At 36.5% G+C, this 72,089-nt stretch overlaps 5 protein-coding genes across 7 annotated transcripts; 3 read left to right on the forward strand and 2 right to left on the reverse strand.

Annotated features, from left to right (window-relative positions):
• Positions 8,799 to 18,149, forward strand: LOC105166457 (CCR4-NOT transcription complex subunit 10). Its single transcript, XM_011085819.2, has 6 exons — positions 8,799 to 9,341; positions 10,825 to 10,911; positions 13,942 to 14,109; positions 14,192 to 14,278; positions 14,352 to 14,423; positions 16,055 to 18,149. The coding sequence occupies exons 1-6, from the start codon at positions 9,144 to 9,146 to the stop codon at positions 18,014 to 18,016; spliced, it is 2,574 nt and encodes an 857-aa protein (XP_011084121.1). The 5' UTR covers positions 8,799 to 9,143; the 3' UTR covers positions 18,017 to 18,149.
• LOC105166458 (putative cytochrome c oxidase subunit 6b-like) lies at positions 21,614 to 25,730 on the forward strand. Of its 2 annotated transcripts, none has more exons than XM_011085820.2 (4): positions 21,614 to 21,881; positions 23,910 to 24,004; positions 24,842 to 24,910; positions 25,551 to 25,730. In XM_011085820.2, the coding sequence occupies exons 1-4, from the start codon at positions 21,738 to 21,740 to the stop codon at positions 25,600 to 25,602; spliced, it is 360 nt and encodes a 119-aa protein (XP_011084122.1). In that variant the 5' UTR covers positions 21,614 to 21,737; the 3' UTR covers positions 25,603 to 25,730. The 2 variants fall into 2 exon arrangements, with proteins under 2 accessions (XP_011084122.1, XP_011084123.1); XM_011085821.2 differs by having other exon boundaries at positions 21,617 to 21,881; positions 24,832 to 24,910.
• On the forward strand, positions 28,504 to 36,370 carry LOC105166459 (uncharacterized protein At2g24330). 2 transcript variants are annotated; one of them, XM_011085822.2, is made up of 7 exons: positions 28,504 to 28,776; positions 30,197 to 30,316; positions 31,137 to 31,394; positions 33,506 to 33,650; positions 35,129 to 35,238; positions 35,402 to 35,825; positions 35,914 to 36,370. In XM_011085822.2, the coding sequence occupies exons 3-7, from the start codon at positions 31,140 to 31,142 to the stop codon at positions 36,159 to 36,161; spliced, it is 1,182 nt and encodes a 393-aa protein (XP_011084124.1). In that variant the 5' UTR covers positions 28,504 to 28,776; positions 30,197 to 30,316; positions 31,137 to 31,139; the 3' UTR covers positions 36,162 to 36,370. The 2 variants fall into 2 exon arrangements, with proteins under 2 accessions (XP_011084124.1, XP_020551110.1); XM_020695451.1 differs by having other exon boundaries at positions 30,201 to 30,316.
• Positions 41,035 to 43,770, reverse strand: LOC105166507 (36.4 kDa proline-rich protein-like). Its single transcript, XM_011085885.1, has 3 exons — positions 43,690 to 43,770; positions 41,531 to 42,373; positions 41,035 to 41,289 (listed from the first exon to the last, which is right to left on the reverse strand). The coding sequence occupies exons 1-2, from the start codon at positions 43,768 to 43,770 to the stop codon at positions 41,537 to 41,539; spliced, it is 918 nt and encodes a 305-aa protein (XP_011084187.1). The 3' UTR covers positions 41,035 to 41,289; positions 41,531 to 41,536.
• Positions 56,903 to 58,690, reverse strand: LOC105166508. The gene has a single exon (XM_011085886.1). It carries the CDS (start codon positions 58,688 to 58,690, stop codon positions 56,903 to 56,905), a length of 1,788 nt encoding a protein of 595 aa, XP_011084188.1.

Raw genomic sequence — 72,089 nt, forward strand, 5'->3', positions numbered from 1 at the left:
AATTCGACACTATTTTAAATAGCCAAACTCATAAAATACTCTGATTAAATAGTGCATCACTTAGTATAAACAACATTTAATAAATGGACTAATTAGATAATATAATTATATAAATTAATCAAAATTAAAATTATAATTATCGTACCTCGGTTTCTTTTCCTTTCTCGGCTGAGAGGAAATTGCAATTTCTCAATTCTCAATTGTGTGTGTTATGCTTGTGTGTATATATAAAACAAAACAAAGAGAAAGAGTAAAAAAATGAAAAAGAGAGAGTGAGGCGGTGGAGGGGTGATGGCCCCACCTCCCACTCTCAATTCTCTCTCTCTCCAATTACATGTATATGTATATATTATTCATTAATATATATTATTCATTAATATATATATACTAATATATATGTATTATTTACTAATACATATATATAAATAATAATAGTAATACTATTATTATTTATTTAATTAGACTTTTCTTAAAATACCCATCACGTCCCTCCTAAATTTCTTTAATTAATATAAATTGTCTCAAAATATTATAACGAACTCCAATTTAATTCATTCAAGTGTTATTATATTTCAATTATAACCCATAATTTATTTACTAATTAACTAAATTTTATAAAAAAAATTATCAATTAATCCCCCAATTATATATTATTATTTTTGGAGCGTCACAAACTTACTAGAAACTTAAGAAATAAATTGAAAAACTTATTAATAAAAAAATTCATCAATACGAACAAGAATATTTTTTATAAGGTCAACTTTTCTCAAAGATTATGTACAAGCGGAAAAGAAAAAAAGAAACGGGGAGAAATTATATGTATTTAATAGAGCAAATAAAAATAAAATATGTACTTTTTTTATCTTTTCAGCCTTAGCTTTCATTTTTTCATCCAAGTTTTCTACGAAAATAAAATTAGACTCCGGCGGGTATTCATATACATCCAGCTTTACTTCGCCTCCATCTATTCTCCCTAACCAAACAATTTTCTTTTATACATTCCTTTTTATTTTCACAAACTCCAAAATTCTACTTTGGTATGGACCCATCGTCGCATCGATCAATGGGTAGTCCTCTTTCTAGAACCTATTAGCCCTGATTTATATTAGGTCATAGGCAGTAGCTTTCAGTTCACACTTATGCCCTAATGCAATAGCCATCTTGTCCTTAGAGGGAGTTATTGTAGTTTCTTTTCTTTAAGGATAAACTACTTTAACCCACACAATATCTTCTACAACCTCCCTCTAAGGTCTCTCTGGTTACATATAGAAAAACGAAAATGGGAGTTAGGCAGGGGACCTAAGGCTGTCATTTGAGGATCCCATTGAAGGTCAACCAAACAGTGAATATCTAGGTCCTATAAGAGGACTCTGAGTGTTAGGACTAACTATGGTGTGGTTTTGCTTGAATCTGTTGCTAACAATATTTGCTCATTTGCTATATAATTAATTAGCTAAAGTAAGCCTACTTGATTGTTTGGTGGTTCTATTCTATGATACTTGTTAATTCAATTTTCTTGTTTGTAGATCACAATCATACCAGAGCTGATTGATCAGCATAATAAGGACATATGGTGTTTGAATGCTACTCTTGAGGACTCGAACAAAGGTTCAACTTATTGCTAGGATGATTTGAAGAGTGTGACAACTAGTCAGAACAAGTGGAAAGAAAGCTATAATCGAGAGATCTCTTCGGGTCTGGTGTTTCTGATGCTACTATAAAATTTATTTGGAATGTGTGTAATGACTTGAAGGAGAAGTATGAAGGTCCATACACATTTGACCTAGTATGCTTAGTAAGATGAATGACATCAATGAGCATACCATCAGGGGTTGTCATACCAAGCTAAGGGATTGCAATTGTTTTAAGGGGGATGACTCATTCTTAAACCTAGAGTTCTAGAAATTATTGGAAAAAAAGTGGTAGCTAGTCGGCCATGAGGGCTGACCAACTCACTAGTTTGAATATATTTATGAGGGAGTTAATAAAGAAAATCACCCTCCAACTCCCTCTAACTTCTCCGTACATACATGCACATTTCTCCTGCAAAACAAAAAAGAAAAACATACCAAAAAAGTATGAGAAATGAGGTTGGGAAAGTACAATGGATCTCAAGTATTGAAAATTGACACCATTATTTGGAGCAACGGCGTAATCATAGAATAATTCCAACCCTAATCGCCCCCACCCCTTTAGACCCAATCGTTGCCCCTGCCCTTCCTCCAATGTCGTCCCCACCACCATCTCCACCATTGATCTATTAGTTAAATATGGACCTTAGATTCAAGTCAAATCTAACGATTTTTAAATAAGGATATAAACAAAATTTTAGACTTAAAATTTTTTAAAAAAAATAAAAAAATAGTGTGTGAAATACACGAAATTGTTGGGGGGGGGAGTGGGTTGCTTCATTTCGAGAAATACAGGGGCCTAAATTGCTATTTTTTTCATAGGGGCTAAATTGCTCTTTTGCAATATCACAAGGAGGATAAATAGCATTTAAATATAGATATTCTTGAAGATGCTAGTATTTTCAGTCAATCGATTTCAGTACCTACTGTGTTTTTCCACTTATACTTGGTTTTCTTGTCTCAAGTCCACAATAACTAAGGTTAGAGATATATTATATTCTACAAATATTTGTCGATACTCAACATCTGCCCTTTCCTAACTACTGTCTCCTAAGATTGACAAATGGCAGGTTTGGATGTCCGCTTTGCTTAATTTTAGTTGGACTTGATTCCTGCATTTTCGATTGATTTTTACTTTTAGAAATACTAAGATTTTGTTTATAAATATTTAACTTATCATTATATTAAAAATATTTTATATTTTATGTATAAATAAAAATAATTATGTTTAAATAAATTAATATATTTATAGATATTATTGGCATTAATGGGTGCACAAAGCGCACGGGTAGAATAGTTCGTGGACTTAAGCTTCTTTGTGCATCAAATCCTTTGCGAGTCTAAAGATGGAACCTGCAAAAAAAAGATTAGCACCCCGACGCCCAAGTGAATATGTAAGTTTGAAATGATAGCATTAAAAAGAAAAGATATGAAAACAAAATAGTAAGCTATGTCAAAAAAGAATGAGCGAAATAAGTGTATATGACAGAGATTGGTCATGTATGCTTCATAAAAAAACCGTCTTCCTCACTTGACGGGGCCAAACCTATTTTTATACTAGCAGTCCCCCAGCTAGGTGTGTGTGTGTGCTCCTAGGGAGTCAGGGAGGTAGTGCCAATGGATAGGTCTTCTCAAAGTCCTAGTGTTGGTTGGAGAGGTTCAAGGGAGTCCACCTTGGCGAAGGGATCCCAGCTAAATAGAAGTCCCGCTCTTTCAAGGGTCTGGCTACATGGACATCCATATCACTCCATGATCGAAGTATTTAGCCATCTAAACAAGTGTCTCCTGGCGGACAAGGTGGCGTTAGGCCCCTTGAACTCTCGGGTTAAGAGTTTTCCTCTTGGGCCCTACCTGGGGAAAAGTTCCTAAGGATCCTCCTAAGGCTTCTTGCTCAATTGGGTTTCCTTAGCCTGGTGTTGGGCTAGTATGTGGACAACAAATTGGGTTGCTTATTTATAGTAGTTCCCCCACCCCCATTCTGAAGAGGATGGGCCCTACCCTCTTATAATAGAGATTTTTTGGGGAAAGAGAGGCCTCCTCCTCCCCTAGGGAAAATCTTTCTCTTAGGAACATCCTTACTCTTGAAGGAGTTAAAGGACATCCTTCTCAGATTTTGGGATCTATCTTGAGAGACACAATTTGATGGTTAGGGCTTAGCCTGCCTTGGGAAGTGCGTGCATGTCTGCCGGTGCGTGAAGCTAATGGGGGATGGTAACCGTCCCCGTGCATGACCACATCCTGGGTATGGGGCGGTTACTTGGCCTGAACGTGGTTAATCGCCCCGCATACTCTTCACTCCTTCCTTTAGCATCATCCATCCCATTCCTACCCCATAACTTGGAGAGAGATTTTTGGCTCTGGAGGTCCTGCATTTGCCTACTTCTTCTTATTTCTTAAGTTCATTCTCTTGCTTAGCTCTTTCATCTTTTTTCTTGGTTTTCTTCTTCTTTTCACATTTTGTGTATATTTATGATTTCCTTGGATAATTGTGTGATTGTGGGCAAAAGAGCAATCCATGATGATCTCTCTAAGGCCACTTCTGGGAGGATCGGCCCTAATCCATCCACCTTCTGTAGGGCTCGGAGACGGGGTCTGAGGCGGGCGGCCACTACTCAGCGCCATCTATTGGATGAGTTCTCAGATGAGGGGTGGAGGAAGAAGATATTGGGGAGAACAAGGAGAATGAAGGTTTCTCCTCAGGAGAGAAGGAAAATTAGGAGCCTGGCACGACAAATGACGAGGGAGAAAGGGCGACTGACCTTATTGTGGGGGGTTAGGCTCCCTCTTCTCTCAAGCTTGCTGACGTCCGTCGTTTAGTGAAGGAATATGGATCCCTTCGGACTACACTATTATGTCCCTTCCCCTGATATTCAGTTGGATTCCTCTCCCCCAACCATTCGTGTTTTTTTCACCACCTAACTACAGGCGGCCCTTAGTTTCCCTACCGTCGCTTTTACGAAGGGGTTGCTCATCTTTTTCAAGTCCTTTTCGACCAGCTTGACCCCAACTCTTTTCTTCTGTTAGCTAATTGCGTCGTGGTGCTTTGGTTTACTAGTTCCCTTGTGTTGGAAAAAGTTTTTTTCAATGTTTTCAATTATAAAGATCTAAGCATGGTGTAACTTCACCTCCTGCGTTTGTTTTTTGACTAATTCATTCAAGCCATACTAAAAAAAATCACCGATTGAGGAAAGATCAAGCACGCGTTCGCACTGTGATTGATGACATACCCTAAATTATGAATGTTGTTTTTGGCTAACATGTAGCCCAAGGCCACTTCCTCGCTAGTAACCCGGTTATTTCCTTCTATCCACTCCTCTATATTGTTTCAAATCTTGAATAAATTGAGGACAATGTATATCTCAAAGTTTTGGAGCAAAACAAAAAATTTCAGTGGCTGAAAACTAGGTTGTCTATTCGCTCAATTGATTAGGTTAATTTCATGTTGTTAGTTGGAGACTAGGATTCTTTTTGTCTTGATTGATTTATTTTTGTTGGACTTTTGTGACAATGATCTAAAGCTATAGGAATATGACTCTGATGCGTTCAGAAAATGCACGAGTCCAATTAATATGGATTATGCTCAAAATTTGGGCCGAAACAACTGCAAATCTTGAAGGAGAAGCCTGCAAAAAAGGTATTAGCACTCCGACGCCCAAGTTGGTATTGGATTTAAGATGGATAAAGCTAAAAAGTAAATAAATGTAATGGAAATTGAGATATGGTGAATAAAGTCGGTAAGAAGTACAAGAACACATGATGATATACTTGTAGAGTGCTTAGAGAATGTTTAAAGAGTGAAAGAGATTATTTAGAGAGTAAGACAAGTGTGAGGGATGTGAGTGAGACGTCCAAAGAGTGAGAAAGGAGTTAGGAAGGTCTCAAGAAGTGCCTTGAGTATGGAAGAGTAAACCTATATTTATAGGGGGATGAAAGCCATTTAGATAAGACATAATTTGATCTTATCATCTGTTAGAAGTGCTTTTGAATCCTTGTCTCCGAGTTTGGGGTGACTCTTCATCAGCAAGGACTCCCAACCGCTAGGGAGTCCAAGCTGCTAAGGAGTTTAGGGCTTTGTGGGTCTTCTCTCGTCTGTGATGAGTCCTAGCCGTCAGGGAGTCTTTTCTTACTTTGTCTTGAAAGACCCCTCACCTGTGAGGGTCTCAATCGCCAAGAGGGGTCCTCCTACGGTTGATGTGGCTCAATGTGACTGTTGACGAGATTCCACGTAGGAGAGTGAGCCGCCACGTTTGTGGGCCTTTTGGGCCAAATATTTATCGAAGGCTTTGATTATGTTTGAGTAGGGAGATGCCTTCAACCTCCTTCTTTTTTCAATATGTTTTCTAGGGGACAATCCCCAAGACTGCCTATCAAGTGTTCTTTTGGTCCTCTAAAAATGTTAAGGACATTTCATTTTTTCTTCTTTTTGGATTGCATAGCCTCTTTTGGCCAGCCTATTTTTTATGCACATCAGTCTCTATTTTCTTTATTAACTATCTACATCCTTATTCCCCATTTTTGGATTTTTGACTCTATTTTTGTGTTGGGTATCCTCGTTCCTTGAGAAATTTAGGTGGTAGGGTTACATGCATACTAGTAAAGGAATTAATGTTGTTGACATTTTAGACGAAATAGTGATATTTGTATAGACTCCTCAGGATTTGGAGGGAATAGATCGCAACATTATCACACACCACTTCAACATAGATCCTACTATGAAGTGAGTAAAACAAAAAAAAGATGCATTTCGGGCCTGAGAAAGAAAAATCATTAGGCTGAAGTCGACAAACTTTGCTAGCTAGAAAACCAAAGAAATCCAATTTTTGTAGTGGCTTTCCAACATGGTGTTAGTCCCTAAACTCGGGGGCAAATGCAGGATGTGCGTAAACTTCTGAGATCTTAACAAAGCTTGCCCAAAGAATATTTACCCACTCCCGAGGATCGATTAGCTAGTGGATTCCACTTCCAGAAGTGAAATATTAAGCATGATGAATGTCTCCAGAAGGTACCATCAGATTATGATAGGGTTTGAGGACAATAAGAGAATTAGTTTCATTACTTTCGTAGGCATCTTCCATTATGTAATTATGCCGTTCAAACTTAAAGATATAGGTATTATATAGCAATGCTTGGTGGACAAAAGATTTCACCCCCAATTGGGAAGGAACGTAGAGGTTTACGTAGATGACATGCTAGTAAAAAGTAAAAAAGCGAACGCTCATGTGATGGACATGGAAAAGACATTCGAGGTCCTTCGGAAATACATATTAAAGCTTAATCCGACTAAATGCACATTTAGAGTCCAAGGGGGATGGTTCTCAAGTTTCATGGTGATCGAGAGAAGCATCGAGGCAAACTCCCTTAAAATCAAGGCAGTGTTGGACATGAAGGCTCCTACGAACATCCATGAAGTACAACGGTTGACAGGAAGAATGACATCTCTTAACCACTTTATCTCCAGATTCACCAAAAAAAAAAAGTTACCCTTCTTTAAGATATTAAGGAAACCAAAACTTTAAGCGGGGTCCAGACCGTCAAGAAGCATTTTGAAGAACGAAAAAAGTACCTGGCAGGTCTTTCGTTACTGGTCAAACCTTCTCCAGAAGACCCAATGTACCTCTACATATCAACGACCCCCCAGGCAATTAGTTATGTCTTTCTTAGGGAAGAGGTAGGGAAATAAATCTCTATATACTTGTGAGTAAAGTACTCAACGGATCGAAGGGGACTGTTGGGGTCAAGTATGTATTTAGTGAAGATAAGGATATTGTCTTCTCGAATTTTAAGGAAGGTGGTTGAGGAGACATTTCCATCTCGAGTGCAATCTTTTTAGGGTTTATAAGTACTTCTCTCTAGAGTGCCATGTGTCTCTAAGGGGGGCTGATGATCCTTATCTAATTTTATGAGGATGACTTCCAAAGGTCCTGCATAGCAGCCACTTAAGTCCCTTGTGGGCACCATGTGGAGGACCTTTGAGTTTGGCTGAGGGACTTCAAGTCCCCAAGCCTCTCTGTAGGTTTGTGAAGCCTTCTTAGATTAGGATCCTCATGGACTTTAGTCAACTAGACTTCTATATTTTAGGGACGCCTGTCCCCTTAGGTTTCCTAGGTCTTCTCCCGAACTGAGCCCCTGGGGGTACCATGAATCTTGCATTTTTTCTTTTTCTTTGAGTTGTTTGGGCCTCTTTGGGCCAATTTATTTTTATGCACATCACATCAAATTAAATTATTATACATATAAAAATATTTTAGAATTATTTTAATATTATTATATTTTTATTAAAATCAAAATACATAATTTTATTTCTAAATATTATTAGTTAATTAGTAATTATAATTTTATTTAGAATAAATTGTATTATTTTATATAAATTATATTAAATAAATTTAAATTTCTAATATAATTATATTTAAATATAAAAATAAATAATTAAACCAATTCCTCGTCCTCCCCAACCAATCCAAGCCCCCACCTTCCCCCCGTCTGCCTTCTCCCTTTCCCCTGCATTTGCCGCTGATTCCCATTCAGGTAACCCCCTGCTCCACCTCCTGCACGTCACTCTCCTGCCCATCACCTTCTCCAACGTTGTTTACCTTCGCCCTTGACACTGAAAAGGGGAAGTGCCATCAAAATTTTCACGGGCAACAATGTCTGGACGACAAAGGTTGCCCATTCTTTTTCTCTGAGCAACAATGATCCAGGGCAATTGCCTCACCTTGAATTTGGACAACAACGAGGTTGCCCCAATCGGGGTGTGATGGCAACAACGAGTTCACCGTCACCCACCACTGTTCGCATACATATATAATGTGATACTAATTATGTGTATAATATTTTATGTATATTATAATATTTTCTATTTTATATATATAAATAAAAAATATATTTTTAAAATTAATAAAGATCTAGATCGTTCATTTTTAATTAGTTAAAATCAATGGCTACTAAATTAAGAGCATAATGATAAAATCATCAAAAAAATTTCTTAAGATAGACTAACAACAAGAGAGCGTGTGCACTATTTTGATTAGAGAATTTTTTGCATATACTTTTAATATGGGGTTTTTCAATCGACTTTTTAAAATATAGGGGTATTTATGCAATTTTCCCTTTTTTTTCTTTTAGGTTGACATTAAAAAACGCTACAAATGCCTCATTTCTCTCTCTAGATTTTCTCACTCGATCCCCTCTCTTATCCCCCAATTTGCAAAATCTCTCTCTACTCTCTACTGTCTACTCTCTACTCTCTAGACATTCGTCTGAATCGACTCATCCCCAATTGATAGACACTCACATATACACACATATACATGCAATATATATGTGTATTTACTTGTATACATATCTCCGCTCTCTGTCATAACCTCCTGAGCCTGCATTCATACCGCTAGGGTTTAGGGCATTCAAGTCTTAACGCACTCCCGGATTAAAATCGGATTCGCATGTGAATTTTGTAGGGGCTGTCACTGAAGGTTTTTGCTAGGCTAGGGTTTTACTTCATCGATCTGTGCGTCAATGGATTCAGCGTCGTCGTCATTGCCATTTGTTACTAGAGATGGGCCGCCGTCGGTCGTGGCGGGGGAGGACGACAGTGCTCTTTTGGTTGCTGCGGGGCTTGCTAAGGAGGCTGCTTTGCTCTTTCAGGCTGGGAAGTTCGTGGACTGTTTGAGAATTTTGAATCAGTTATTGGAGAAGAAAGAGGGTGATCCAAAGGTTAATTACGCATTTATGATTTTTTAAATATTCTAGTTTTATGGTTGTTCTTGTTTAACTGCTTGTGTTTGAGTTAAATTTCTAATTTCATTAGTTTTGTATGCTTTTCATTAGGATTGGAGTGACTAAGTGTTACTTGATTGGATAATGCAAACGCTTGGGTAAATTGAACTGGATTTAAGGATAAAAAGGAACTTTTTTCTTTAATTTTATTTCGTTGTTGCTTCTGAATTTTCAAGAAGTTCCAAAGGACTGTCCTCATAATTCCTTTTTGTTCACTTTTTAAGTTCTGGAGGTCTGTAGTTGTCTTCTTGATATATGGATCTGTAAACTTTGTGGGAGTTCCCAAAATCTGGTGATTCATGTCATCTTGACTGTGGATATGATTTATATTTGCAGGGAATCATCTGATTAGTTCTCCTGCTGTTACTGCCCTTTCTTTTGTTGGAAATAGTCACACTTCAATGGATGGAAATATTTTTAGAAAATACAAAAGGCTTTTACTTATATCAGTCATCCGTTTAAATAAGTTGGATGCAATCAGGTCCTTCATTTTGATAAATCATACATTTGCAAGTTGTTGCATGATGGTCATTCGTAACTTGTTTTATACATTATCACTTATACTGGGGCTGGAAGTAGGTAGGAGTATACCAGGGAGAGAAAGATATGAAATATAAGTTAAAGACTAAGAGGATGGTAACTTATTCTTTCAAAATCAGGGTGATTTTGTGCCATGCTATTTTATGAAGGAACTCTCATTATATGATCTGTGGATTATTTTTTAGTAATTTTTTGTGGTAAGAATACTGACTTTGGTCTCTATACAATTGTTATGTCCTTCCACAGCCAGGATATTAACACGCTTCCTTTTTTTGTTCTATCTTTTCCCGAGTTGGATTCCTATTTTGTGTTTTTTGGTTATCATTTAAAATACTCTTCCCTTGTTTCTGTTGCTAGACATTGTTAAATAGCTATAGAGTGATCATGAAGTTTCTTAGAGAGTTTCCTTGCTTGATTGTTATTAGGTTGCTCTCCTTAAGGATTATTTTTACCTTATGATCTTTTTTGTGCTTTCTTCACCTGATATTTCCTTGTGTCATGTCATTACTATTTATTCTTTCCCTTATAACTTCTTACTTCTAATATGATTGTGACTGCTGGCTTGGCTGTTTCTCCATTTGAATTTAACACAAGCCTCTAGGACAAGGCATAGTCCCTACTTAACTTGACTAGATAAACCCTTCAATTACTAAGGAAAAAGAAGTAAAAAATGGATGTGCATGAAATTGATGTGAACTAGTATCCATGTTCTTAATCCAACATGTAAAAGTGATTGAACAAGCTGAGTGAATTTAGTTTCTTAACATGTGTGGCCAAAAATGGAATTCCATGAAATGGATGCTAGGTTTAAGGGTCATATTTTTCAGTTTGGTCCTTACTTATATACATCATTTTTTTTTGTTTTTTCTTTACATTTTAGATTCGCCATAATATAGCCATTGTGGAGAGCTGCCAAGATGGATGCTCAGATCCTAGGAGGCTTATTGAAGCACTGGAAAACATCAAGGTTTGTATCTAGATGGTACTTTTCCTTCTCTCTGTCTGTCTGTCATTGGGCATGATTTCACTTGTAATTCATCTAGTTATGCTCACTTGTGCTTACCTCAACCTGAGTGCTGTCCATTTTCTGCAATGGTGTGTATCTGAGATGTATAATATCTTCTTTTACATTCTAGGATGAAGATGGATAGAAGTGGATGCTTAGTAGCTTAAAACCAGGACTTATCTCTTCTCTGTATCAATTTTGTTAATAGTCATAGAAAACAATAGGCGGAATTTTCTCCAGTATAAAATGGCAACCATCCCAGTTTTGAAATCATTGTGAGGACAGAAGCGACCTTTTCTTGTTCCTGATGATTATGTCACATAATTCTTAATTATGGTCCAGGCAAGTGAATTGGTCGGTAATGCTTGTAATAGTCATAAATCGCTTTAAAGGAAGCCACTGGGCATGGGCTTCAAAGATGCATGTTTTTCTGAATTTTGCCCCCTGGAGTTTCTTGAAGGATTTAGAGCAAGTTGGAAGACTGGGTTGTATGTTGTATACAATTTAAGCTTCTTAGTTTCAACTGCATAACATGTAGTGCTTTTACTTGATATCCATGTGATGCACTTCGTTTATTTCTTATGCCTGCATTAGTTTCCATTGGTTGTTTTGAAGTGCAAAAAGCGACTTTGTTTTCAGAAGCTGACTCTCTTTACTCAAGTTTCTTTTTTATTTGACTTTTATGATGTGGATTGTGATGTTGGATAATAAGTTAAAATTTTGGTTCACTGCACAGGAAATCTGAGCAGGTTATTTGTGAAACTTATGATGGAAAATTATGGGTTGTCGTCGCTGTGATATGTTAACTTTTTGAGTTTCAGTTGTAGCTGGACATTTGAAATCAGTTTGCATATATAGTCCAACCTCTGATAGGATTTGCAACTATGCTAAGGGCTGCGCACACGTTGTGCTTAACTTGGATAGCCGCAATTAATCCTAATAAAGATAACTAGAGCTGCTTGTGTGCGTGTGGATCCATCAATTGGTCTAACCTTTAACCCATTCGTTTATCTATACACATATGGTAGTTTACATCAATTGGTAGTTTATCACGTCACATGATCCCGCCTCATGTAGTTTCAAAACTCACATGTGCTTCTTTCCATTCACAGACATTAAGATTGTAGAAAGATAGGAAATTGTGGTGTGTATTATTGATTCTTCCACCTCTAATCTAGAGAGATAATATTAACTATTAAGTGATAAATACTGAAAAGTGACACTGATAACGTACCAAAGATAACTATCCAAATAATTGAGGAAAGATATATACAAATTCAAACAAGCATTCTAATACTCCCCCAAGTTGAGCAAATATATTAATCGTGCCCACCATATTACACAAAATCTTAAATTGCTTTGCTCCGGAAGCTGTGGTGAAAGTATCCTCTCTTCATTCTGAAGGAGTAAAAGGAGTGTAAATTTTCTTCTGCTTGGCAATGTAAATTTGCTTACTCGTGACAGCCGACAAAAACGAAATGACAATTCATCTCAATATGCTTTGTCCTCTCATGAAAATAGATTACTAGCAATATGAATAGCTTACTAATTGTCACAGTACATAGGTACAAGGTCATTGTATGCGAAACCAAGTTCTCTTCGCAAATTCTTTAACCACAAAACTTCACTAGCAGTGTGAGCCATAGCCCGGTATGGAACCACTGCATCAAGCAGCTGTTGTCTGTTTCTTGTTTCGCCAAGTCGCAAGATTCCCTGTAACATGGGTGCAATAGCTAGAAGTTTGACTTATTGTCTTTGCATCCAACATAGTCTGCACTAGAAGTTTCTATCTTGACATGTCCATGTTTGAATAGTAACCTTTTACCAGGGATGACTTGAGGTATTTCAAAATCCTAAGAGCAACATCTAAAAGGATAGATCGTGATTTGTCCATAAACTAATTGATTGGGTCAACGACAAAAGTTATATCCGCCTAGTCACAGCGAAATAGATCAGCTTGCCAACAACTCCTGTATTTTGTCAAGTCTTTTAGATAAGTACCATCGTCATTCCAGAAATCAGGATCAGAACCCATAGGTTTTGCGCAAAGCAAACCTTTTTCCTGAAGGAGATCAGTGATCACTGGCATATTTTCCTTGAGATAGAGTATTCCATGCTTGTTATGAGCAATTTCAATGCCTAGGAAATACCTTGGCCTTCCCAAACCCTTGGTGACAATGTGCCTTCGTAAGTATACCTTGGTGTTTTCCATGCCAGAAATGTCACTACTAGACATCAAGATATTATCAGCATACACTGTCAGGATAACCTTTACCTGCCTAATTCCTCATTTTGTACAGAAATTGAATGATCTGCTTGGCCCCAAAAAAAGCCTAAGTCACTGATAAGGCGAGTGATTTTATGAAACCATGGTCTAGGATATTGATTGAGACCGCAAATTGCTTTCTTCACTCTGTGCGATCTACTGATTCTCCTTCTGAGATATCCTGGAGGTTGCTCTATGATAGCAGTTTCATGCATATCACCATATAAGAAAGCATTTTTTAATGTCCATTTGATACATAGGTAAGTTCTGATGAATTGCCAAGGAGAACAATGCTCTAAAAGAGTTAAGGTGGGCAACTGGAGAATGTTTCAACGTAATCCACATTATGTTTGAGTAAAGCCCAGACGGGCTTGGTATAGATTAATTGTCCCATTAGTTGGATATTTAAGAGTAAACACCTTTTCGACAGGCAACCACATCTACATTAGGGGGATTTCTGACAAGCTCCGAAACATAGTTATTAATGGCGTGCACCGTATGGTGCAATAGGCGAGAGTCCAACGCCATTTTCCGACAATGCCACTGGGCGCCAGGATCAAGCCAACCTTTTAAGACTGGGTTGAACTTTTTATTTCTATGCACTACTCTCGCTCCCCTTGATTGATTGGGTGTCTTGTTGTAGATATAAAAGCTCTCAATGTGTTTTTGAATTTTCATTTCTCTATTCTTATTTTTCCTTGATCTTATTTTTTCCCCCAATTTAGAAACAAAGTGAAGAGCTTGCTCATACATCTGGGGAACAGTTAGAGGTTGCAAGCAACAATGGAAGCAAACATACAGCCAGCATGAGGGGAAGCAATGCTGTGGGACATCCTAGTTCTTCTGTTGTTTACACTGACGAGTTTGACACTTCGGTGGCAATGTTCAACATAGTACGTTTGACTTCACGCTTTGTTAAGGTTGAGAAGCTTTTGTCTTTGTTCTTATGCATATAAGCATGGATCTCACCTGCAGGCTGTCATCTGGTATCATCTTCATGAATATGCAAAATCATTCTCATATTTGGACATGTTGTATCAGAGCATTGAACCTATTGGCGAGGTAACACTATTGACTTAATCACATATCACATTTGATGCATGATGGAGCTTAATTTTGATACTGTTATATGCAGGGAACAGCCCTTCGTATATGCCTTTTGTTGCTGGATGTTGCTTTACTTTCCGATAACGCATCAAGATTTTCTGTAAGTGTATCTGTGTTTAATTGAGTCTGTACTCCTTCCAGATTTTTATCTCATCTAGTTGGGATTTGTGGTTCCAAGTTTCACAAAGAATGAACAGTTGTTGTGTTCTATGCCTCGTGAATATTTGGCATAGGAAAAGGTAAAAACCAAAGAAGAATGCCAACTAGAGAATAGTGTCTTTTAATTCATTTTGTTTGGTCTAGATTTGATTGTTTTATTAGTAATCATACTAAGCAATCTCTTGGATTACAAAGAAAATTTGGTCTTTTTTCCTTCCGGCCGGGGGACCCTTTTTTAGTTTTGGAATTATTAAGTATGAAAATTTCTGTTTCTCTTTAGAAGTTGTCCAGGAAGTTTTTATTTGTTAGTTGTCTGATTACAAAGTTCTGTCAAATTGTATCAACCTATGTTGCATCATGCATGTATAAATATCGTGCAAGTAGGGGCATGGTACAATATGGATAGGCAATATGGTAAATATGGAAAAACGTAGGATCACCATGTTTGACACCTTAAGTAAAACTATGTTATGTTCTTTACTTTAAGAAAAAGTTCTTTTAAATATATATTTAGTAATTTGGGTAAAATAAAAGTATGTTGTAGTAAGAAGAAAATTAAATTACAGACTGTACGTGCAACAAATTTGTTGAAGAAAATCTATTTTTGAGCTTAACAATTGATTTTTCAGCAATTACTACTGCAAGCTTTTTGTTCTTTTCTACATGCTTGACAGGATTTTTGTGGTCTGTTAATAGAAAGTTTATGTTACCTTCCCTGGTTGGTTGCTTTGCAGAAAGTTCATTATCTTCATGACAAGCTTCAGTTATGTTCGAATTTTTGAGGACTAATAACTCATTTGAAGTTGTCATATGCATCTGGCTGTGATATACTTAACTGATCCGGAAAATTTCCTAGCCAATTTTGTTTTCTTGTATGCTTTTTAGTTTCATGGGTCGTGAGGAGATCCTTGCGAATGTCTACTGCATGGTGATTAAAACCAGAAATCAATATCTTCAATCATTTTGTCTGATGTGTGGTCTTTTAACTGTATAAAATCTTTCTGACATGGAAAGAGGCTTTCTTCAATAACTATTCTTACAAAACCTGGCACCTTGCAAAGAGCCCTCTTTAATTTGTATTCTTATATCCCTAAAAGTTATCTTCGTTAATCCTGTATATCTCCCACTAGTATATCATATTTTTAAATGGATTAGATGGTCCTACTAATGCTTCAATGGTGTTGACACTTTTAAATGAATCTTGAAGTGGAAGGATGGAACTTACATGGGAACAAAGAAACATATTTCCAGACTTATCAACTATCTTGGAGCAGCATTTTGAATACTAGTTTGCTATTAGTGGTAGATATAGGGGGCAACTCCAAACAATTCACACTTTCTCATGACTAGTTTCTTTTCTCTATCTGTTTTTAAGGATCAGAACATTATGATCAAATAGTGCTTTATGTAATAGGTACCATATGTGAACCAAGTTTTGCTAGTTGGAGAATCTTGTTCTGCAATATATGTAATGTTGAAGTAATATCTACGCCCTTTTTTTGAGGCAAAGATGTGTACTTAATCATCGCACTACCGTTTGACTGCTGAGTCACTTGGAATTTATTGTTTCAGGATGTAATAAGCTACATGGAGAAGGTTTTTTGTGTCAATAGCTTGACCAATCAAGTAGATAATGGAACCTCAACACAGCAGCAATCTTTATTAGCTTCAAAATCTGCGTCATTTCCTAGCAATTCAACCGTCCCTGATTCTTCTTACTCTGATTCAGTTGTTACTGGAAATTCTTCTGATAATTCTTTAACCAGATCTTTGTCGGAGGAAGCACTTGAAGATGAATCAATGCAGTTACTTTCGTCTCTTGATATCAGTGGACAGAACCTTCAAAGACCTGTCATTGCACCTAATGATCTTCCCAGGACCCAAGCAGAGGAGTCCCTGTCAGCTGCTGATTTGAGGCTTAAGCTACATCTTTACAAGGTTCGTTTTCTGCTCCTCACCAGGAACCTTAAAGCAGCCAAGCGCGAAGTTAAGATGGCTATGAACATAGCTCGTGGAAAAGATTATCCCATGGCTCTTTATTTGAAGTCACAGCTTGAATATGCTCGTGGGAACCATCGCAAAGCAATCAAGCTTTTGATGGCATCAAGTATTAGCACAGAGTTGGGGATCTCTAGCATGTACTATAACAATCTTGGGTGCATCTACTACCAACTTGGGAAGCATCACACTTCAGGTGTATTTTTCTCTAAAGCCCTAAGAAATAGCTCGTTTGTGCGGAAGGAGAAACCTCGGAAACTCCTAAATTTGTCGCAGGATAAATCCCTTCTAATATCATATAACTGTGGTATACATTCATTGGCCTGTGGGAGACCTTTTCATGCTGCTCGCTGTTTTCAGACGGCAAGCCTTATCTTTTACAACCAACCTATTCTGTGGCTGCGAATTGCTGAGTGCTGTCTAATGGCCTTGGAAAAAGGGCTGATAAAGTCTATTTCATCTACATCTGACAAGCTTGATATCAAAGTCAATGTTATTGGAAAAGGAAAGTGGAGGCAGCTTGGTCTGAGATATGGGGGTTCACCCACTGGTCAGGGGGAATATGTTGGAAAAGACAGTTCATTTACAGCTGATGACAAACAGCCTGATCTCTCAATGTCTCTAGCCCGGCAGTGTCTTGTCAATGCTCTGTATTTGTTGGACTCTGTGGAGGCAAATTATATGAGATCTGGCTTACATCCTAGTTCTGAAGAAAGAGAGTCACGAGAAACACCACCATCTCAGAGTACAAACCACAAGAATATGGCTGTTGGGGATCCCAAGGCATCTAATGTAGTTTCTTCTGTTCCCAGTCAAGTTAATTCAAACGGTGAAGTGAAAGAACAGAAGGGTGGAAACAATCAGAGTGGGTCGTTACAAAACTCTATCACTGAGTACGAACATATTCGTATGAAGGAGAACCAGATGATGAAGCAAACCGCACTTGCTGATTTGGCGTATGTTGAGTTGGCACTTGGAAATCCCTTGAAAGCCCTATCAGCAGCAAAGTCTTTAATCAAACTTCCGGATTGCTCTAAGATATATATATTTTTGGGAACAATGTATGCGGCAGAAGCCTTATGCCTGCTGAATAAGCCAAACGAAGCTGGTGAATATTTGATGATGTACGTTTCTGGTGGTAACAATATTGAGCTTCCGTATAGCCAAGAGGACTGTGAAAAGTGGAGAGTCGAAAAAGTGGTAGATGGTGATGAGTTAAATGGTGGGACAACAGTTCCCAGTGCTGTCTCATTGGCCGATGAATCCCAAGGATCTATGTTTCTGAGTCCTGTAGAGGCTCGTGGAATGTTTTGTGCGAACTATGCTGCTAACTTTGCATTGCTAGGAGACCTTGAGCGGGCTCACCACTTTGTGATCAAAGCATTATCCGATATACCTAATAGCTCCCAAGCCATTCTTACTGCAATTTATGTGGATCTAAAGCGTGGTAAGACACAAGATGCTCTTTCTAAGCTGAAACAACATACTGGCATTAGATTTCTCCCTGGCAGTTTAACAGTGAATGGATCTTCTTGATGGCTGTATTTGTTGTTTTTGTTGGTCGTTCGAGCCCACACCTCACTCTGAGTTAGCAGGTAGGTTGACAATCCTTTGAAAAGGGATTTGTAACATATATATAGTTTAATTCAGGGAATAAGTATTTGTTTTCTATTTTTTTAGCCTTTACTTGTAGCTTTTAGTGTTTGGTGGTGTGGCTTCATTTTGGTTATTACAGATTCCCACCTCTAGAATTTGAGATGTAGTTTTGATTCATACTGGTTTTTGGAGGTAGGTTTTGGTTCATCCAATGCCCGTATAGCGGACTTGAGATCTTGGTCTTGAGATGCAAAAAAACAAATATAGATTTTCTTGATGCTGCTGCTATTTTCAGTCAGTTTCTTTAGTACCTACCTTGTTTTTCCATTTATAGATGATTCTATCATCTAAACGATTGATGAAGGCGGAGAACTGAAAATATTTGTAGATTAATTCAATTGGAGGAAAATTGTGTTTTTGGTACTACAGTGTAGGGGTCTTACAACTTTTGTACAATGCTATTTCAGTTGACTAAAAGTTACTCATTGCATCCTGGAAATCACTCATAGGCACTTTCTACTCTGAAAAAAAAATTACAAGAGATTCTACCATGGAAACATATTTTACTTCGCATATTGCATTTAAAGCACTTTATTTGCCAGAGTACTTGTTGGAGGTAGGGCAAAATGGCCCAAAACAGTTTCCAGCAATGCACATGAATGGCGTTTAGTTTTAGGGCAAAATTTGTAATTAGACATCAAGCCATGTAGAATAGGGCTAGAGGCAACAAAAAGTTTGCTAATCCGCATGATACAAAATCAGTGTTTCTTCGCCTGCAGAATTTTTGCCCTTTAGCTCTATCCCCACCATCAAATATGCTCTTTACAACAACTTTAGCCGGAAATATCAAGGATATGAGTTACACTCTAAAATCGTGTAAAATTTGGGATGGAATAAATAGCTAAATATATATGTATATATATATATATATACATGTTGATATTTGAACCTGTTGCGTGTAGAACAGATATCTTGATGTTTGGCTTGGATCCTAAAATATGTTGTTTGTTCAATTTGTTGTTTTATTCCGTGGTGCTTTTATGATTTTTCTGAATTTGGGTTTTTCAATTTTTAAAAAGACTTATTGTAGAAATTGTAGCATTTCTTTTTAGAATTTTCTTTTTCTTTTTCTTTAACAAACTTGTAAAAAGGTTTCTTGCTCCTTTGCAACCTCTCGTTTATGTATTTTTCATCTTTTGTAGAATAAGGTTTTGCCTTATTTTTGTCCAACCGTATTGTTCTTTTCTTCTACTTTATGTCTGTTTTTTTTGCTGTAGTGCATATTTCTAGTTGTTTAGTAGCTAAAGCAATAGCATGCACACTTAACCTTGCGGCAAAATATTATTTTCGACGCTTTTGCCCTCCCTTAGATGAGTACTTTGGTCTGAAAAGTGCCTTTTCGTGTTGCATGCCAAGTTAAATATATTTTCAGAATGATACTGCATTTTTTCCCTGAGGGTGGATGTGCCCATTTGAATTATTAGGGTGCAATGCTTCTTTATGAAGCTTCACCAACGTTCATGGATGTGTTGGCTCTTGCTCAGTTTTAGGATCTCCCCAGGTAAAATTTAAAGGAATCGAATTAGAATATTATTTAAGATTAAATACAAAAGAATCTCAAAAAATTAACTTACATCTTCATTGCAATATTGGGCAATAGATTTTGTTACACAAGTATGAGACATCTTCAACTTCTTGCGATTCTCTTTTATTTCGATCACTAATTTTCTGCATTTAGATATTATTTGTAGTAAGATTCAATATGATAATAAGAAAATAAAATATTAGAATGCACTTCAAAGCAGAAGTTGAAAATGTCGGATGACATATAGAAAGACTTGGGATGCAATTTAGCGAATTAAAGAGACGAGGATAGATAGTGGCTCAAAATAGGAACTCACCTTTTTCGAACAAAATATTGACTAAAATAGTGGACACAAACTTCAAGATGCTGGATCTACCTAGTACAATAGAATAAAGGATCCCCAGGAGCACGTTGCGGCTTTTGATCTGGTATTAAATTTGTATGGATAATCCGATTCCATTAATGCAAGTTTTTTTGTCACCACCTCGCCAGAAAATTCCAGTCTGATCAAAGAAGGTGACCCCAGATCACACTCACATGGAGGTTTTTCGATAATAATTTTTTTTACAGGTAGGATTTTACGCATTTCCAAATCATAGGGAGGGCTGTTGAAAAATTGGCCTATGACCAAATTTGGTAGGCCCAAGCTCACAGTCCCAACCCACCACCTGGAAGGCCTGACCCGTTCGATCCACCCATTACTCGACCCGATCCTCATTTTTAAATGACTGAAACCCTTCGCGTTCTTATTTTTTTCCCTTGGCCGAATTTATTAACCCTCTTCATATTCTTCCCTCTTTCTCGATTTTTTACGCTATCATCAATGACTTCTCCCTATTTATATTCTACCTTCGAAAAGAAAAACAAGTGAGGAAAAAATAAAAGAGATAGGTGAACCTGAATGGTTCAATGGTGCCTTGGTAGCCGTGTGTGTGCCTTGGTGGTTGTTCTCTCTTGGCGGGTTTGAGCAATCGGTGGTTGGGTTGCCGGCCTTAGTGGTTGTGGGTCCCCATCGGATCCGGCTTCCTTAGTCGAAATTATTTACTATTGCTATTTTTTCTCACTGTTCCTATTAATCTGTAATCGTTGTTATATTGTTTTGTATTCCACTGTAATAATTATTGTATTTTTTTGTGAGCTCACTGTGGGGATGAACTCCCAACAAGGGCACTTGTAATACGAATTACCTGAAAATTGTAAAAATACTTAAACACCTACTCTTTCTTGACAAAAAACAGAAAAAAATATTAAATAAAATTAGACAAAAGAATCACAATGCCCAATAGATAATAACAATTGGAACTTATTTTGTTTCTCTCTCGTTCAGTTCGAAAATGATCAAATTAGGACAAAATTTTATAAGTATAAAGCTGTATTTTTAAAGTATTATACGTAAAATTAGCTTGAACTTTCTCGAATGAAGTTTCAGGTAAAAACATAACAATTTTTTTAATGATAGATTTGTAATTCTTCAAATATATTTATAATATGTTTAATGCAATTTACTTTTTATAATATTGTAAATACTCCTCTATAAAAGAAATAATGATTTATCTCTATATTTTTTAAAATGAGCAGTTTAGCACCTGTTTAAAGTGATAAATTGCTTTATTTGAAAACATAGAAAGATAAATTGCTGCATTTTAAAAATCAACAGAAAATAAATTGCTAATTTTTACATCAGAATAATTTATACCTTTACAACATGAGAAAATTGCATTTTTGCCTATTTATAATTAGACTAAGTTTTCGGGATATGCATATATATGTATGTATATATATATATTCATATTTAAAATAAAACTAATTAATTAACACATATCGATCCTATCAGTCAGAGAACAATAGGTACCTTTCCACTTGACACGTTGAAGCTTCAAACAAGGCCAGATGGCTTGACAATAACAGAAACCCTCCACCGATAGCCACCTCTCTTCTTCCTCAAGTTCTTGCCTGCCTCTCCTATAACATTCTAAACACCCTCAACAAAGAAAGTAGGTACCTATACAGAGCCAGAAACTTGTATTAATCGTCACAAAGGAAAGAAGTAATCGAGGAAAAGCACAAGTGAAAATCATGTCGGGATCAATAGTGGAGCCTCATGACAAGATGAGGGGTCGAGATGTAAGCAAAGTAGCTAGAGGAGAGCAAGCCCCTCGTCCTCCTCAGCAATCGCCGCAGGTCTCCCGCGCCCCACCTCCCTCCTCCACCACTCCTAAGGTACCTTAAATGTTAGCTACTCATTTTTCATATATATATAGTTGTGTGTATGAATGTTCATTGTAAGAATTTAGGTTGTGTAGTAAACTTTTAATTCGTAGTATGTTTTCAGTTCAAATAGTAGCTGTGTTTAGCTCATTTTCCTATCTTCATGTGAGTTTCTAATTTTCCTTCTTGATTCAGTAGCTAGATTACTGCAGTTTTTTGCATGAAGATTACTGCAGTTTTTCATATATATTGTTGAAAATTATATGTAAGTTGGGTGCAAGAACTCTGTCCCCTCATCTGTGCAATTCTTGACATTTGTGACTTGTGATCCAACCTAGTGAGAGGCTCGGGCACTAGCTGTCAAATGTGCAATGCAGAGATAGCCACTGCCATTTACGGGTTAAGGTTTAGCCTGGTGTTAGAGACAATGTTTACTTAGTTTGATCGAGCTTTGGACGAGGGTTTGTTTAGGATTCGGTGAAGGGGGTCGTTTTGAACCTCATGGAATGAATTAAAGTGTTTGAGTTTATGATAAGTAATAGAAATTTGAATATATAATAACTAAACAACAAAAGAAAAGAAAAATAATACTAACTTTCGAATTTGGTATTTCACTTCCATCATCTTCTTATTACTTTTTAGACATTTAAGGTTTGAGAGAAAGAAGAGAGTTTTATTGTGGGGGTTGGGAGTCTTGGGACTTAGTAGGTGGGAGGGAAGAAGAAGAATTGAAGATTGAAAAGAGAATACTGCAATATATGTAACCTTAGGCTTTTGGGTTTCTTTTTTCTTTTTTTAAAGATTCGGGAACCCAATTGGGTAGTTTGGCTAGGGTAATTCTACCCGGACACTGACCTGTCTTTTTAATTTTACTTGATACTTGACTTTTTAGAGGAAAAAAAAAATCCGAATCTGATCGGGTTGGGTCGGGATTCGAACTACCCGACCCCTGAACGCTCACCCCTAGTTACATGAAAGGAAGCATTCATAGTGGCTACAACGCTTCGCAATATTTTGTTGTTTCTCATAAGATTGGAGCTTCTGGATGTAATAAAAAAGTTATGGATGAAATACAACTAGACTGATAAATAATAATAGAATCATATTTTACTAAGTTGTCCTAATTATATTTGAAGGAATTATTAATTTATAATATTGAAGGGATCATAACTTTAAATGAGGAGTCTTCCGAAAAATTATTATCTTATAAATTTATCGAAATTATTAGCTTAGCCCAAGGACCAAGTTGGTCCAAGAATATTATTACTTTAGAGAAGTTATCAATTTGTCGAGCATTTATAGAGGTTTTGCTATAGTTCTTTAAGTTTGATGAGTAGAGATTCCTGTCTTCACTTTTAAAAAGCATGTGAGCGTTAGGCAAAATGGCAGATCCCCAATTTCTAGTTACATGAGCTTCATGTGATCGATGCCCGACGAAATTAAAATTTTTTGGTCGCATAAAATTGAAAACACAAAGGAATAGAAATATGTCACTTTGATGTCTGGATGTTGAGAACGCCTTGGTAAGAATTTAATGTGCTGGGAAATCTTAGCATCTTAGCTCGGATCAAGTTCGGTCGAACCTGACTCAACTATATGGCAAGTGCATTATACTTGTCCTGATGTTGTTATATAATTCAGAGAAACTGATCATTCACATACCAAAAGTTGTACACTTACTCTGTGATTAGTTTAGTTCGGTCAAACCTTATTCGCGTAAGAATTTAATGTGCGCTCATTGAGATGTCTAATGCCACAATACCACAAAACTTTGCCTGGGGCAAACGTTAATGTTAATGGCTTAGACATGCATGCTGGAGTCAGCCGTGAGACTCGATTTGGATTTATGCAACAATGATTAATTAATAGGAAAGTAGACAATTATGATGTTTGTGAACGCATTATAATGCCTTATCAGAGGTTTAAGGTCTTGTAGTTAAATTGATTTGTCTTCTATCATTCGCTTTCTTTTTTTTGCCTGTGATGGTCACTGGTGAAATACGTAGGTCGCCTCGTTAATAACTTATATGCTTAATGTAGGTGGAGACTGAAACAACCAGATCGTTGCAACTCAAGAAAGAGAATTTGTCTAATCAGATGCGTCGTTGTTACGACAGCTACTATGACTACCACAAGTGCGTACAACATTTTGCACCAAATATGTTGTGCTCTTGTTTGTGTTCTTTCGGCATAACTCCATTCTAAAAATCATATAAAAATCAAGCATATAATTACAACGTCTTTTCCTGAGATTTTATATAATTATAGATAGATTCCTTGTGGTCTAGAAAGTTACATTTAATGTCCCTGATGTTTGTTTTATAGGTCATTCTATTAGTAAAAATTCATAGAATTCGCTAATATTAAGAAAAAAATGGAATGAAAATTTTTATTTATTCGTATTTAATTTATTACTGATTTATGTAAGTTAAACAATCTTTTACGGATAAAAAATTCCATGTAAGGGTGAACATATATCTCATCACAGCATTAGGTATGAAGATGTATAAGGCATGTAAAGGCAATTTGATCATTAAAAATTTATTAGAGCTGCAATAGATCAATAATAAGTTAATTGGGTGATAAATATAGATTCTCATTCAATTTTTTTACTGATATCGGCAAATTAAAAAATTTATATTTATTAGATAAAACAAATCTCGGGGATATTAGATGTAATTTTCAAACTACAGAAGGATCTGCATATAATTACACTAAATTTTAGGAGAGAGAAGGGTAATTATTCCTAAAAGTTGCATGACGTCGCTATCAAAACCTACTGAAATCTGTAATACCAATGAAACTATGTGTGTAGAAATTTTCCTTAGGCGTCCATAAATGGATGGATTCCGCATCTTCATTTTATCGTGTAGTTTGTTTGACAAGTTAGATGCTAAACTAGAAATGAAATTCATAGACGTGTGATGTTTTGGATTACATTCATGGTCGTGTTGCTGATTAGGTGCATCCAGGAAAAGGGAACAGAGGCACAAGAATGCAAGAAGGTCGCCGAGTACTACAAATCAATGTGTCCAGAATGGGTAAATTAACAATGAACTTCTCTTAGAACTATGGTTTTATTTTCGGAGCTCTGTGGTTTCCAATTTCTATTGGGTTGTGGTTCCGGTAACTTGTACTCCGCTACGTCATTATGTTTATTCACTTTTGGTGCCGTCCATCATCTTAAGCGTATTTTGGAACTTAATTAAATTTAGTTTTTTCTTTAGGGAAATTGTGTTTTTCATCTCATAATTTGGACATAATACACTTCTAGTATCACTGCGTATGGGGTTTTTGAAATTAGTCCTACAGTTTACAATACGGCAAATTACTTTTTTAATTCTATAAAATAAGGGCTGATGTTTTTTGGTAGTACAACTATGGTAGGTGCACTTCTAGTCCTATAAAGCTCATAATCACATTTTTTTAGTTCAAAAATGTGATTTAAGGTTATTTTAATCTTAAAATTATAACACTTTTTTAGTCTCAAAATCACAACGCACGTGACTTTCTTTTGGACTAAAAATACATGATTATGAGATTAAAAACGACACTTATCATAGTTGTGGTATCAAAACGAATTCTGCTTTGTTCTGTGGGATTGAAAAAGCATTTTGCCCGTTGCTTCAATTATTGTTTAATTGTTTGCATGTTAGGATTATAATGGTTAATATGGTGCAGATTGAAAAGTGGAGAATTGAGTAAGAGGAGGACTCCGCAAGACAAGGCATGAGACAGCACAGTATCCAAGTTCCGTTTCGTGCTGCTAGCTTACTACTTTTATTTATTTACTTGTTTTTCCCTTCATATACTTTGAAATTCACATTAAATTTGATTTAGGGATAATTATTATTATTATTATTTTGAATGGAATCATGCATATCAATTAGATAACTCACCAAAAAAACATTACCCAGACCAGGTTGGTTCGAGGCACACTTAACTAAGAAGTGTACATGTGAATTACTTTTTCTCAGCACCAAAGAGAAAACAACAGAATCGAACGAGGAACAGAAATAGCAAATACCCACAACCACAGGGCTGGATACTAAAGAATTTGGAAGAGCAGAAGAGAGCTCTTGCAAGAGCGTGGTGCAATCTCCCTCAAGAACCACTCGACGCCAAGCCAATGTTAGCATCGAGCAAGACGAATTGCTTCCCTTGTTGCAAACGCTTCAATCACATCAGCAGTCCCACCTCTATTCAATCGAACAGATAGCAAGTTAAACATGAACCCACAGTGTCCGAGCAATGACACCAGACCCAACTCCCTTTCTCGGTCAAGAACACCGCCATCAATTAACTTTAATCCAACTTAGCCAAGAAGACTAAGCACTGCTTTGGTGTTCAAAACCTTTGGACTTTGTGATCCAAGTGCTAGGAGATAATTGCGAACCTGTAAGGGAAGGAGGAAATCCTTGTGCGTTAGTTTAAGATTCTTAGACCACCAAATTGTCCACAGATCATCACCACGAAATGGAGGACAGGAAGGGCGAGTTTAGAAAACAAGCTAGAAAACTACTATTCCATGGACATAGTATGAATCAATGTAATACCAGAGAGGTCCGGATAGCGCCCAAAACTGATGAGCGAACGAACAACAAAGGAGGGAATGGATGGGGTTTTCATGAACTAGAGCACAGAACGGACAACAATGCTGCAATCTTTTAACCAAATTACTAGCCGTCAAGAAAGTATTGTGACATAAAAACTTTGGCTTTGTTTGGTATATATATGCCTGCCATACCACACGCCACAGTCTAGAAATCCCAAAGACCCACTCTAAAACCCACGTGAGCGCCCAAGGACAACGCTAAATAATAACCACTGCGTAGCAAGAAGATACCATTGGACGAGTAATGCCAGATTAACAAGTCCGACACCCCCCCTAGACTGAGCAGAATTTGCACAATGAGGTCCCTATCCTCTGGCCAGAATAGAGAAGAGATCACTCCTTCATTCCACTCCCTTGTAAACTCCAGAGTAAGATCACTAGCTTGCAGCATGGGACAATAAGGAGGTTTTGGGGTGATCACCCAAAACGAGGGAGTACGGGGAATCCAGGGGTCCTGCCAAATGCTCACTGAATGATCTGTACTAATGCGCCATAGATAAAAGAGTTGTATTGCTGTTATGGTACTCCTTCAAGTACAAAAATGGGCGAACACCGACAAGAAGTTCAAAGCAAGGGAAATATCTCGCCCTTCAATACCGTACTAACCAGACTATCCGGTTGGGACAATAGATGCCACAACTATCTAGCAAGAAAGGCTAGGTTAAAAGCCTCAAGATCATGAAGCCAAGACCACCATCAAGTTTGCTTTTGCACATGTGAGTCCAAGCTAGCCAGTGAATAAGTCATCGATCACCATCATGCCAGAAGAAGCTAGTTGCCAAAGATGGCCATTCGCCAAGTAACTGAAAACACGACATAGCATACAAAGGGATCTTGGATTAGGAGTGGCTTCCCCGCCTTGGATGGATCCTCTTCTTCATAGTCATTTAAAGTAGAAGTTTTCAGTATCTTTGTATTGGTGTCTCACCCTTCCGTTTAGAAGTGGGAATCTCCCTAAAATGCAATGTACACTCTATATATTCTGTATTCTAATTGCTCTTAATTATATTTAGATTATCTTTAAATATATATAATTATTCTTTTTCCCAAAAAGAAAAAGTTTAAAATTGTACTAATTACGCCACATTTGAGAAGCTTCCGTTTACAACTTTACTCCTCTTGTTAGAATTTTGAAAGAAAATTGCTGACTACAATACAAAAGAATACATAGGTTTTTAATATTATGCCTCATTCTCCATTTTATATAAGTTACTAGCAAAACTGGTAGAAATTTTGTAAAAAATTATTCACTTAATTCATGAAAAAATAGGTAAAATTATAACCCATAATTCATAAAGGTATTTTGGTCAATTAACTTTAAAAAATGGAAGGAAGCCTAATAGAAATTAATAGATTGGGTTATTTTAGACGATCATTAAAATCAGGGGGATTGACAATTTTTCAAATAATAAAGAGGTATTTGTAATTATATCAAACAACTCTTTAAAATTTACTCTATAATATTTGGACAAAATATATCCAATTTAATATTCTGAAATAATATTTCCCAATTAGTACTTTAATTTTTTACATCGACAAAACCCTTAAGTTGGGTCTAATTACACAAATACCCTACAACTTCACAAAGGGCAGGAGGTGTTTGTGTAATTAGGCATAACCTTATTGAATGTCGTAAATATAACGTGCTCATCTAAGATTTATCATAATTATTTTTTTTATTATTTAAAAAATATAAATACCCCATAAAATTAACAATCCTTAAACAAATACCCCTACAATATACTATCACGATAAGATATTTATTAAATCAATGTTAATACCAGAGAGTTATTTATAATTTTTAAAATAAAAAAAAATTAAATAGTTATGAAAAAAAAGAAATATGTTGTAATTTACCCTTAGTATCATTTTTCTTTATAAAATACGTATAAAAAAGAATTAAAGAATGGATTTGTTTCTTATTTTGGTATATGTATTTAACGCCATTCCTTTCTTATCTTCACTATGTTTCTAAATTTACACACTTGAAATTCATTTATGCATTTGTCAACTTCCAACTAATTTCTTTCATGTAAAAGCAATGAGATGGGAAAACGTGCGTCGCACGTGCTTGTGCTGTTCCTGAAAAAGGTTCCGGGTTTTCTTCATTATTTGGAAAAGGCGCTGCTTTGATTTTCTCATCCCACATTCCCCTCATCAATTTCATTGCAAGGATCTCGAAGCACAGCTGCGCAATTCAAAACCCACATCTCAGTTCGGTTTCTGTACCACCTCACCGACGCGGACCTGTTATTAATCCGTTCCCCTTTACAGGTCGCGAATACTGTGAAGGTAAAGAGTTTGCAACGGTTTGCCATATTTAGGGTTTGCCCTTTTTCGTGTATCGGTGGCCGATCGCAGATTTGTGTTTGTGTTCTTTGGATCGGTTGGAGTATATGATGATGTAATTTTGGCTTGTTTCGGTCTGTGGGAACTTGGTAATGTTTTCAGAATGTATTCAATTTATATGTGTAGTGATCTGGGTTTATGCGTGTTTGTATGTGTCTATCTGGGAGATGTCTAGGGCTGTCTGATTTGTAGGAATGGCGGATGAATTCGATTGTCTGTTGGATGCTTTTGGTATTTGTTTCAATAGGTTTGCATTTTGTGCTTGTAGGTTTGGGAATTGGGGTTTTCCTTTTTACATTTGTTGGTTTTTCTAATTGCATCTTTTAGCGATGATTTCTTTCCCAAGGATCTTCAGCAACTGTTTCCTATCAATTTTTGTTGTTTCTCACTTTGTTGGTGTTTGCTGAGTACCACATGGCAAGTATTTCTGTTAGTAATGTCCGTAAGTTAGCTGATATTTTAATTATAGACAATTGTTTTTGACTGTGTTGCAAGAGTTGGCTCGTTCATTTGTTTCCTCCTATTACATTTTATTTCAGCAACTTAAGTTGGTGCTCTTGTTCGCAGGATAATATTTTTGGTTAAATTTAAATAGGTTTAGTTTAAAATTTTTTGAACTAATCACTACATTCAAACTTTCAAAGATCTCCTGCTGGAATTGTGGATTTTGCTCTGTTTTCTGTATTCTATCTGATCTCCAATTTTCAGAAGCCATTTGAGTAGTGTTCTGTAAATATCCATTCAGTAATTTGTGACTTTTTTTGTCTAGTGTGCTAAGATTAGGACCCACAATCGAGAATTAATAGATCACCGCTGCTTGATCTTTTGTTCTTACTTGGTCTAGAAAACCTTATACTGAAGTCGTTAACAATTGATGTTTTGATCTATTGTACGCTACTGGTATAACAACTTCCTGCTAAATTCGAGTTGAATAACTTATTTTAGAACACTGTTTTGGATAGCCATAAAAGAAGGCTAGCCAAAAGTTCTCCTTGATTCAGCTTCTGGAAGAATTTTTTCCTGATATTCGTGCAAGGCTCTAGTTAACTTTTCTTTTTCTCATTTTCTCTTAACTGAAAAAATCATCTTATTCGAGGGAGGTGGAATTTTTTTCTGATATTCTGTGATTACCAAATGTTTGTTCCATTTCTGCGTTCTTCCCTATAGCAATTGAGTGAATTCTTGAAACAACATGTTTAATTTGTGTGCTATGATCACCTTCCAGTACAAGCTTGTTTCTGTGTTTCTGTTATTATACGTGAAATACTCTTTTAGCTATATTTGAGATGTTTTATGTGTTCCAAAATATTTTAAACATTGTTTCAGTATTTTAGCTTGATAGTTATTCCATATTTCTTGTCAGGAAGTCACCGTTGAGTTATGAGCTGCTAAAATCTCTGTTTCTAGTTGGTGCTTTGTGCATGGTTACCAGAATTGTGAGAAGAGAGGCATGAACTGAGAAATAACAGATATTTCTGAAAAGGTACTAAGTTCTTTCTATTCTCTGTCTCTCTTGCTCCAAGTAATTCTGATTAGATAATGCATCTGCTAAATTACATATAATTTGGATGTGATATTTTGCAGATATCTATAGGATGGAGGTGACATAGGAATGTATGTTCTTAGGTCTTGAATTGCTCTATTACATTTTTATACTCAATGAATTATTCACCTAATTAGTTACGTCTTTTTTCCCAATTTTGTGCTATATATTTTATTGTGCAATGTTATGTGAGAAAGTATGAATAAATGTCAAATCATACACTATGGGCAGGCTTTTGAAACAAAATGTCCAGAAGAATTTTGTTAATGTTAACATAACAAATTGCTATTCAAGATACCTTCACCTAAAATGTTAAAATTCACTTGTTATAGTGTCATTTGATCATTACTTTTGAGATTAAGATATGCATAAATCATCGCCTTCTCATTTTACGAGCAGAAACCTACTAGAAAACATATCTTTCTGTCCTGAAGCTAAACAAAAAGGTTTTGTTTATATTTTACTATTATTGACAGGAACTATTCTTATAATTAAAGAAGTGTTATTGTAGCTCGGTTGTTGGATGGTTAACTTGCCTTCTGTTATTTGACCTCTTAACGAACTGGTTTAGCTTTAGAGAGTCAAAAACTGATATGTTTGCTTGTTTCATGTCCAGAGGCATGTGAAAGTGTTGAAAAGCTTCTAAAGAATCATGTTGACAGAACTTGAAGCAATTCACATTGCTATCTTGACATGTAATAAGCACGTCATAAGTGGAGTTGAAATGTAGAGAATGTGCTAACTGGTGAATATTTCGTAGGAAATGGCTGAAGAAACTAAGAATGATGTGAAAGAGACTGCTACATCTACAGATACTGAGATTAAGAAGACAAAGAAGAAGAAAGGAGTGCTATCAAGATTGTGGGGTGCAATATTTGGTGTGCGTGGAGATGATTTTGAAAAGAGACTGCAACACATATCCAAGGAAGAGGCTCTTGTTCTTTCCAGAATATCAAGACGTTCCCATAGTTGGCGGAGAATAAATCGGCAGCTGATTATCTTTTCAGTACTTCTTGAGGTAAAATGCCTTTAATTTATTCTTATGAGATAAAGATGTGAGTTGCTTCGGGTGTGAAGTCCGACCATCAGTATGTTGGAAAACTATCTTGGAATATGATCCTTGCTATGTTGTTGGAGAAAATTTATTTGCCTCAATCTTACTTTTCCTGATGTGTTACCTCAATTGTAGTTGGTAGCTTTCAGCAAATCTCGTGTTAGCTGTTTCCTTTTCTTTGTTGAAGTTTGACTGTTGTAGTCATGCTTTTTAAGCATCGCTGTCAGCCACCTGTACAAAATTATGTTTTTTAGACCAAATGTAAATGTCCATTTGTTTAAACAGACAATAGTGCACTTGACCTAGTTTTTGTCATTACTTAATATACGTGAGGGAGCCGGCAATGACAATGATCCATAACTGAAAAACTGTGCTTGCGCCAAAGGTGTACAAAAACTCAGGCTTCTGCACGTAATACCAAGGGAGTGCCATAAGAGGATTGGTTATGCTGATTCAAGGAATTAGGAGTACCAGAGTATGGGAGATTATATCTTTCTTGTAAATCTGGATATAAATTAAACACATATCATATGATTGGAATTTTAGTTTCATAGTACTTGGATTGTCACCTGTCTGGTCTCTTATTGCAGATCAGTAGTGGGAACAATCACCACTAGGGGAAGATTCGGTCCACAAAACTACCTTCAGAGAGCAATAAAATCATTAACCATGGGTTAACTAAATATAGAAAATGAAATATTCTGTTTAGAGCTTTTATCCTCACCCTTTATTTGCTCTTTCATATTTGTGGGCATTATCAGAATTTGTATCTGAAACTACCCAAAATTGCCACATGCTTGAAGGCAAAAATAGGGGTTTTATATTTCTGGGGTGTTCTTCTAGTTACTGGTACTCCCAAGTGTGGCTTCTTGATATGGTCTTGGCTGCTGCAGCCTCCTAAACTCTCATTTTGTTCTTAACCTTCTAGGGTCTACAGTCTTCCACTATAATAGTTCGATGTGCCTCCATTTAGAGTTAATTTTAGAGAGATTTTAATTTATGTGTCAAATTGTAACCTTTAAAATCAAAGTGGACACCAATATCTTTCCATCACAATTTCAATACGTCTTTAATCTCAGTAGGTTTTGCTGCCCCTATCCCTCTGAGCAAGCTTGGGCTTGTAATTTGCATGCCCTGAAGTTTATTTTAATACCTTATGCACCAGTCCCTCAGAGGGTTCAGTTTGAAGCTTGAACCACAGATAAAAACCTTCTTTAACTTTGGACATTAAGGGATGAGATGATTGTACTTTTTCCAGTTCTTATTTGATGAATGAGAGTTTGGCATGAAGACCACATGTACCCTCTTCAGTCTTCTAAAAATGACTTTTGTTTCTTGGAAGTCTTATCTTGCTTAAATTAAGTAATGATATGATCCACTTCCAACTAATATTTTTGGTGAAAGATTATGAAGATGCCTAAGATAATTTCTTTAGTCTCATGAAAGACATCTTGCCAGTTAGCATAACGTACTATTTGTATGCTTCTTTGCATAGACTGCACTAACTCTGGTGCTGTACATGGAACATAAACACAATATTGCAAAAGGAAAGCAAGCAATACCTTTTTCATCCTTAAAATGGCCTCTATTCTTGACGTTAACAGCAGTTTGATTGTCATTGAATAGAAAGTTAATTAGAAGGGGCAATTAGTTGGGATTTAGGTAGTATTAAATTTCCATGTTCTTTTATTTTCTGATTTGAAAGACATCATCATGATGTGATTCTGCTTTTAGATCACTTGTTTTATTGCATGTGCATCAGATTTTGGGTATGAAGATGTGTATTCTTCTTGATCAAACAGAACAATTAAAAGGAAAAAATAGACTAATTATGATGTATTTCTTTGTTTCGTGGTTAAAAGGCATGCATGACTGGATACATTGGTAAGAAAGAGACATGTTAATTGATACTTTATATTGATGTGATTATTTCTTCTCCCTTTATATAAGTACCTAATCCTCATTGGGTAATTGGAACAGCAGTGACTTTGCTATTATTTTCTCTGCGCTCTCTCATTCACTCATATTGGCTTTCCTAAGAGTTGTCTTAGATTGGGGGTTTTCGGAAATTTCAGGCAATTGCTGTAGGTTATGCTATCATGACTACGAGATCTTTAGAATTGAACTGGAAAATGAGGGCATTGCGCATCTTACCAATGTTTCTGCTGCCAGCATTGTCTTCTATTCTGTACTTCACACTTGCAAGCTTCACAAGGATGTGTAAGCAATACTGCTCCTTGTTCTCCTTCATTTCTTTCTACTCTTTTATGTTTTGGAGACTAATAGCAAATCTTGTAACTTTTTAAAGCTTTTCTCCTTTTATGAAGGAGGATGCTGATTCTGAAGGATATCTGTAAATACATTCTATCCACAGTTTTAACATTCTTATTGTTATGTGGTAATGCATGTGTTATGGTCTAATATCCAACACGTACACCTTGTTTGGTTTAAGAAATTACGTCTAGTACTCGTGACTATATGTTTCCCTATAACAAATACACCCCTCCATTAGTAAAACATTTTGCTGATATTAGCCAAAAAATTAAATGAAAATTTATATTTACCCTTGATTAATGCTCTACTGATTCATTGTCCAAATATTTTTTTTTTTTGACCAAACTACTTTATAATGGTGGAAATATACCTCTTTACATGCATTAGCGTGTGCGATGTATGAGGGTATTTTGGTTAGAAAATTATTTGTTTGACCTACAATAAGTCCATAGTAAGTCTACTGGAGTAAATATGAATTTTCATTCAATTTTTTTGGCAGAAACCAAACGTCAATGTAATTTTCCAAACCACACGGGATCTACGTGTAAGAGGGCAGTGTAATTATCCCTTACATATATGTTAGTGGTGTAAGTTACTTTCGATGTAGAGGTCTTGAGTTTGAGGTTTGGAGATAACAGCTCTTGTTGTACTGGACTTGTAGCTTCGCAGGCGATATAGTATATATTTAACCTCCTAGGGATAACCCCATATGTATTTGCTCTTTGCCAAAGCTGAAACACATACCGCATCAAAGAAGTAACTGTCATGTTGTATTAAATTCTCTTTGTGCAAACTAAGAGAAAAGTCGCTTGGATTATGGCAATTCTCATTTGTGAACAGAAAATTGAGGTCCAGTTCTTGATCGTGAGCTTCCTGCATGTCATTGTAGCTACGTAGGTTCATTTGTTTTCCTTGTATATGTTATAATTGTAATGCTGTGGAGGCTTATAAAATTAAATTCAATACCTTATCTCATATTTGTGGATTACATGGATTGTGTTTCTGATCCATGTATTGGCTTATGGCACCGGAACAAAATATTTGTCGCGTTATTGAGGTCAAAGGAGATTGAGGATAGAGCTTCTTTCTTTACTTCTTTGTGATTTCTTTTTCTTGCCAAGTGCATCTTAGTAGGTAGCTTCTTAGTGTTTTTGTTTTCTTTTCTACATGTGATGCTTGTTCTTTTTTGGTCCATGTAGTGTTGAAATTGTTATGCCCCAACTTGACTAAATCTGACCTTTCCTGGAATCACCTAAAACTGAATCAGGCATGATTACGTGCACAGAATTTAACACCTTCTGTTCAATTGCTTCTTTTCTGTATTTTGGATGAGCATGAATTGTTCTTGGGAATATTTTGAAAGCAATATTGCGCGCATGTACCTCTATTTACTCTTTTACATCTCAACACGTATGATTTTACAGTTGACAGGAAAGACCACAAAACTCTGGAGAAGCTTCGAGCTGAAAGACAAGCAAAAATAGATGAACTGAAAGAGAAAACAAATTACTACCTTACTCAACAACTAATACAGGTAATGATTGAAATATACTATGCTTTCTACTTATGTTGTTGTATCTAAACTTTGTTTGTATAGAAAAACATTATCTATGGGTTGTCTGTGAAGATCGGTTTACGTGATCTATTCCTATCTTATTACACATGTTTTAGAACCTTATATGAAGCCTTTAGTGCAGAGGTATGACCCCGATCCAGCAGCCAAGGCCGCTGCTGCAACTGTGCTGGCTTCCAAGTTGGGTGCAGATTCTGGTCTAAAGGTATTTGTTGGAGAGGAGTCTAAGAGCAGTGCCCCTACTGGGAAGAGCAATGATGTGGAAGTTGCAAGGACTGGTGCACTACGAAATAGGAAGGCTTCCGTTTCAAAAACTAGCGGTACCCAGTCTGCACCCACTCATCATCCTGAAGAAGGTATGCTCGACCATGTCCAATCTGAGGCTGCGGAAATGCCCCAGCAACATCAGTTGGTTGTGGAACATTACCCCCAAGGGGGTTTGGGTACACAAGATGGAGGATGGATCGCTAGACTGGCTGCATTACTTGTGGGAGAGGATCCAACGCAATCATATGCGCTTATATGTGGAAACTGCCATATGCATAATGGTAAGTAGAGTCTGCAGCACAAGTAGCATTTTGATTAAAATAGATGTTGGATCCAGTGATGAATATTGTTTTTCGTTTATGTTTGCAGGCCTTGCAAGGAGAGAAGATTTTCCATATGTGACTTACTATTGCCCACATTGCCATGCTTTGAACAGACCGAAGCAATCTGGGGAGCATGTTTCTGGTTCCAATTCGCCAACTATGACCTCGTCAACTGTGGAGGATGGAGATGCTGTACCAAGTGTGGGTGGATCAGTAGGATCTGCCAGCAATAGTCCTGTAGCTGCTGCCGCCGCTGCTACTGCTGCTACTGCTGAGGGGGTTTCTGAAAGTTGAAGTTTACTGTCTTGTGGTGTCGATTGATAAAATCAGTTGCCGACTGGAAATGACTTTAAAAACAGTGAGAGGGTCCTGTTATTTTATACGACAAAAAAGTGTTGTAAGCATAACTTTGACGCAATATCATGAGAGTGTTTGCAGGGGTCTGTGTTTTTTGAAACTGATGAGTTTAAATGATTTTTGATGGAAGTGATTAAAGATAAAAACAGGAGTGCTTCTGAATTGTTTGGATAAGTAGTTAAAAGATGAGACAGAGTGATGGTACAAGAATAACTTAATTCATGAAATAATTGGAATATAAAAAAATCGTCACTTTTTTATGAAGTTTTCTCTTTCCTTGTGTATTCCTCTTTCTTTCCCCAACACCACACACACACACACGCGCACCAGTTATATCTTTCCCCCCACCTTCCTGCAGTTAAATCTATTTTTAGCCCATAAACTTGGTAAATCGCCCTCCTGCGTAACAGTTTAACGCGCTGATGTGCTCCCTTTCCCAAGCACGGCCCATTTTGTAGTAACTCACTGTTGTGCTCCCTTCCTCCTTAAGCTGCAACTAAGTGGTTTTGAGCTTTTGTCATCCTGTTGAAAGTTTTGGTTTCGAATTTTTTTGTGTGCATGAGTGGGGGATGGGTGTGCAATAAGATAAAGCTCTTGAAGAGCCGACACCCACATAACATGCAACAAAAACTATTGTTCAAATTTACTCATAATATTAATCCTCCTGAAAGAAACATGGTCTTCTCGAAGAGAATTGGATATTGAAAAATAATGAGATGTCATATATTCCTTACAATTTAGGGAGATTATTGGACAGGGATTAATCTTATTGATAATGCATTTGCATGAAAAACTGCTTTCGAAATTACAATCAATTATAATGAAATTGAACCACAAACCCTGGAGGTAGACAGAGAATGATTGACCAATGTTGAAAGAAGAAACTCAAGAAGAGATGGCCTCACTTGCAAACTGGAAAGTATTTGGACCTATAGTTTAAACACCTGAAGGTGTTACGCTCGTTGAGTGACTATTTCTTAGAAAAGAAAATGAGAAAAATGATATTGTGAGATATAAAACATAATTAGTTGCACAAAGTTTTTCGTAGAAAGGGTAAATTACATTTTTGCTTCCATAAGTGGACCTGTTTTCAATTTTAGTCCTACATTCAGGCCAATTCGCATATTTAGTCCCATATATGAATTTTTTTTTTCAATTTCAGGATAAAAGGGAGGATTCCGTTAAAAACTTAATGCCGGCCTCAATTTTTTAACGGAATCCTTCATTTGGTCTTGAAATTGAAAAAAAAAATCACATATGGGACTAAATGTGTTAATTGGCCTGAGTGTGTGACTAAAATTGAAAACAGGTCTACTTATGGGACAAAAAATGTAATTTACCCTCGTAGAACTAGAACTGATTACAAGGATTCATATGCTCCCGTTATGAATACAACTACTTTTAGATTCTTGATCAATTTAGTTGCAACAGAAAGATTGAAAATGCGACTAATGGATGTAGTTACTATATATTTATACGAATCACTACATAAATGTATTTACACAAAATTTGAGAAGGGTCCGGACCAATCTGCACACATGTGGTATAATTATTTGAGTGAATACCTCCCTAAGAGGCATATGAAAACAATGAGATTCTCCCATGTAAATTTTATTACAAATCACTGAATTAGTTTGTTATGGCTGCAGTATATGTTGATAATTTAAATCTTCTTAAATTCTAATAGAGCTTACAAAAAGTGCAAGAGATCTTAAAGAACAATTTGAATTGAAAGACTTCAGAAAAATCTTTTATCTTAGATTATAAGTCGAACACATTACACAAGGTATTTTCATTCACCAATTTCCTTATACACAAAAGAACCACTTTCATATGGATTATGCTCATCCTTTAAGTACTCCTAGGACTGTTCATTCATTTGAGTGACAAATGATCCATTTCTTCCTCCTGAAAATGGAGACATTCTTGGTCTTGAAGTACCATATTTAAGTGCTATGGAGACACTTATCAATTTTGCAAATTCTACAAGACCTAACATAACTTTTGCAGTTAAAATACTAGTAAGGTGTGGCCCTAGTCATACTTAGAGACATCGAACAAGATCAAGCATATTGTTCGTTATCTCCGTGGAACAATGTATATGGGATATAGATCAAGTTTTCAGTTAAATTGGTATGTAAATTGAGGATATATCCCGGAACCGCATAAAGGGAGGTCATACACTGCTTATTTGTTTATATATATAGAGATCAGTCAAACAAAACACTGGTGGCTACATATCCAAATTATTTAGAAATAATTGCAATTCATGAAGCAAGTAGAGAATATATTTGGTTGAGATTAGTTATCAGATATATCAAAGAAAAATATGAATCGTCAATTGAAGATGATCCAACACTCTGTAAAAATAATTTTGGATGCATCACTCAAATACGAGAAGGTTATATTAAAAGAGACAGGATCAAGCACATTTCACCACAGTCCTTTTATAGGTACGAGCTCTAGAAGAAAGGTGAAATAAATGTCAAACAAATAAGTCAAAATTGGCAGGTTTATTTACAAGGAACAATATTTTCAACAAAATTTTGGGATTTCTAATTTTTTGGCCGGTTTTACAGATGTGACATTTTTGGCATTTGAACTATTTGTTACATTTTATTGTACCAGTAGTTATGGTACGCCATTCTTATGTGTATATAATAAATAATTATTTATATTTTAAAATATATTATAAATAAAAATAAGATATATAAATCGACACATTACAATTTAAAAATAAATAAATAAATAAATACAATAAAGCTAATTTAGGGATATTATCAACACAAAGAAAAAATTGGTGTGGGTGAAGTTTTCATATTAATATAGATAGATAGTATAGATAATATAGACGAGAAGAAGAATTTGAATAGGGGTGGTTGAAAATACATAAGACATTTTTGGTAAATTCAAAAAGTTGGTGCCGTGGTGTAAGTAACCGCTATTTGAAAATGAAGTAAGATTTTTTTTTTTATATAGTATAGATAATATAGATTAGTATAGATGTATAGATATATAGATGAGAAGAAGAATGCAAGTAGTTAGGAGTAGTTAAAAAATACATAAGGGATATTTTTAGTAGTTTAAAAAATTGATGTCACGGTGTAAGTAACTGCTATTTGTAAATAAAAAATATATATATTTTTAATTAGTATAGATTATAGTCATCAATTACAAATTCAAAATTGGAGAGGGCCAAAAGCACCACCCTATAGACCAAAATCACATTTTCCTAGTACGTTCTTCACAGCAATATTAGGACAAAAGTGCTACATCAACAAAATTGGTCGAAAAAAATTAATAATCTAAAAATTGAAAAGTCATATGTAAAGCATGTGCCAATTTTCAATTAAATGTATGCTATTCTTTTTAATTATAATTCTCAAATTATAAATTTTAAATCGAAAAGAATCAAAAGTGCCACTTTTTATAACTAGAAGACTAATTGCTTTTGCACTATTTAAGTGAAATGTTTTAGTGTGCCTATGATTTCTTATAGATGATAAAAAAATGTCAACGTCACCAGCATATAAAATGAAGAAATTCTTCATAAAAATGAATAATAAAATAAAATGAAGACATTAAAACTAAAAGAAAACTGAGGAAAAGATATCTTGTCTAAATTTAGGCACCACATATTTGAAGCGAGTGGCCTTGTCCCCCACAAGACATGCCATCCAATCTAGTTTAGAACACAATCTGTCGTGTCCTATCTTCATTGGTTACTTCTCTCAATTCAAGATAGAGCACAGTTGGCCTTTGAAAAAGTTGATATTTTGTCGATACATGGTCATTTCAGATGAGATATTAATATTCTACTTATCATAAAAATATATTCACCTCCCAATAATTAGAAAGTATTAACTAACTCCCCTTACACTGAAATAAAATATAATATTAGTTTTACAATTACTGTTCAAATGTTGCTGATGTAGTTTACAGTTCGATCGATGTACCATAATGTGATTATTTATTTTATTTTTATATTAGTATTATGATTTTATTTTGAAAAGACGTCTAATTAGGGAGAGAATCTTTTGTACTTATAAACCGCTAAAACTCTTTATTTGGAATCAATGTGGAACGCTTGTATGAATCAATTCCATACAATAATTTGACTTTCATCTACATTTATCAGCAACAAAGATTATGTATAAAATTTTTCTTATAGACGGTGACATTATGTCGACAGATTTGATGATAACATAAAATATTATTACTAGATCTTTACTATATACGCGCCACTGGTTGTTTTTACTGATAAATTTACGAACATTTTTTTTCTCCTGAATCCTTGTTAGTGATAAATTTTATAAAATAATTTTCACTATTGTGATCATTATGAAATTCATTATTTGTGGGGAAAAAAAAAGTTTTAGCATTTAGTAAATATAATTAATAAAAATTAATAATCTAATTGTCACTTGGCTGATTTCCTCTTTTCACTCTTTAGTGAGGTATATTTGAGGACAACTGAGTATTAGTTTTGGGTGGCAATTTTAATTCTATACAGATCTATTTCGACAATTTCATTCTACAATTTTAAAATTTTAACATATTGAGGATAAAAATAGTAGAATTTATTAAAGTGGTGGAAAAAAAGAGTAAATTAAGTTCTTCACGTATACTTTTCTGGCTATTTTAGCAAATTTCTGTTATTTTTATCTCCAATATATGAAAATTTTAGAATTATAGAATAAAATTATCAAAATAAATTTATATAAAAATAAAATTAACAATCTCATACTTGGAGGAGTAAAATTACAAATTTTATGGTATATATGCATGCATATATCCGGGAATAATTAAATAACTAAGAAAATAAACATCAAATTCTGATTGCGTCGCCGTCTGAAACAAACAGTAATTAACGCAAGACTATAAAAACAAATTTACACAATCAAATGGTGTTGAATTACAATGGCAAACGTCCACTAATCCAATGAAGAAAGCAATTAAAGGTGAGAAATTAACGACAAGCTGATTAATCATGAAACGGAACTGAGAACTCGACATCCTCTCATGCCCACTTTTGAGTTCTTGAAACATTAATCTAGCTACAAACCTGCACAAAAAAGGTACGCATAATTAGCGTTATAATCACCCAAAAAGATAAAAAAATATAGTTTTTGACTGTAACTAATATTTTCGACTCGTTTGAACAAACAACGGCTAATTATAACCGTTATGTGAACGTTGTGAATTAATATTTACCGTGGATTTTAACTTTTAATAGTGTTAAAGAATATGCTCATAACTTGGTTCCCTATACATTGAGAAAGAGCGAACAAAAGGTAGTACTCAACTGGAGTCTAGAGAGAGCATGTGAAGCCAGGAGGTGGGGTTTTCCCACAGGTCACAAGGAGCTGAAGAGCAATAGGCACATAGATTTTGAGATTGAGAGCTTTGATCTTAAGAGTAGTGCACAAGCAAACTGCAGCTTCAACCTCCGCAAGCCCTGAAATTACTGGGCAGCACTTATTAACAGCAGGGTCTCCCAACCCAATGTGCACTAGCCCACCAAGAAGATCCACACATGCACCAAGCTTGAGTGTGTCAATGGGGCAGGTTTCTTTACCCGGCGGCGGTGGGCAGGCTTTTCCCTTGGGTGGGTTAAGCACTGGAGGGACAGTCACCGGTGGCAAAGGCAAATTAGGCACTGTAACTGGTGGCACAGGCAACTTAGGAACCGTTACTGGTGGCACCGGCAATTTAGGGACCGTAACTGGTGGCACCGGCAGCTTAGGCACTGTTACTGGTGGCACTGGCAGCTTAGGCACTGTTACTGGTGGCACTGGCAGCTTAGGCACTGTTACTGGTGGCACTGGCAGTTTAGGCACAGTCACTGGCGGCACAGGCAATTTAGGGTCTACTACTACTGGTGGGACAGGCAATTTAGGCACCGTTACCGGTGGCACGGGCAATTTAGGCACTGTTACTGGTGGGACGGGCAACTTAGGCACGGTTACTGGTGGGACGGGCAATTTAGGGACTGTGACTGGTGGCACAGGCAATTTAGGCACCGTAACTGGGGGGAGAGGCAGTTTAGGGACTGTGACAGGAGGGACAGTGGTGGGGGGCTTAACGGCAATCAGGGTCGACAGTGGGAGTGGCGGAGGCAATGGAGAGCATGGAAATGAGGAAGAGGGCTAAAATCTTGGAGGACTCCATATTGGTATAATTCCCTCCTGGAACACAATGTGATGGGTACAGTATACTTAGGAGGAGAGTGAGTTGTGTTATATAGGGAGAGTGTGTTTGCAAGAATACAAAAGAACCCTAGAACCGATGCATGTGAACAGAGAGGCAACTGCCAAAATATGCTAGTTGTCAACTACCATGCAAATTCCATCCTCTTATCATCTTTTTCCTTTTTTACCCTCAATTTATATATATTTACTGTTGCTAACTTCTTTCTTTTTATTAAAACACAAAAAAATCGTTTGCATGTAATTAAACATATATGGTATAGGAACTTAATTAAGTATATTGATTTGATTTTATAGTTATGAATTTTTTGAGACGAAGAATTTTGCTTCAGAGCTATAAGTACTGGAAAATTAAACTAAATAAATATCATCCCACGTTAAATGTATATTTCAAGATTTTGGCTGAACGCGTTCATGCAATGTAACTTATGTATGTAAGGAAAATTCTTAATTAAATTTGATCTAATTGAATTTAAATAATTAATCATACAGTAAGTGCAATGCACTTGTCTTGTCACTTTCCTATAACATCTAAACACCAATCATATATATGATAACTGTATTATTTCTTGTGTAATTGATTTAAATCTGGTCATATTCGATTTGAGTTAGAATTTTCTTGTATCGAAAGTATATATGTCTATATTGTAAATTAAGCTTGGGTGCATTCGATAAACTGCTTTATATAGATCCATAAAATATTAATGGACTAAAATGCCTTTTACTTATACTTATTTTTTCAACAAATAATTATTTTTTAATTAATAATCATATTAATATTTTTCTATTCACGTTCAAAGTTAGCTTATTTTAGCATATTTGTGATCAATTATTTATATTTTTTTTCTTATATCTCAATTAATTAAATAAATACAATAAAATTAAATTATGCACACAAATTGATTGCTGTATAATTAATCTCTTTGGTCGTGACTTAACTTCCCATCGTAGATGGAAGAAAAAATTGCACTTTTGGTTCTATAAGACATGGGGTGTTGCGCGCACTTTGGTCCCATACTTTGCATGTTAATATTTTTTTCAATAAAATTTAAAAAATATTACAAATATGATCCTAAAGCCTAATAAATTCAATCTCATAGGATTACAACATGGAATCACATCCACAACGTTTTTTAAACTTATAAGATCAGAAATATTAATATCATAAAGTACGAGATTAAAAGTGCAATACGGTCGATGCTATGAAACTACAAGTGCAATTTCTGGGGGATGGAAATAGTGATTGAGTTCTTAACCATGGTTAGCGGATGAGTGAAATATAACCCTGGATTGGTGAGATCCAAACTATTAGGCACTGGTGAATCATCTTGAACCATTACGTACGTCATGAGCATCCCCACCTCTCCTGCTTCCTCATGAGGGTGTGATTGGAAAATACCGAAATACCCCTGACCTCGTTTTAATGTCTAATTTGATCATCACGGCCACGGGGTTTCCATATCCCTGTTTGGTGACTATTCTGTGTATATATATTTTTTTGTTAATAATTCAGATAATAATAATGTCTACAAAATAATAGAAATTATTAAAATAATGAAATTTATTATTTTGATAAAATAAATATTCTTCTCACTAAGCATATAAAATTAGTGAAAATATTAAATTTGTCACTCAATTTTTTATATCACTAATCTTGTATTTTTTTTGGTGTGGGGTGATACTTAATTTTTTTTTAATAATTTTATTTTTTTGTAACACGTGTTCGCATTTCATATTGGCATGAAACTAATCCTGATCAGCGAACGAGTTAAACCTCACCTATAATATAAGTATAATTCTAAAGTTTCGAACCCTACTCATGAATAAAAATTCATTTTATAATCTAATTTGCTTATCACCAAATCAACAATTTGCCTTAATTGTTCTCTACTGTGGGTTCTGTGCATTTTCTGATTAGTAATAAGGGTAATCGTATAGATCCTCCAATCGTATAGAAAGCCTTGGTCTTGACTTTCAAGTTATCTATATTATATATTAAGGGAAATCGCTTTTTGTTGTCTTTTTTTTTTCTTTTCCCATTTCTTCAATACTTAATTTACTTTTTGTTTATTTATAAATTTAATTTTCCACTATCATGTATTTAGTTTTTAATATTTTTTCATGCACTTTTTTGTCACCATGCTTTTTATAATTCTAATATAACTTGCTATGTATACTTTATTAAATAAAAAATATTTTATTTTAAATAATATTAAAGAATTATGCACACACGTCGAGTATGCCACAAGTTACTAGTTATTTGCTAATAATTGGCAATTTTATTATTTTAAAGATTTCATATCTTGAGGACAAAAATGACGGGAATTGTGACCATCTAAATCAGGTGTACTCTTCCAGCTATATTAGTACATTTCTACTATTTTTGTCCATAATATACAAAATTTTTAAAATTATCGAACAAATTTTTTATCAGTACTATTATTCGAATTTCAGGAAACAATAATTATGCTCTAGCATATAAATAAAAGGGTAAATTACATCAATATTTTCTAAGATTTGATATAATTACAAATACTCTCTCGTTGTTATAAAAATTATCAATACCCCCTTGATTTTTAACGATCGTTTAACAATTAGCCTATTCAATTAGTTTCAGTTAGGTTTTCATCCATTTTTTTGGTGAACTGACCAAAATACCCTTGTGGACTAAGGATTATAATTTTATTTTTTTAATTTTCTTATTCACTGAGTGGATAATTTTTTTTTAATAATTTTTCAATTTTTTTCATCCGCTCAGCGTCCGATTTTTTTTACCAAATTTTATTTCTTTGAAAAAGTAAAAAATACAATAAGGGTATAATTGACAGTTTCATACTTCTATCCAAGTATTATATAATTTTATCAAATATCAGGGAGCATTTGTAATTTTTCAAACAATAAAGGATATTCATAATTATGCAAAAGTTCAGAAAAGTTCAATGTAATTTATCCTAAATAAAATCCGATCAACAGTAAGCATTCAATTTACAAAGATATAATAGTGTAAATATAGTTAAATATATATTTTGCCCACTCCACGGACGCACCCCTAGCTATCAGAATGTACGTACTGATCAAATTTAATTAATATTTTCAACAACTTATATTGAAAAAGAGTTATATCAAATGTTTATAATATCTGTTAATTACATCAAATTAACAATATGGCATACATGTTTGGTTTGTGTTTATAGGTACATGTAAAGTGACACAATTTTCTTTTTATTTTTCTTAACATATTCAACCGATACATGAAGTACAATAACTCTCGATTCAATCAATATATCAATATATTTATAAATAAATTACGATAATTCACACAATGTAAACGAAATACCCACACTTTAATTTGATGAGACCCAAATTCATTATTTCAAAATTGTTCATGAAACCTTAATTAATTCAACCACTAAACTAATACATTGTCGTTTAAAGTGAGACAAATTGAGGGTAGCATATTATCATCTTATGTAAAAATCAAACTGTAAGAAGAAATCGTCATTCATGCATCCCTTAGTTGCTATAATTGTCTATAACATACTGATATTAAAAGAAACCCTTCTTCAATCTTATATGTTTTAAGATAAAAAGAGTGTCATTTTGGAGAATTTTGTATTGATTAAAGGAATTACGACTTGAATGTATCACAGGAGTCTCCCTTTTGTCCCGACACCCCAAATTACCTATCTTTTGCACAAACATATTAAATCAAGTACATATAGGTACCATGTGATGTTCGAACTTTCTTCTGACTGGACTGTGTCAATGGGTCGCAGGATAGAGTAATGACGCGTAGCTATGCTCTTTTGCAGTCCAGCTCTCCCCCATGTTTATGATGAATGCACTGATATGGAATGCACGAGGTATTGGAATTAAAGTTAAACTTTTTCGAGGTTTGTGTAGAGAACATAACTTTAATTTGACCCCCGGGTGCAGTGGATGATAGGTTGATATGTCTTCGCATTGGTTTTTCTGAGGTCATTAAGAATTGTAATAAAAAAAATTTGGCTTTTGATTAAGGATTCAGTTCAGGTGGAGGTACTGCAAGATGAGATGATGAGCAATTTTTATTTACTCGGGTGGAAGTCTCTGGTATACCAGACCCTTTGTAGAATTGTATATGGTAAATGTGATAAAGTTGCACCATATGGGCACATATGTGAGAGGCGGCTCAACAAGGGGTACCCTGGATGATGGGGGGGATTTTAATTTGATCATCTCCGTTTCTGAGTGGTCAAGTGGTGTGTATCTGACACATCACTCCATTGAAGAGTTCATTGAGGTTATCTTTGACAACGGCTTGGTTGACGTTGGATTCCAAGGTAGCCCTTTCACGTGGACGGATCACCGCATCTGGCACCGTCTTGATAGGATTTTGTTATCAACTGAATGGATTGACCTTTGGCCTAAGACATCCGTGAAGCATCTCCCGAGAGCTCTGTCAGACCACTGCCCTTTGTTGGTTCATGTTCAATCTAGTGTGTCCACCTCTCCCTCTTCTTTTAGATTTCGGAATATGTGGTGTAGGCACCCTAAATTATGAGAATTGTGGAGGAATGCGGCATTGCTGTTGCAGCAAATGGTATGCTCAATTGAAGAAGTTATTCCGTCTTAAGCAGCGTCTGTACCACTGGAATAAGGAGGTCTTCGGTGATATATTCTAGCATCTCAAGGAGACAGAGGCTAAGTAGCACAAGCGGAAAGATGTTACTACTTTGACCCTACTGAGGACAACTTGATAGAGATGAGTCGGGTCACGGCCCTTCTACAGCATGCTCTGTCGGTGGAGGAGGATTTTTGGAAGCAAAAATTGGCATGCAAGTGGGCCACAGATGGGGAACGAAATATGCAGTACTTCCATTCTTTAGTCAAGAAGAAGCGTGCTCGTATAGTGATCTCGTCTATATGGCATGACGGCAAATGATCTTGGATGCCATTATTAAGGAGTTTGCGGTGGCCTTTTTTCAAAACCTGTTGACGGTTGAATCGCGAGATATGCATGTGTTGAAGCTTGATGATGTGCCTCAGTTAATACTGCCAGGGCTAACAATGGAAGAGGTTCAGAGTGTAGTCTTTGAGATGGATAGGAGCAGTGTGGCGGGGCCAGATGGCTTCAATGCTGTGTTCTATCAGCGATGCTTGAGAAAATCAAGCATGATGTCTTTGGAGCTGTCAAGGATTTTTTTTGCGACATTGCAAAGAGTTTTACAACTACGTCTATTGTGCTTATTCAAAAGGTCAAATCTCCCTCCTGGAGCGTATTTCGCCCCATTAGCCTTAGTAATGTGACAAATAAAATTTTGACAAAGTTGCTTAACAATCGTCTTAAGCTGTGGTTGCCCTCATTGGTGTCATTGAATCAAAGTAGGTTTGTCCCAACTTGGCTCATTGGCGATAATATTTTGTTGGCACAGGAGATTATGCACTCAATTAGCTCTGGTAAGAATGAATGGAATGCCGCCTTTAAGCTTAACATGGCTAAGGCTGCAAGCGATACTTGGCCGCCTTGGTTTTTCACCTATGTGGCTTCAGTTAGTAGCCAATTGTACCCAGAACTGTTGGTTTTCTGTCATGGTGAATGGCGCTTTAAGTGGTTTTTTCAAGTTCTCGTGGGGTCTTCTTCAAGGTGACCTGCTTTCTCCAACACTATTTGTTTCGACATCTGAATTCATGTCACATAGGTTGAATAACCTCTTTACCAGGGATTGATCTTGGGTGTTTTCTGGAAGTTATGGCATTTCACACTTAGCTTTATGCTGATGGCGTCTTAATTTTTAATAATGCTGAGAAACGCAGCCGTACCATGCTTGTGGAGTTTCTTCATGATTTTGCTGCTAGGTCGGGTTAAAGTATTAATGTGTCTAAAAGTTCTTTGTTGATAGCTCCTAAGGCCTGGACCTTTGTCGCTCGTAATGTGAAGTAAGTCACTGGTTTTCTATATAAACCTTTTTTATTCATATATTTGGGAGTACCAATCTATGGAGGTCGAAAGAAGCCGAAGTTTTTTGAACCTTTGATTGAGGCTATGAGCTCAAAGGTGGCAGGATGGAAAAAAATATCCTTTCATTTGGTGGTCGGCATCAACTTATCCAGTCGGTCCTTCTTTCAATGCCTATCCAATATTATATGTGCTGAAACCACCTAAGCATGTGATTAGTGCGTTTAGAACGATTACTAAATAAGTTCTTTTGAGGGTCATAAAGCTCGGAAAGACGGGTACACTGGGTAGCATGGGAGCATTTGTGTTTTCGGTGGCATAGAGCGACCTCGGTTTTCGATGTCTTTCAGATGTGATTGCAGCCTTCTCACAGAAATTGTGGTGTTTTAGGACTTCTAACCTATTCTGGGTTGACTTCCTCTGGAAAAAAATATTGTAAGCATTCTGGTCCGGCTTCCATAAATATTTTTCACGATTGGCTCAGCACAATGGCATTGGATGATATTGGTGAGAAGGGTCACTGAAGGATACACTCATTGGAGCCTCGGCGCGGGTGGATCACGTTTTTGACATGATGATTGGACAGGTGAAGGGTCGTTAGCAGAGCTCGCTTGGCCAAATTTCTCTCACCATTAGCATGTCAATTACTACTGGAGGGACGGTAACTGGGATAAGGCCAAACTATAGCGGGTGTTGCCTCTAATTGTAGTGGAGTTAGTCACTCGGATTCCGATAGAGAGATTGGGAGCGGATAGACCTTGGTGGAAGGGTGATTCCATGGGTATCTTTTCTATGAAATCAACATGGAACTTGGTTAGAGAAGCTGCCCCACAACGACATCTGTTAGCAGACCTTTGGCATCACTCTATTCGGCCTTCTATTACAATTTTCTATTGGCGCCTATTGTATAACTTCATACTAGTAGATGAGCGCATGAAAGAGAAGGGGGTTCATATTGTTTCACCCATAAGGCATGACAGTATTTTGCGACTGCTTAACGTTGTTATCCCAAATACGATGCATGTGCACCATATGTTACAATCCTAGAGGCTCTTATCCCCGTACATGGCTCAGGGCCATGCTTGGTTCATTGTCCCAGTGGTGTTATTGTGGGCAGTCTGGTTGCTCTCAAACGAGGTAAAGTACTCCAATGCTTCATTCTTCGGTACAATGATTATATAGTGGATTATGTATTATCTAGCGGTGTTATATCAAGCACATGTTTTTCAGGCTGAACATTGGCGAGGAGACCTTGATGTGGCAAGATGGTTTGGGTTCATTTCAATCAAACATGCTCCTAAGAGGCTGAAGAAATTGTTTAAGTTCTAATTTCTTAAATTTATAATTACCTAGTTGATACTTGAGCTACCTATTTCTCAAAGCCCAAAGGCAAAGTTCAGCCGAGTGGGACCCAATTCGCTCAGCACTAGCATTATGAAGCACTACTAGGCCAACCAATACTAGCAGGTTGAAACATTACTAGCACAATCAGCTTAGCTTCTGTCGACTTTCTGGAGAGGTAGCATCCAAGCTAGGCTGAAATACGACAAACCTAGGTTCCATCCACGTCATTAGACAAATAAGCCATACTATACATGTCAAATGACACCTTGCCAAAAAAGCACTCAATTGGGATGCACAAATCCAACTGCATCTTGTTGAATAAAAATGATATATAACCACTTCCTACATACGTGGGATTGTACAACATTACAATGAGGTGGATAAACATCATCTCCACAAAGCAGACATCCCAAAGAATCAAGGAATATCCTAACTTTCTCTAACAACCTGCTGATTCTCGTAAAACCTACTTCTAGTAAAAAAAATGACAACATTCATTCAACAAGTAACTCGATTTTCACTCTCCATGCACAAGTTTTAAGTAGTCTGAAAATGCTTAGGGAGATTTGGTCGAGTTCACTCGATGATCGAACTCTTGATCCGCGATCCGACCTCGGCTCCCGAAACGCGATCCCTGAGAACAAAAGGAAACGGTTAAGCCGGCCGGGTGTAATCCCGGCTATGGCTCTCCGACGATCAAGTCAGTTCTCAGATCAGAGATATCCGATGATAGAAAAGTGTATACGTCTGATATTAAGTGAAAACTTACCCTCTCAAACTGGCATTTGCTGTTCTTATATGTTTCCAAAAGATAATTTTGGTGAGAGCCAATATCCGGGTCTGGGAGCTCCAGTTATGCCCAAAATCGTAGCTAACCACTGTTATGGCAGCCGCAAATCTCTCCCTTTGAGCATTATGTGGGATTCTGAGATCTTTCCATAATGGTTCCCCAATTTAATGTGAAGGGTATATTCGTCCAAAGATAAAAAACCCCCTCATCATTTGCCCCCCTAGTTCTGGACGCGACGGCTGAGTCGTGTGCAGAAATCAACAGGTGCTTTTGCAGGCTATTTAATTGTCTCGATATCGCGGTCCACGTGTCGCGTGGGCAGTCCTTCCTAGCATTGGAGGGCGCGTGCCTTCTGCAGACGTCCAATCCCTTCTCAATACAAAAACCCATATAATCCGTGTGATTCAAAATATTTCAAACTGATTTCGTCTTCCCCAAGCCAACGCTTTCAGCCCTCCTGCCGTTCAAGTTCTGCCTTACTCTCCATTCCCAGGTACGACGTTCCGCCATCCCCAACTTTGCTTCTCACTACTGCTACTTTTACCCATAGTAGTGTGGTCAGTATGCACCAAGAAGGTCCGTCTAGGGCTAGGTCTCGGTCTAGATTGCGTCATGGTGGGCGAATAGAATCGGATTCCGATAGTGTTCCCGATTCTGATTTCGGCGATAGGCCATGGGAACACATAGTTAGTACTGTAAGGCTTCGGGTCGATACCATAAGGGAAAAATACTTTATCCCTCCTAGCTACGAAGTTTTAATTCCTAGTTCTGCTGATCGCATGCACCGCCCCCCTCGAGGTTTTTGTTCATTTTCCTTGAATCATTTTGACGCGGGTCTGAGATTACCCCTCGCTCCGTATGTTTCACAAATTCTCAGGCGCCTTGAATTGTGCCCTATGCAACTCTCGCCTAATTCGATCCGCCACATCATTATCTTCGTCATCCTAATGAGGGTCTACCGCTATGAGCCCAGCTTTGATAATTTCTGGTCTTTGTACTCGTTTACTACCTCTGCTAGGTCGGCGGATAATGGTTTTTATTACTTATCCGCCCGCAAGGAGTGCAGGTATCTGGCTCCTTTAACTTCGAACGTAGGTCCATGGAAGAAACGATTCATCTTTGTTCGTCCTCCCCCGGGTCGGGGATGGCCTTTTTGTTGTGAATGGGTCTTAGAAAAACCGAGACCTGTGGTTGAGGGTGGGGGGTTAGAAGGTGATCAAATTAGGAGCCTTTCCTCCTATCGGTATGACCCCAAGATGCTTCTGGTAGAAGAAGTTCTCAAGCTCGCACAACTTTCTCCTGCCCCTATCCCAGTTGAGGGCTCCTTAGGTGATTGATCGATTAAATTTTCATTTCCTTCTGTTATACTCGGATCCAATGTGTTCTCATCCCACTGTTTTTTTCTTTTCAGACGATATGGTAGGCCAATCACGCCTTGCCCAGCGGATCCGATCCAATCGGGCGCGACCGTCAGCTGGGGAGACCGCACCCGTGCCTTCATCAGCGACCTCGCCTCATCTTGGTGACAGTTCGGCAGTTCCTCAAGGGAACCAACCCCGTAGCCCCCCCATCGACATTGGGAGTGAGGATACCCGCTCCCATATTCGTCCGCTGAATCAACCAGCCCCTGCTTCGCCTGATCGATCCCATACTGGAGAGTCTGGTTCGGGCGGCCTGTTGCCCCGGAGGCGGAGGAGAGGTAAGAGCCTGGTGGGTCCCAATACGAGGAGCCGATCTCAGTCCCTGGCTCTGGGTCACTCCGTGTCTACAACCCTTGATGATCGCAGAGGTATGGAAATGTTTAATGACGTTTCCGACTGCTGGAAGAAAGCTCGCGAGGATCTCCGTGCTCCGAATCACCTTATGCCTCCACCGGTCGAAGAAAGATTCGTTCCAAATTGGAATGTCTCTCCCAACAGCACTGTCCTTGGTTCACATTCTGGGCAAGTATCATGGGAACTATTCAACGCTTCGTGTTTACCACGCGATCAGGCGGCCTTGCTCCAGAGCCCTTTTACTCGACTGGAAGAACATGCTGCCCACTCGCTAATTCAGGTAATTACCCCCTGAATGATGACTAGTTCATGTAAATATCATTTGCTGCCCCCCTGTTAGATTCTTTCCTAACGCGATCGTGTCCAGGCTTCCAATCTCGTTCGGGGACTCTCTTTGAAGTGTGCCGGGTTTCGAAGGAATCAATTAGTGGCTGAACGTTCCAGTAGTGAGATGCGCCTCAAGGTCGAGGAGGCTACCGCTCGAGCAGAAAATTCGGAAGCCCAACGTGCAGTCCTGGAGGCCCGTAACAAGGAGTTGGAGGAAAAGATGGCCGCCGAGGTGTCTAAGGCTACTGAGTTGGGGAGAGAGGCTGGCTTTGCAGCTGGGCACGCAGCTGGAAAGATTGATGGTCGAGCCGAGTTCTTGAGTTCCGACGAGTTCTCTGCTCGTATTCGGGAGGCTCGACTTTCCGGTGCTCGTGATTTTATCTGAGCTCCGTCTTTTGATACTGCTTTAGAGATTAGGGCTGCAGACTACCTGGTACAAGGTTTTGATAGATGCAAAGCTCAAGTTTCGACATTGAAAGGCTTTGTACCTGGTTTTGATCTCGCCAAGCTTGACCCTAGCCTTGATGGTAACCTGCGCCCATTCCCCGAGGACCCTGCTGCTTCGCCCAAAGAAGATGAATTTGCTTCACTGTTAGATGTCATTGAAAATATGTAGCTTTATGTCTTGAACAATTTGATCGTAGTTCTTTTTGTATAATCCCTGGTTTTAAGCACCATATCTATTAAAACACTAGACTTTAGTGCTTTCATCACTGCAAGTGCTTTTGCTGATATGATCGTTTTAGAAAACCTTTTTCAGGTTTGAGTTAATATTATCGCATTGATTGGTAGCGCCTTTCTCAGGTCTATATAAGAAAAATGCGATCATATTATTTAATATGGTTTAATGAGCCTTTTCCAGGCTAATGGGGGTACAGTAACTAAACTTCATACATTATTTGGCCTTTCCCAGGCATCTATGATCGCACTACTGACAGCCTTTCTCAGGCTGGATTATGCATAGAATTTTCTCAAGTTTCGTATGTTCCATGGTCGCTTGAGAAGACGTCCTTGAGAATCTTGCAGTAGGTAAGCACCCTTCCTCCGTATTTCGACCACCTTAAAGGGGCCCTCCCATTCAGGGTCCAGCTTCCCGACGTGTTTAGAGACTTCAGCTTTTTTAAGGACCAGATCCCCCACTTGGAGCTCCCTGGGTCGAAGTTTTTTGTTGTACCTTCTCATCATTAGGCCTTTGTGGTGGAGTATTTTAGCTAGGGCGTCATCCCTATTTTCTTCGATCACCGTTAGGTCGAACGCACGTGCTTGGTTGTTCGCCGCAGGGTCGTAACTTGCGATCCAATGGGTTTCCTCGCCGATTTCTGCAGGAAGAATAGCTTCAGAACCATAAACAAGACAAAAGGGACTTTCACCTGTAGACGACCTCGGGGTCGTCCTGTAAGCCCATAATACCCCCGGTAGTTCTTCTTCCCACGATCCTTTTGAATTAATACGAGTCTTTAAGTGTTGGAGTATAGTCCTGTTGGTCACCTCTGTCTGCCCGTTCGATTGAGGATGGCCCACCGATGTGAAGTTTTGTTGGATTTTTAACTCTTTCAACCAGCTCGCAATTTCTTTCCCCTGGAATTGTGTGCCGTTATCTGATACGATAGCTCTGGGCATCCCGAATCGACATATGATATTCTTCCAAATAAAATCGATCATCCCTTTTTCCGTTATTCTTGCCACTGCTTCGGCCTCTACCCACTTAGAAAAGTACTCGACCGCGAGTATGATAAATTTCTTTTGTGCCCTCGCAGGGGGGAAAGGCCCCATTATATCGATCCCCCACTGATCGAACGGGCAAGCGACCTGTAATGGTTCCATTGGTGTAGCCGGGGAATGCATCCGGGCGGAGAACCTCTGACAGCTTTCGCATCTTTGTACTAGCCTTTTCGCATCCTTCATCAGTGTAGGCCAGAAATACCCTTGACGTGCGACCTTCTGAGCTAACGACCTGGCGCCCGAATGGTTGCCGCAACTTCCTTCGTGTATCTCTTTCAGTACGTATCCCGCTTGTTCGTCATTCAAGCATTTTAGTAGGGGTCCGTCCGCCGTTCTCTTGTATAGTTCAGATTCGACCATTGTGAATCTGGTGGCCTTTAACCTCAAATTTTTTGCATGCGAGGGATTTTTGGGAAGAATCCCCTCCTTGAGATAGAGCGTTAGCTCGTCCTTCCACGTACAAGGTTGGTCTACCGTATATATATCGACCTCAGCGATCGCTGGTCTGTCTTTCACCATCACTGTTATACTGCGGTTCTTTATGCCCGACAATGAGGCTCCAAATTTAGAAAGTGAATCAGCTCTATCGTTTTCTCCTCTTGGTATTTGTTGGACCGTGCATTTATCGAAACGCTCGATCAGAGATTTTGACTTCTTCAGGTACATCGACATTGTCTGCTCCTTTGCTTCGTAATTCCCCTCGATCTGCATTGCTACTAACTGCGAGTCAGTGTATACTTCTAAAGTTCTTGCTCCTGCTGCATGAGCCAGCTCTAATCCTAAGATTAGGGCTTCGTACTCGGCTTCGTTGTTGGTGGCATGAAACGAGAGTCTGGCTGCGACCTCGATTTCAACCTCTCCTGGCCCTTGTATCAGGATCCCAGCTCCCCCGTTGCTAGTATTCGACGATCCGTCTACATGCAACATCCACGGCTTGACATCCAGAGCAGGCATGTTTGTCAGTTCCATTACAAAGTCAGCAAGTACCTGAGCCCTCTCCGAGTTTCTGGCATGATATTCTATATCGTGTTCACCCAGTTCTACAGCCCATTTCACTAATCTCCCTGAGACCTCCGGTCGCGACAAAATGCTCTTGAGCGGTTGATTTGTTAATACGACGATCTTATGTGATTGAAAATACGGTCGTAACCTGCGAGCCGACGTTACTAGTGCAAGAACGAATTTTTCGACTAAGCTGTACCTCATTTCCGCTCCCTGCAGCATTTTGCTGACATAGTATACTGGGTTCTGGACTTTATTCTCTTCCCTCACCAGTACCGAACTCACAGCATGTTCCGACACTGCTAAGTATAGATACAAAATGTCTCCAGGTCGGGGATTTGCTAATAGTGGTGGCGTCCTCAAGTAACCCTTGAGTTGGTTAAAAGCATCCTCGCATTCTTTTGACCATTGGAAATCCTTGGGTTTTCTTAATACTTTAAAGAAAGGTAAATTTCTATCTGCTGACTTTGAAATAAATCGGTTAAGGGATGCGATCTTACCCGTTAACTTCTGTACGTCTTTTATCGAAGTTGGTGACTTTAGCTCGAGGATTGCTTTGATTTTCTCTGGATTGGCCTCTATCCCTCGGCTGCTCACCATATATCCCAAGAACTTGCCCCCTCCGACCCCGAATGTGCATTTTGTTGGATTGAGCTTCATTCCGTATGATCGCATGACGGCAAAGCTTGCTTCGAGGTCCTGCAAGTGTTTCTCCGAGTGTCGGCTTTTAACTAACATATCGTCCACGTAGACCTCCATTGTTTTTCCGATCTGTTCTCTGAACATTCTGTTAACGAGCCTTTGATATGTTGCACCTGCATTTTTCAGACCGAACGGCATTACGTTATAACAAAATATACCTTGTTCAGTTACGAACGATGTCTTTGTGCGGTCCTCCTTAGCCATGCGGATCTGATGGTAACCCTGGTAGGCATCCATCATCGAAAACAACTCGTACCCGGCGGTCGCATCTACCAACTGGTCGATCCTGGGCAATGGGAAAGGGTCTTTGGGGCACGCTCTGTTCAAGTCTGTAAAATCGGTGCACATCCTCCATTTCCCTGCGGCCTTTGGCACCACTACTACGTTCGACAACCAGTCTGTATAATGGACCTCAGAAACGTATCCTGCTTTCAACAGCTTATCCACTTCCTCCTTAATGATCGCATTTTTCTCGGATCCGAATGCTCTTTTTCTCTGTTGTATGGGCTGTGCCTTTGGGTCTAAGTTCAATCGGTGGACAATAATTTCGGGATTAATACCTTTAAAATCGGAGGCACTCCAGGCAAACATGTCCGCATTGCGACGCAAGAAGGCGACCATCATTAGCTCGAGGTTCTTTTCCATGCTAGCCCCAATCTTCGTTGTTTTGGATGGATCCCCTTGTACCAACTCGATCTCTTTGTGTTCATCCATCGATTCTATTCTCTCCTCGTTCTTGATGAAAGTTTCATCCAGCTTCCTCTTTCTATCCGTCGCATCCTTCCTTAAGGAGAGGTTGTAGCACCTTCTGGCTTCTCCTTGATCGCATGCGACCTCCCCAACTCCGGCATGTGTAGGAAATTTCATTTTCAAGTGGTAAGTGGAATGTTCAAGCCAGGTCTTCCCAAAATGACATTATAAGCAAAGGGGGTGTTGACCACCAGAAATTTTACCTTGAGAGTCCTTCTTCTGGGTTCGTCTCCAAGGGAAACAGGTAGTTCAATTGTCCCCAACGAATCCACTTCACTGCCTCCGAAGCCTACCAATGGCGAGCTCACAGCCTCCAACCTGGCGTCTGCCAACCCCATTTTGATTAAGACTTCCTTCAAAATTATATCAGCAGAACTTCCGTTGTCAACCAAGACTTTATGGACAGTGAAGTTGGCTATGTCCATCTTAATCACCATGGGGTCATTACCGTCACCGGTCTTTCCTTTTATATCCTGAGCGCCAAAGCTAATTTCTAATTCTGGGGATATATTCATTACCTGTCGGCTCATCAGAGTACTCGTTCTCCGTTCTGCCTTCTTCTTTGCTCTGCTCGAGTGTCCCATCTCAGATCCTCCTGCTATCATATGTATGATGCCTTTCACAGGCGCGTTCTCCCGGGCAGTTTGCCCTGCAACGACTCCTCCTTCATGTCTTAATGGGCTTCGGGATTTGCTGTGTCGTCCTCTGCTTTGATAGTCTTTGGATATCAAATCTTTGAAATATCCTTGGCGGATTAGCCGCTCGATCTCGTCCTTAAGCTGGTAACATTCCTCCGTGTCATGCCCTCTTTCACGGTGGAATCTACAGTACTTGCTCGAATTTTTCTTTGCCGGGGTAGCTCTCGTGGGTTTCGGCCATCTGAGTACATCCTTCCTTTCTACCATGAGCAGCGCCTTAGCCCTAGTTGTGTTGAGTGGGGTGTATTTATTATACTTCTGTGAGTAGTGGGGCTCTTTGTTTCGATCATGCCTTGATCGCTTATCATTCTTAATGTCATATCCCCGATCTCTTCCATACTCGCCCCTCCACTCGCCATCCTTCATGGCGTTCATTTCTTCCTCGTCTATATATTTCTGCGCCAGATTCATGAGTTGTTCCACATCAGATGGGGGGTCCCGTGCTAACGCAGAAGCAAATGCTCCCTTCTTCAACCCGTGGATCAGTATGCTGATCATCATATCTATCCGTAGATCTGGTACCTCCAGCGTTTCGTTATTGAAACGTCCCATGAAGTTCTTTAAAGGCTCGTCATTTCGCTGTCTTATGGTGAACAGATGTGTCGCCGATCGTTTCTGCTTCCTTTTACTGGCAAAATGGAAAGAGAATTTCTGTATGAGCTGCTCGAGGGATTCCACGCTTCCCGGTGGCAAGTTTGTGAACCACTCCTGGGCTTTTCCTGTCAGAGTCGTGATAAATAATTTAGCGTTTATTGGACCTGACTGCCCATAGAGGTTCATCACCATATCGAATGCTGCGAGGTGCTCTGTGGGGTCTTTCATTCCATCATATCTCGACAGGTCCGGCATTCTGAAGTTCGGAGCTACAGTCTCTGTCAAGATGTGATTACAGAATGGCGAATTTCGGTGCTGGGATACTATTTCCCCCCTCTTCTTCAGTTCGTCAATCTGCTTTCCTAATTTCTCTATCTGTTTCGATACGTTGTCAACCTCCGCGCGCGAGATTACCGGTCCCCGGGCATGGCTCCTGTCTCGGCTACTAGATCCAACTTCCGAGGGCTGGTGCTTGCTTCTGTCCCTTCTATGGGCACCTGACGTTCTATCTTGTTCCTTTTCTCCAAATAGCCTTCTCCTTACCCCTTCTCCTTCAGCCGGAGCAGCGATCCTTCGCTCATACGCGACAATGGCCTTTCTCCCCGCTTCTTCCATTAATTGTTGTAATTCATCCTTCGCTCATACGCGACAATGGCCTTTCTCCCCGCTTCTTCCATTAATTGTTGTAATTCAGTTTTCGTAAGTTGAACTACGGGTTCGGCGGTTCCTATCGTGGTATCCAAGCCTAGGATGTTCCTCCCTGACTCTCCTTCCATGTTCTCAGAATATGTCGTTCCCACAGACGGCGCCAGATGAAAATGCTTAGGGAGATTTGGTCGAGTTCACTCGATGATCGAACTCTTGATCCGCGATCCGACCTCGGCTCCCGAAACACGATCCCTGAGAACAAAAGGAAAACGGTTAAGCCGGCCGGGTGCAGTCCCGGCTATGGCTCTCCGACGATCAAGTCAGTTCCCAGAACAGACCGACCTCGGCTCCCGAAACGCGATCCCTGAGAACAAAAGGAAACGGTTAAGCCGGCCGGGTGTAATCCCGGCTATGGCTCTCCGACGATCAAGTCAGTTCCTAGATCAGAGATATCCGATGATAGAAAAGTGTATACGTCTGATATTAAGTGAAAACTTACCCTCTCAAACTGGCATTTGCTGTTCTTATATGTTTCCAAAAGATAATTTTGGTGAGAGCCAATATCCGGGTCTGGGAGCTCCAGTTATGCCCAAAATCGTAGCTAACCACTGTTATGGCAGCCGCAAATCTCTCCATTTGAGCATTATGTGGGATTCTGAGATCTTTCCATAATGGTTCCCCAATTTAATGTGAAGGGTATATTCGTCCAAAGATAAAAAACCCCCTCATCATAATCTTTTAATATTTTTATCATCCTCCACAAGAATTTCACAGAATAAGTTCAATAAATTTTATGTTTACTTGGATTTTTCTATTTTGCTCTTTCCAAAACTTTTACTAACTTATATACATCATAGTGCCAACTCCTGTTTTGTATGTTGCCTTTCAATTATCTTAAATTTTCAAAAGATCCTTCAATTAGTTTGATGCTATTGAAGTTTGGTATGCATCTTTGACTCAATCAGTGAAAAATTTGGCTAAAGATGTGGAAATGGCTAGCTTAGATGACAGAGGGGATAATGGATATATCCTTTGAGGGAACATCGTTCCCCCTGCTGGAGGCGTAGTTGTGGGGCCACAGGAGGAACAACATTTGGTGCTCTGACACTACACCCAGTATTTTTGGCCTATCAACTCCACTCATTGAAGCCAACTCATCCTCTGACGAGTGCATAAATAGGATCATTGTTGCTGCCCTTAGCACAACCTTTCGCAAGTCACCCGTTCCTACTTCACCAATGTTTCTGTTACTAGTCTTAGACGAAGGAGTATGTAAATTGCACAACTCCAGCATGCCTGGTTTTCATCAAAAGGACAAGGCCGTGAAGGATTGATTCCAGCACCACTTTCGACATTCCAATAGGACGAGCAAGACCTAGCTGTCGATATAAGCATATTAGAAACCAACTACGTGTTTCTAGATACATGGCAAGTCGTCAATTAGGAGATGATGGAGCTAAGACAAGAAGTGAATGGGCCCCTTTCCTGAGGAAGGAAATCCCTTTTAGCGAGAAAGTGATGACCAATGAACTTCCAGCTCATTGCAGAATGCCGTCCCACCTACCTTTATGTGATGGTGCTAGCGATCCGCTGGAGCACCTCAGTAAGTTTGAAAATGCAGCATTGTTATACAAGTATATGAATGGTATTAAATGTTGTATTTTTCTCCCTATGTTAATCAAATTTTCCCAACATATATTTTTCTTTTTTGGCATTTTCACTATAACATAGGGGCAAAAAAAGATAATTTAGCCATAAAATTAAGAATATCTTTTGACCAAATATTTCGGTGCATGAGTCAATTTATCCCATCAATAATAAATATTAAATGTCTCTCTTTAATTAATTTAATGTAAAGTCCCCATTCAAGGATGGTAAATATTTCTTTGCTGAAAACCTAAATTTAATGCAAAAAAGAAAACTTTGGAATCTATTAATATACCAAAATATCTGCTGAAAATCAGAGATATTAATTTAGAACGCATACCTAATTATTTGAAAATAAAACGAAATGGTATTATTGGACGGAAGTATAAAAAAGAGAAACATGGATCATTCGTTGATGTGGTTCTGCATGTGAGACTTTGTTTCTTATATGCTTTATGGAAGGGTCTTCTGAAAGCTACAAATTCACACATGCTCTGCCAGTTTGCTGATGGTTACATCCCATCACAAAATAATTGCAATTATTGCATTTTCCATTTCACCTTACTGATTTAAGTATTAAAAAGTTATAATCGCAATTTTTTTAGTATCCATTTTTTACGGCGTGCAATCAGATACTCTTAAATATTTTTTTAATTTCCAACACGTAACGCTGTTAATTAATATTGTCTCTTTTTTCATTTGAATTTATTTATTTTTTAAATATTTTATCACAAACAACAGGAAATACTAAAAAATGTTTCTTTAAAATAATAAATAGTACGATTAACAACACATGATTTCTGCAAACTGGAGATACAGTGAGTACTGGGTTCTCTAAGCATGGAATCATTATAATTCCATATGCACATGTTAGATAGCTCAGTGAAAGAATTATGAAATGAATATTCATTTTGTCATGAGTTTTCTGACATTAATTTACTCACTATTTTTAGATTCTTGTCGTGTGCTTAAGTGAGAAGAAGATCTTGAAATCACATTGTTTTCTTTATCTTCCTCTTGAAGGTCATTCCCTATGAGTAGTTTATTAATATTTAATTACGGTTAATTATTATAATTAAAAATAAATAATCATAGTAAATAATTATTGATCGCAGACACATAACAATCATTTAGCGTAATTTTTACGATTGTGGCTAAAATATTTTTTTATCATGGCTGAAAACCAAGACAAAAATATTGTATAGAGAATAAATTAAATTTTTATATAATTATGATAAATAATAATTATTTATTACGATATGGTAATAGTAATTATTTTTTAGGGTTTGCTGCTCAATTGGTTAGTAGAAGAGACAAATATCAGAGGTAATTGACGACGTATATTAAATGGATCCGTTTATATTGTCACTCAATAAAAATATTAATGTGACGTTTCTCTCTCTCTCTCTAACGGTAAATGCATTTCTCTAAATAAATGATAAATACATTCTGTATTACGTCGTATTAATCAGTATCAACATACCTAAGCATAAGGGCATAATAAATATGTAAAATTGAGATAATATCCACATATGGAGAAAATTCCATTATAGGTCCCACTAATATGTTAGTTTGTAATTTTAATTCTATTATTTTTTAATATAAATATCACGTGCATGAAATGAGCTCCATTAAGTCTTTACAGATGTTGTTGATGTTCCCATAAGAAATTTTACAAAATTAAGGGTTGAGACTAAAATTGTAATTTATTTTAAATAATAGAATGCAATGTGATGAATTGAAAAATAGTATGATCAAAATCATAAAAGACTAACTCATAGAACATAAAATATAATTTTCTCTGTATATTTAATGAAACTCAATCCGATAACCTCAAATTTAATAATGGGTCTTCACCTTTCACAATTTATTAAGATAAGACATCATTAAGTGACATTTCTAATTTTCAACCACCATTTTTAAGGATAACAATGTAAAACTATATAAGTTTAATCTAAAACTCCAATATTGAACCAAATGGGGATTTATGTTGATGTGAACAAAAAACGCTTGGTGCTTAGTTCGTGTATAAATAAGAGGTTGATATTTTAACAATTTTAAGTACGAAAGTACAAAGTTTCTTTCAATTAAAGTAGTATTAGTAGGAAAGTGTAAGTTATGGTATGCAGGCTCAAAGCGTAGAAATATGTCTTCTCTCATTGGGGGAGCTCTCTATTTATAGGCAACTCTAAGGTAGTTGGAGAAGATCATGAATGTGAGGGAACATACTCTCAACATTGTTAGATGATGTTGATTCGCCCTCAAATTTGGTGGAGAGTCCTAGCTATTCGAGGATTTTGGTGGAGGGTTATCTCTTAGCAGTTGAAGATCCATGATTTTTAGGGAGCGGTTGGAGTCCGCAGTAGATGAAGGTATCTTTTGGAGATAAAGATGCGTTTTCAAATTTTTTGGGAAGTGTTTAAGGAGATGCCTTTTCCCAGCTCGGGTTAAAGCTTTCAAGGTTTATGATTACTTGTCTCTGAATACACCATGTGTCCCCAAGGGGCCTGCTATTCTTTATCCTATTCTGCGAGATGTAACTTTAGAGATCCTACGTGAATGCCACCTAAGTAACCCGTGAACGCCATTTGAGATGAGTTTTGACTTTGGCTAGGGGATTTCAAACCTAAACTTTCTTGTGGACCTGTCAGGCCTTATTGGATTAGAGTCAGATTTAGACCGATTGAATTTCTTTTGGCTAATATATGTTCTAGGAGTGCTTGCCGAACTTCATAGGGGCTCTCTACGGATTGGGCTTCCTGGGGCTTTGGGGGCATTTCTCCGAACTAGGTCTCCGAAATTCCAATCATATTGACTAAGCTTCCAAGGCTTTCATATTATGATTCTCCATGAGTCAATTCAATGAACTGATTACCTTGACAACTGACCTATTGAAATTGCATAAACGTCCAATATCTGTCACTAATGAAAACGACACTTATATGGCGGCTATAAAACTAACTTTTGAGGTTTGATCTAACACGTTTCAAATCGAGAACCTCAAGACAGGGCATCGAGAGTCTTACATTCAGGACAATATTATTTTATTAAAGACTGTTGAACAGTTCCCAAAACCACCAACTCAATTGGTATTTTGATCACCTATTTCAACAAATATCCCCACTAGAAATAATCAGCCATTTATTCATGCAAATTTCTAAAGGGTAAATTATGAGCTCCCTTGAGGTTAATATACTTATAAAATACCCCTTGTTATTTGAAAATTTACCAATAGCCCCCTGATTTTAACAGACACCTAATAATTAACACAATTAGTGGGTCACCTTTAAGTTTTCATCTAGTTTTTGCATTGAAATGACCAAAATGCCTTTATGGACTATGAGTTATAATTTTATTATTTTATTAAATTTTTTGAAATATCTTTTACGAACTAAGTGGATAATATTTTTTACAATTTTTTAATTTTTTTCATCCAACTCATCTAATTCTTTTATAGTTCTTTATTTTTTAAAAAAAATCCATAGTTGCCTATGAAGTATTTATAATTTTTCTTACAATAAAAGGGTATTAATAATTATATCAAATCTCAATGGAGCTTTATATAATTTACTCAATTTTTAAATTTATTTCTGGGTTCATTTTGTCATTTGCAGCCTTCTGGCTACTAAACATCCAAAGATATTTGCTGCATGAACTTATTTTAATTTATAATTTATTATTCTTTAATATTTTTTTATGATTGTAGGATAAATTATATTAATGTATCGATTAATTTTTTAAAATTATAATATAGTAATCTAATTATCAATTATATATATATTAGACACATTTGGTACGCACCAAAAGGGCATTTATCTAAAGCATCATAGACAGCATATTTCAAGAAACATGTACGTACCCTGGCCTGCATGTTTCTTATTATACCATAGCACACAAATGCTGGACTTGGGACTTTGGATCAATTAAAAGTGGGAACATTAGACTAATTACATCAACACCATTAGACTAATTAAAATTTATAAATATAAGTTGGTAATTATATGAACACCATTAGACTAATTACACAAACACTCCGAATTCTTTAAAAATTACATATACGTCCTTTGATGTTGTAATTGTAAACTATTTTCATATCTCCTCATCAAGCTGGACAAAAATTTACATTGTAATGCTGAATCTATATATATATATATATATATATATGGGTATTGTTTGTTTAATTAGACCTAATTTAAGGGGACGTGATGTAATTTACCCATATAAATATATTTTGTCGGGCGTCTGTCTATTGGCTAATTATGTAGCAACGAATTTGAGAGAATAAAATAAAACTAGAAATTAATGATTTTGATATATCATTCCTATGTACATATATCAAAGAGTTAATGAAAAGAAGGAATTGAATCAAAACTTTTTAAATTACTCATTTATATGTTTTGTAAATATTAATTTATTTTTGGAAAAAAACAACTAAAGTCTTATTACATTAGAAATATTATTTTGAAATGCTAAATTGATTATAAATTTATAATATATATCTTGTTAAATAATCACATATTTTGATTTTTGTAATAAATACTTACACCATTCACATACTTTAGCATCCATATTCAAACTATAGAAACAATATACGAATATTTGCTAAATGAATGCATATAAAGATATAAATAACTTTGTAGTATAGTTAATAAAATACTTAAAATTATATATTTTTATATTATTTATTTTATATTTTGGTAACACATATTTAGATTTGTATATTAATATTCATTTTGTTTGATGTATACAAAATAATGTATAATTTTAATAATATAAATCTTGCAACTATAGTTTTTTTAAAAATTATTTTAGCAATATCAAAAAGGAATATCTTTTTAGTGTTTTTATTTCAAAAGTTTGAAAACTTTTCTTACGTTTATCGTAAATCTTTGGCATCGAGATACTCATTATTAATAACTATTTAGGAGTCTCTCCCTTAATAAATAGTATAGACGGAAATTGAAAATAAACCCCTTTTACAATTAAAAAAAAGAACGTTGTTCACTTCAAAAGTACGTAATTCAAGTTATTTTTCGATTGAAAGATTCGCTGAGCACCTTAAAGTTATACACCTGCCCCATTCATTAAACTAGTCTGTATAAATTCCGATCGTAATAGATTTTGAAATAATTAATAATTCCTTTGAGTTAATTTTTCAATTACAAATTCAAATATTTATGTTGGAATGGAAAAATAAGTTAATATGCCAAATCTTGTACACAAACTGGATTGAGGGTACAGTGAAGCATATATGCCTAATTTGGTGGGTTGGGGCGATGGTGGGGATGGTCACCACGCCATCCCCAGAATCCACAAAGTCTCAGATTTGGATGCAGACCTAATAAATATATATGTATATATATATATAGTTATTATTTATGTATTATATTCGGATTTTACTCGTATAATATTTATTGGGTCATTTTTATATATGTTGTTTTAAGATAATTGGGTTTGATTTGGGTATTACTTGTTGGGTCTACCTACGGCAATTATACATGTTTTGTTTTTTTTAATATAATGGTATCACCATAACTTATTACTAAAATTAATTTAATAAAAATATCTCATAAACTTACGGTCGATAAAATAAATTAAAAGCTATTCAGTTTCTTAATATGTGCAAATTGAACATTACTGCAATATAAATTATGATCTTGACTTTGTTTAAATAATAGACTGTTATTAATCAATTACACAGTCAACACAGATTAAAGATATAAACGAAAATTATAAAACAGGTAGGAAAAAAAAGATGAAAATTATATTTTGGCTTTGAAATTATTTTTGCATCCACTTGAGATTGCATTCATCATTAATTTAATGAGTTTTTATAGGTGATTTCAAAAAAGTCTTATTTAGTTTCATATATTAGCCGAGCTTAATTAATTTAAAATTTTTATGCATTTTTTTCATTCTTTTTTTTTGGCGTTATGTTTAAATTAATTTTATCAGAAAGTTAATTTGAAGTTTTCACCAGAAAAATAAAAAAGAAAGACTCAAAAAAATATTTTCAAATATCAATCTGTAAAAAACAAATTCTTAAACTATCTACAAAAATTTAAGAATTTTAAATAACAAGTAAATTTACTCGATTGATATATACAAATTTTATAAATTAGATAAAATTTTAAATTATTAGATTTTTTCCTATTTAATACCAATATCCATGGATATTTTAAGCTCTAGACTACACACATACCCAAAATACTTATTTTAATGAGTGGGTTCGGGTCTGGGTCTAATATAAAATTATTGAGTTCGAATCTGAGTCTAATATAAAATTATTGGGTCCAGGTCCGGGTATTGCCTACTCATTGACATATCTATCACAAACTCTTAAAAAAAAAGGGTAAATTTATATTTACGTCCCCTGATGTTAAGTTCAAATACATAAATATTTATTGCTTTTGTACTAAATTCTAAGTACATCCCTTGAATTTATATAATTACATTACACTGTTATTCAAAGGCAAAAACTTATACAACTTACATTCATACCCTCTCACAATTGTAAATATAGAGAGTATTCATGTATTTGGACCTAGCTCAAAGATTGTCAATATGATTTTACCCTAAAGACTAGGAGAAAATAAAACCTTAATTTGGTTCCTATTTCCTTCGCAATGCAAATTGATTAGATGCAAGGCGTATAAGGGATTTAATGAAAAAATTATTGTCAACGCACAATTACTTTCCAAGTCTTGTATCGGTAGAGAGAGGGGGGATGAACTGTCCAATCATGAATAATGAAGTTCGTTTAAAAATAATATATAGGGTATTTATAATGGTATTGAAAGTTTTATAATGTGGTACGGTATATATTTCTAATGTATGGCCTGTATGTAAAAATTACTTTTATACCCTTATAAATAAATGAATCTTACTGATATATCCATCATATAGTCTCCACTCTCAGACAAGATACTTAATGCCCCGAGTAGTAATTCATTTGCGAGTAAGCAATTGCAAGAGTGGAAACGGATAATTTTAAACATGGGAGTGGGTGGGTGGGAAGCCATTAATTCGCGATGTATTCAAATATTTGACATGTAATTCGATAATATTTAGTTCCTAGGATAGCTTTCTTCCGACCCAAATGGTCAGAAATTCTAGCATGTAATTTGTCATAATTCAATACTTGGGACGACTTCTCTCAACTCACATGATTGGAAGTTTGGGTATGTATATCGAAAATATTTTGTATATATAAAAGTAGTAGTTGCACTTATTCAATTGTTGTATCTTTTTTAACTTATCTTCAATTAATGTTGCTTCAAATAATGTTTTTGCTCATGTTCCAGAGTCGACATTTTATCAATGTCGTGTCGGTAAGATTTGCATGCATTATATATGAGGAAAGGACTTTTAAAGTATAATAAATATTTCAAAATGATATATTATACTCATTTATTATATAAACGCATATGGTGCTGATCATATTGAAAATATTGAGCTTGTAGATGACCTCGAGATTGATGATTATATAGGGTTTTCAGCTTTTGAGCAGTGTAACCACAATGATAACATGCACGATATCTGGATTGGAGTTGGATAAGTTGCTAGCAACTCTAGTGGTATCATGCATGAAGAAGATGAATGGTTAAGAAGAAAATATCGATTAATCTATCTTTCTATCAATTGGATAAGAATATTAAGTGTATTTAGTTATTGGTGTTGGATGTTTATTGGATTTTGATCGTTTTGAAACTTCTATTTTGAGTTTAACTTGACTTTTATTATTTGAATTTCTTAATATTTTTATGCCACATTTCTTATATTAGATCTCTAGTTTTTGTTATTATATTATAAAATTTAAAGTGAATTTTTATATCTTAATAATTATTTACTATATATAAACGACATTACTTATTCAATTATAGTTAACTTAATTGTTGAATCAGTGACCTATAATCCATTTAATTTTTCGGTCCTATGAAGAATAACCCAACAATTTGGGGGGATTTTATGTTGTAAATTGAGTGTACATTAAAAAAAGCTCATTTAATCTTTTGATTTAATGAACGGTCTGAATTTTAAAATATTAATTTATCACTTGTTTCTTGGCCAATTTTACTGCGATAATTCACAATGTTCGGCTCTTTATCCGCAAATACATATACGTGGCTACTTTCGACCATAGCTATATGAGATTAACAATTTAGTCACATAACTTATAAAAATTAGTACTTTTTTCCTACAACTTTTAATGGTGCAGACCACATGCACAACATGTGGCCATCAAGTATTTTTTTTATGGAGGAAAAATTGGACCTTCTTCCCACAGTAGCATATGAATGCCCAACTTGGCCTACTTGATTCACTTGTGAAAGACATAATTGTTTGTGTTGCTTCTACATAGCTTCAACCTATAAAAATATGGAACAGGCGACATTCAATTTTTTGTGAGAGAAGATAGAGATCCCCCTTACTTTGCCTCAATTTTCTTAAAGATTGGTTTTTCCTAACAAATGTAGTTATATTTTCCTCCAAAAGTGGTCCTCAGTTGAAAAACGCATGAATTTATCCTTCAACCAAAAGTACTTAAAAGACCATATGCTGAGTACGTGGCTTACGCCGTCAGATTGTAGACAAAAAGTAGATGAGGACCAAAAGTATTAATTTTTATAAGTTATGGAACTAAAAATACTAATCTCGTAACAAATGGGACCAATAATATATGAGACCAAAAATACTATTTTCCCAATAAATAATAATTATAATTAAACTATTATTAATAATAATAATAATAGACATAATGCATTAATTACTAATTAAATCACAAATAATAATAATAATAATAATAATAAAATAATAAAGTATACCAAATTTATTAGGTAAATATCTCAAACACCCAACAAGATTTTTAATCACAACCCCATACTTGTCATGGGACCTAAGCCCTAATTGTGAAGCCAAGACTTAACTTGTAAATTTGCAGTTCCACACCATGTGTAGATGAGCATATAAACGGCTACGAAGAGATAAGCCATCACCATCATTTCCAGTGCACATGACACCCCTCTTCATTACTAATTGTCGTACTCGTTAGTGGTGTCGCCACCGTAGCACCGCGCCAATTTCCGGCCGCAAGCTTCAGATTTCGTCTAAGTAACAAATGGTTCCCACTCTCCCATCAAATCTTTACCTACATTCATGTGGTGGCTCCGCTTCCGCCAAGTCTACGTTTGGGCCACCGTCAAAGTACAACCACAGAATTGCCCCACCCTGCACCACTTTCTTTGCTATTGGATTTCTTATGGCAATCTACATTGCATCTTATATTCCATTTCATATATATATATATATATATATATATTGTGTGTGTATAAAAACTTTTTCGAAATAAGGTGTCGCGATATTAGAGGTTATGATTCGAACCTCATCAATGTGTGAATGTTGTTTTACTACATAATAGGCGTTGGTTAGATATAATTTATCTAATATTATTGATTGGAGTATGATTTGTTTCGACAAAAAACTCCGCAATGAATGCCTTTGATGTGACTAGCAGGGCGGGTGGAATGGAAGTCGAGTGAGGAATAGTCGAACTTTTACGTTCAATAGTTCAGCACATCGGATCATGAAGCCGAGGTTTTTAAAAATCCTCCTAAAAAATAATGTAATTGTCATTATCAGATATAGACATTCGACATGATTGATTGTAATCAATTTTTTTTAAAGAATTTTTCTGAGATAAAATTAATGATGTGATATTTGTACATATGACTTGTATATGTGAAACAAAACAGGAGATCACATAAATTTATAATAACGTTATATGTAAAATAAAAAAATAAAAAAAAAAGCACAATAATCCGATTTTTTTCTAGTACGTTGGTTCAATCCATGCATATGCTAATTCTGTGCACTGTTAAAGATTCTCCACGGTTATTTTGAACGGAAGTATTTGAAATTATGGATTTTTTATTGTTACTAAGAAATTATTTGAATTTGTTTTATAAGTTGATGGATTTCAAATTTTTTTGATATGGAGTTAATTTCAAATTATTTCTTCATATCATTTCTTCAAATCTCGATCCATCTATCCAAATGTAATCCAAGTAATTGTATTTTATTTCTCTATAAAAATATTAATAGGTACATAATATTTTTAAATATAAGAAAATGATAATACGATTAGAGCGTTTTGTTGCCCTTTCCTCTAAAGATTTTGCGCCCCTCCTGTGATTTAAAAAGTATTTAAAAAGATCCCTGTAAAAATTAAAGTATCAATTACACCATATGTGATATAAAACAAAATTCAAAAAACACCTTGAGGCCAGGAATTGGCAGTGCACGCACCTTGACTGTGAAGATTGGTTTGGAAAGTGCTTTTTTTTTTTTTTTTGCTTGCCCTTCTCCCCAATCTAATATATAATATGTAATTTAATAAATCTTAAAATAATATATACACATTTATTAATAATAAAATATATTTTATATGTAAATATATAATTATATTAATTCTTTTAATGTAACATTCTTTTAATTAAATTAATTAAAAATAATTTTTTTTAAAAAATAGTTCTGTTGCATCTGCTGAAGGGCGCGATCATGCCCTCCTTACCGCCGTCGCCCAACAGCGAGGGCGATTGCCATCACCTATCGCAGGAGAGGGCGATGCAGAGCTCCTAGATGGGGGCGAGGGTGGGTCATAGGGGGCCGAGACTGGAAGGGCGGGTTAGGGAAGGGGAAGCCGGTCGTGCAGTAGGGTGGGGGGAGAGATTTGATTATTATTTTTTAAATAATAATTTTATGAAGTTATAGTAATTTTATTTTTTATAAATTATAGTAATACATATAATATAATTGTATCCAACATGTGATCCAACTTATTTTCTAAAGTCACATAGGGCTAAAATCCCCAAAAAAATCCAATTGGCATGCCATTTTATTTTTACGTAAAAAATTAAAATTTCGGCCACTGAATGACTAAATTACATCAATTTTAAAATTTAATGGACTTATAAAAAATGGGCTAATTGTCGGACTAAAATTGATCTTGAGTATATTTAACAGACTAAAAAAATATTTTTTCTATATAAAATTTAAATTTTATATATTATAGGTATATTTTACTAGGCCTAGGTAGACCAGGTTGACTACGAGAGGCACTTTAGTTATTGTTTCTAAAAAAAATAGGTTTAAATTGACCTAGGAACAGTGTGAGTCATTATTCATAACATAGAAGTGATTTTGTATATTTAAATTTTCACAAGGGATCTTTTTTTATATTTTTCCATGTCACATGAGGTCAAAATGAACTTAAGTCTTTTCTTTTTTTTTTTTTTTTGCTTCCAGAAGATTCTTATATTCGGATCCATTTGTTTGGCGGGAATGGAATATGATGCTCGAAATAAAATGGCAAGGAATTTGATTGTTAGAAATCTTATTCCGTTGCAAATGTTTGGATACCACAAAGGTATTTAAAAGGAAAATTAATCAAAATCCTTATGGACATAACCTAACATGATGCAAGGTTTAGTTTTATCATCAAACTTGGATCTTTTGTTTTCTTGGAATGTTTAAAATGCCTTGTACCCAAACACACTGTGTTTGCAGAAATACTTTCCTCATACAAACTTTTTCTGGAATATCACAAGACTCACCACTCAAAGGAGTTAAAGGAGAAAGGTTGATCCGATCAGCTGTACTGTTTCACCCAAAAGGATTTAGGCAATATTGAATGTTAAGAATACACTTAATTCTTTAAAAA

This window comes from Sesamum indicum, linkage group LG7 (assembly GCF_000512975.1).
Source record: "Sesamum indicum cultivar Zhongzhi No. 13 linkage group LG7, S_indicum_v1.0, whole genome shotgun sequence".
In the NCBI taxonomy this organism is placed as follows: domain Eukaryota; kingdom Viridiplantae; phylum Streptophyta; class Magnoliopsida; order Lamiales; family Pedaliaceae; genus Sesamum; species Sesamum indicum.

Coding starts and splice junctions, on each gene's coding strand:
- LOC105166507 (XM_011085885.1), bottom strand. CDS start 43,770: ATGGTTCAAGATGATTCACCAGTGCCTAATAGTTTGGATCTCACCAAT. Junction 42,374..43,689: donor TCACTCATCCGCTAACCATG/GTTAAGAACTCA, acceptor CCAAGATTTTAG/CCCTCTTCCTCATTTCCATG.
- LOC105166457 (XM_011085819.2), top strand. CDS start 9,144: ATGGATTCAGCGTCGTCGTCATTGCCATTTGTTACTAGAGATGGGCCG. Junction 9,342..10,824: donor AGAAAGAGGGTGATCCAAAG/GTTAATTACGCA, acceptor TTTACATTTTAG/ATTCGCCATAATATAGCCAT. Junction 10,912..13,941: donor AAGCACTGGAAAACATCAAG/GTTTGTATCTAG, acceptor CCCCCAATTTAG/AAACAAAGTGAAGAGCTTGC.
- LOC105166508 (XM_011085886.1), bottom strand. CDS start 58,690: ATGGAAGAAGCGGGGAGAAAGGCCATTGTCGCGTATGAGCGAAGGATC.
- LOC105166458 (XM_011085820.2), top strand. CDS start 21,738: ATGTCGGGATCAATAGTGGAGCCTCATGACAAGATGAGGGGTCGAGAT. Junction 21,882..23,909: donor CCTCCTCCACCACTCCTAAG/GTACCTTAAATG, acceptor TGCTTAATGTAG/GTGGAGACTGAAACAACCAG. Junction 24,005..24,841: donor AGCTACTATGACTACCACAA/GTGCGTACAACA, acceptor AGGTGCATCCAG/GAAAAGGGAACAGAGGCACA.
- LOC105166459 (XM_011085822.2), top strand. CDS start 31,140: ATGGCTGAAGAAACTAAGAATGATGTGAAAGAGACTGCTACATCTACA. Junction 33,651..35,128: donor TGCAAGCTTCACAAGGATGT/GTAAGCAATACT, acceptor ATGATTTTACAG/TTGACAGGAAAGACCACAAA. Junction 35,826..35,913: donor AAACTGCCATATGCATAATG/GTAAGTAGAGTC, acceptor TTATGTTTGCAG/GCCTTGCAAGGAGAGAAGAT.